General features: G+C 43.2%; 4 protein-coding genes across 5 annotated transcripts in view; 3 read left to right on the top strand and 1 right to left on the bottom strand.

Moving 5' to 3' along the window:
- Positions 1-10,265: 10,265 nt before the first annotated feature.
- lama4 (laminin, alpha 4) lies at positions 10,266-33,561 on the top strand. 2 transcript variants are annotated; one of them, XM_080832268.1, is made up of 40 exons: positions 10,266-10,582; positions 13,515-13,616; positions 14,551-14,678; positions 14,812-14,892; positions 15,238-15,452; positions 16,084-16,184; positions 16,464-16,644; positions 17,232-17,315; positions 17,802-17,953; positions 18,205-18,315; positions 18,526-18,637; positions 19,290-19,454; positions 20,084-20,277; positions 21,919-22,035; positions 22,361-22,509; positions 22,880-23,021; positions 23,146-23,239; positions 23,373-23,489; positions 23,685-23,870; positions 24,077-24,216; positions 24,521-24,685; positions 25,515-25,660; positions 25,893-26,055; positions 26,439-26,572; positions 26,949-27,120; positions 27,211-27,342; positions 27,447-27,589; positions 27,818-27,947; positions 28,303-28,440; positions 28,877-29,010; positions 29,103-29,264; positions 29,602-29,755; positions 29,924-30,114; positions 30,222-30,411; positions 30,651-30,806; positions 31,126-31,285; positions 31,932-32,062; positions 32,145-32,238; positions 32,400-32,519; positions 32,968-33,561. In XM_080832268.1, the coding sequence occupies exons 1-40, from the start codon at positions 10,484-10,486 to the stop codon at positions 33,111-33,113; spliced, it is 5,631 nt and encodes a 1,876-aa protein (XP_080688394.1). In that variant the 5' UTR covers positions 10,266-10,483; the 3' UTR covers positions 33,114-33,561. The 2 variants fall into 2 exon arrangements, with proteins under 2 accessions (XP_080688394.1, XP_080688395.1); XM_080832269.1 differs by lacking the exons at positions 10,266-10,582; positions 13,515-13,616; positions 14,551-14,678; positions 14,812-14,892 and adding an exon at positions 14,904-14,918.
- Positions 33,562-34,108: 547 nt separating this feature from the next.
- On the top strand, positions 34,109-47,007 carry tube1 (tubulin, epsilon 1; the record flags this gene model as incomplete). The annotated part of the gene is made up of 12 exons (XM_080860810.1): positions 34,109-34,133; positions 34,398-34,471; positions 34,695-34,747; positions 34,854-34,914; positions 35,016-35,131; positions 40,139-40,260; positions 40,361-40,548; positions 40,664-40,836; positions 41,172-41,312; positions 43,164-43,304; positions 45,956-46,130; positions 46,849-47,007. The coding sequence occupies 12 exons, from the start codon at positions 34,109-34,111 to the stop codon at positions 47,005-47,007; spliced, it is 1,428 nt and encodes a 475-aa protein (XP_080716936.1).
- Positions 47,008-48,108: 1,101 nt separating this feature from the next.
- Positions 48,109-55,860, bottom strand: ccn6 (cellular communication network factor 6; the record flags this gene model as incomplete). Its single annotated transcript, XM_080860339.1, has 5 exons — positions 48,109-48,390; positions 52,593-52,786; positions 53,613-53,855; positions 54,277-54,556; positions 55,813-55,860. The coding sequence occupies 5 exons, from the start codon at positions 55,858-55,860 to the stop codon at positions 48,109-48,111; spliced, it is 1,047 nt and encodes a 348-aa protein (XP_080716465.1).
- A 6,518-nt stretch (positions 55,861-62,378) lies between these two features.
- Positions 62,379-71,197, top strand: part of LOC308382818 (solute carrier family 22 member 6-A) — a gene marked incomplete at both ends in the record, with an annotated part of 25,323 nt that continues 16,504 nt past the window's right edge. Inside the window, 9 exons of the mRNA XM_080860340.1 lie at positions 62,379-62,729; positions 63,653-63,756; positions 65,647-65,801; positions 65,920-66,088; positions 66,203-66,326; positions 66,564-66,670; positions 66,918-67,129; positions 67,598-67,706; positions 68,800-69,012. Of these exons, the coding sequence (XP_080716466.1) occupies positions 62,379-62,729; positions 63,653-63,756; positions 65,647-65,801; positions 65,920-66,088; positions 66,203-66,326; positions 66,564-66,670; positions 66,918-67,129; positions 67,598-67,706; positions 68,800-69,012 (1,544 nt within the window). The remainder of the gene's footprint in view (positions 62,730-63,652; positions 63,757-65,646; positions 65,802-65,919; positions 66,089-66,202; positions 66,327-66,563; positions 66,671-66,917; positions 67,130-67,597; positions 67,707-68,799; positions 69,013-71,197) is intronic.

Consider the following 71,197-nt stretch of genomic DNA (forward strand, 5'->3'; position numbering starts at 1 on the left):
TGTTAGAGTTCTGGGGGGTTGTGGGGGCAGAGGAACATGTGTGACATACAGCTATGAATCGTCCTTCTCACCCACTGAAGTCATGGCTGCTTGCAATATTTCCTACTAGAGGTCCTATTGTCCTTTTGATGATAGCTGCTATGGAGCAGCATAAACAGTACTGCAACTGTTTGGTTAAATCCCTCACTTCTGACATCCTGGAGCACATTTCTAACAAGCCTTTTCTGCCAGTTGTGTAGATGAATTTGCTCCATCAAGGTGAGTCAGTGCTGTTTGCCAAGCAATTTCCCCCTCCATTCATGAAGTCTGGGTTTACTAATGCTCCAGTGTAATGGCAATATAATGTGCCCATATTACCAGACTCCATGTGCTGCTCTTTGCTGAAGCAGCAACGCTGCTGCCCAGATTTGACTGAGTAATGTTGGAAAAATGGGATCCTTCCCCATTCAGAATATGTTAGCTCTTTGTGGGGGTGGGTTTTCTGGCAGGGGTCCCATCCTGCAGCAACTGGGAAACAATAGATAGAGAATGGCTCCTTTCTACACCAGTAGGCCAGGCCTCTGGAAGATGCTGCGACGGGAAAGCAGCTGAAAGTAAAAGCAACACTGCCACCTATCGTGTCTGAGTGGACACTGCAGCCTGGCGGGGCTATTTGGGCCAGACACACCACTGTCTGCTGTGGCCAGAGACACAGAACACTGCCGGGCGCACACAGGCAGATGAGTCAAAGCCCATTCATTTTTCTGATGAAGAAGAGCCTAGGGAGGGACATGCGGATGAGATGTCGGCCATGGACATTAGCACTAAATTGGCAGTAATAAATTGTCATGTTGATTTGAACTGTGAGACTACAAGTGACAGGGATTTAATTAGCTTGTTAATTAAATCTTTAATGAGTAATATTTCAGTGTTGTTGACTCATCTACTCAGAATGAGTGCGTATACCAATGGTCCGAAAAAAAAGAAAAACCCCAAAAAAGAGGGTACCATCAACTGGCCAATCTGGCTTTTAAGGAAATCAACAACACGTTCCTTCAAGCTGAATGAAAACAATAATTTGTGTATATACTATATGTATGCATATATCCCTATATGTTTGTATATACCAAGTTAATTAGCCTGTGAACATGAGATAATAAATTATTTAAACCACCATACTAGACTGTTCAGAAAATATGTAAAAAAAAAAAAAATAGAAGTAGCTGAAATAAGAGTGGGCGTGCAGGCGAGCGACTGAGGGAGGAAAAGAGAGGGAGAGAGAGAGAGAGAGAGGAGAGAAAGAGGGGAGAGAGGAGAGAGGGAGGAGAGAGAGAGAGAGGAGAGAAGGAGGAGAGAGAGAGAGAGAGAGAGAGAGAGAGAGAGAGAGAGAGAGAATATGGCAGCCATGCTTATTTTTAAACATGCCAGAGAGGACGACTGCCATTCATGAATATTTGATGTGATAATGCGTGAAAGAGAGTGGCTAGCATTTTGTGCTGTGTGCATAATTCCCCCTAATGAGAGCATTTAGTTTATAATGTATGGACTGGGGTATGGGGTTCATGTACAGTGGTCTTTTCATACGGGTCCTGCTTCACAGGCACGGCAAGATGACTCCTGGGGTGGAAAAACTACTCAGAGATGATGGTCTATTCTGGGGAAGAAGGCTGCCTTCCTTCTGCCAATATTCATTCAGCAACCTGGTTCCCTCATATCTGTGAGCCTGCATGGAAAATACATTGTGTTACACATTTAATTATGTGAAGGAATATGCTGTTTCTCAGTATAATTTCATACCTTACACACACACACACACATTTGGATTGTCTGAAATATAAATAGCCGCAATACTATCATCAGCACAGGGCCACACACACAATCATATCATGTCAGAATGACTGATGGTGATCTGGGTGAAGTTAGGGAGAGTTCCACTGGACTCCCGGGAGTGCCTCTGTGTGGCATTGTCATTAGTTTGACAAGAGTTGCCCGAACAGAACCACTGGCTGGCTGGCCTTCTTCAAACAAAGAGAACAAAAAAAATAATTCCCATCAGAAACTTCTGTGCGTGGGGAACTGTGTGCCAGGAACCTAGGGAGAGGCGGCAGCCTTCATCAAACCAGCCGCCTGATCAGATCAGATGAGGGGCATCTGTCCCCTGACATCCCACTCAGGCAGTGTGATTATCTCCAGTGTTGAGGGGTGATTCCTGCTGCTTCAGGCTCATAATGCAAATTCATATAATTTGTCATTTTTTATTCTCTTTGAGGGAGATCCCTGTGTAATTAAGATGGCTTAGATGTCTATGTGTGTGGTTAGTCAAGACCATATAAGCCCAGCAGAACAGGATGTTAATGGGGTGAGGGTACGCAGTGATTAACTCCTTGCTCGTTTTGAAGTCTCTCCCACTTTCTCTTGCTTCCAAGTGGTTTACAGAATATATTATTTATGTTGGAACTTGAAATGCCTTTTGATTTAAGATGTGATGTGTAATTGCACTGGTGTATGTGCTCTCCATGGTCTGGAGTATAGTTAGAGTTGGCTCTCCTCATCGCACAGCATGGGTCGGTTCAACATACACATTTACATCAAGGCTGTGTGTGTACAACCATGTTTGATGCATGTTCCCTAAAGAGTCTTTAAGTCTGTGTTGAAGGAGCTGAGACTATGAAGGTCTGAATGGTAAAAAGCAATAATGTGCCATTCCTGCATGTTCACATGGGGGGGGGGGGGCTGCAGAAAGTCCTCTTATGGGACCAATCTTCGGAGATCGACTGTGTTCAGCATTGCAATGTATCATGTTTTTCATAAATAACATGTATGGCACGTTGGATTGAACAAATGTCAAAAAGAGATACCACCTCACAACCACATGGTTTGTTCCTTTACCCATACTTCATTTCCAGTGGTTTGCGTGATGGCACGCACATCTCATGCTAACTCATCTTTGTGGTATTTGCCTACTAATATTTAAAATATTTCAAACATATTCGCCAAGTTCTTCTATCAAGCACTCTTATTCATAAACATCAATATGTATATTGTATATCCCCCCAAAATAATTTGGTCAGCTTTGTCACTCACATTATAATATTCCATCAATAGGGGGCGCTCTCAGCACTATGTTGAGGTCGCTTTTCCATACTGACATACTGGCTTCTCACACATCCTCCACACATGGGACTAATCTAAGCTCTGTGTGTGACCTAGTTAGCTTGCATTCCTATATGAATTCCCCTAAACCTCAGTGTTGCATTCCATTACATCATTTTCACCCAGCAGTGTAGCCACAACCATGCAATGCCCAAGTGTGCCTGAGACAGTAGACGTTTTGATTTTAGTGGAGTGATGAGACTTCAAAAGGTAGAGATCTGCAACTGTGATTGGCTGTGTGAGACTTCACGTGCAGAGTTGAGTTGTTGGGCTCAGCCGACTCTGCTCTCGCATCCAAACGACAAAGGAGACTAAAACATGGCATACACCCCCGTGGTCAACCGCTCTCTTCAGAGACCTACCTCTCCTCTCCCTCTCCCTCTCCCTCTCCCTCTTTCTTGTCTTTAACCTCCATAAACAGGCTTTAACAGGCGCAGGGGTCATGGAGAGGATAGTGGACTTGTCATGTTTATCCTGATCAACTGATAACAGGTTCTGCTGGTGTGGTTCACATGACGTGAGTCGCAGCTCGGTAAGACAACGGCAGACGACATTGCGGTAGTATTCACATGCTGATAGTCTCCCTCCCAAACCCTGTTTTCTTATCAGTCTTGTTTTTTTGGGTGTTCAGGGCGAATACAATCTGAGCTTTGACTTTCATACTGATCATACAATGGTTGTATGAAGGAGGTATATGCAGCATGGATACTCTTACATGATCTTGTAATGCACAATTGTCACCTTTCAGATTGCAACTAGACCCGGCCACAAGGTGTCCTCCTTGCCACAACCTCCATGTTCATGTGCTGTTGTGTCACATCACACACACCTTTTGGCTAATTATCGCCTGGCTAGGCGAAATGTGAGCTAACAGAGTGTTTGCTATACTACATGCACAGGATAGTGACCAGCCCAGTAATGTGGAGGACATTGGGAGAGATCAGGGCTCCAGTCATTAGTATAGGCTCAGCCACAACAGCTGTGTACAACAGGGGCTGCTTCAGCAGAGACTCCGGAACCCCTCTTAAGGCCAGCCGGATGGAGAGGAACATTCCCCAGCTGTCTCTGTGACTTCTGCTGCTCTTCTCATTCAGACCTTCTGTACAATCAGAGAGAGCCTGCAGCTCTTGGCTTTCTTCTGATGATGTACGAGACGGTACCTGCCCTGCCATCCATGCCCTTCATGTGGGCCAACTGCAGTCTGGTGAGGGTTGTTTTACCACAGTCTAAATAAAGCCTACTCTCCAGATGTTCGTCAGAAGGTGGACACATGTTTCTTCATAGACTGTAAACTAGACTGAGAAGCATTTTTAAAACCACAAGCTACTACAAGAACCTACAGCATACATCATAGAGCACATATTTCACAATGCAGTTTGCGTCAGGGTTTCTTTGCTTGGTGAAGTCATGCCTTGACTACAGTTTTGTTGTGTGGGTGGTTTTTTGATAGATATCAGCATTCATTTTCCTACTGAGCACCCCTCCCTTCTGTTAAAGTCTCTCTCTCATATAAAGCTCTCTCCACATCTGGTTCACATCAGCCCTCTCTTCTTTCGCTATCCTTTCTGATCTCCCCGTTTCTCTCTCTTCTCCCTTAGTCCTGATTCCCTGTCTGGGCCTCAATGCACAAACAGAGCGTTAGAGAACAAACTATAAAATGTGCAATAAATAGCATTCTTTCCCCTCTATAGCAGTGGAGAGCCTGCATCCCCTGGGGAAAGTCATTTCTCAACAGAGCACATCAAATTGTCCTGTGTCTCAGCTAGCTCCGCTAGGGCAACCTTATTTATGAGCCACTAGGTCTTCCTTTATATATAAATTAAGGCACGACTTTATAGATGTCATTCCTCAACTACACCCACTGCCAACAAGCACAAGTGAGCAACACCACCTTGAATGTTTATGTGTGGCTCCAAACAAAGTTATTCCTGAGTACTGCAATGTAAGGGAGAAATATTTGCCTCAGAGTTTGGTCTGTGTGCAAGCTGGGTGGGAATGCACTGAGTTGCATCTGTGCTTTTGGACTCAATGAACTAAACATTCCAATCATGTAAATACATCAATTGGCTGTTAAAGTACCACTGCACCATCTGGGATTCAGAAACACTTCAGCAATGGGACCCAAAACATCTTTTGGGAATGTTTGAACTCTGGTGAACGGGTGGATACTTTAGAATAGTAGAATGTGCAAATCCCTTATATAACACATTATGAGAAATGTATTCATTAAAACCATATTTAGTTCATTTGATTCATTAATAGTCCATAACCAAATCAATTTTTCATGTTTTAAAGTAAAGGAGCTGATGTTACCAAACAGAATTGGGTCTGAATACGAATTCATCCTGTTTTATTTGTGTTTTCAAGAGCATCTTACAAATATTTAGAAAAACATTTCAGTATACAAAACTCTTGTGCATGGTACAATCTCCGGCCTTCGTCGGTTTCTAGATGCGCAACCCTACTACATCAACAGTGTTGCCGTGAGGAATGTGTGTTTGAGAAAGAGGATTCAAACATAGAGTACACACGACACAAAACCCCATGGTGTCAGATATCACAGGGCATGATCCTCCGGAAATGGCTGCTACAGTTCCAGGCAATACAGACACTGCCACTAAAAACACTAGTGATATCATGCTCCAAAGCAAAGCATCTGCATTGGACTACAGCATTAAAATTGCATATTTAAATAGAACCAAATCATTCCTGTTGATAAATTCATTCAAAAGTGTCTTCCGATTGTCTCTATTTTCTTCTATTCATACAGAGAAAATGTGACTTGGTGTATGACCTGTCAGGTTGAACTTTCTGAAATGGACACCTCTCACTACTGCCCCAAGAAGGCCATGAAAGAAACTGAGGGATCAAGAACCCTGGGGTGAGAACCTCAGTTTGCGGAGCTGTCTCGCCTTGATGTGAGGAGGATATCTGAGGGGTTGGGAGGTCAGCATTCATACACCCCCCACTGTGACGTGGAGCGCTGCCCCTTTTACCTTCCCTGAGTGATTCAACGCTCCGGTGGGGAGCAACACGATCGCAATCATAACAAACCGACCTCCATTTTAATTACACCAGTTTGCAGGCTGGCCTCACAGTCCTCTGCTGCTCTGGGTGGTGTGTTTAGCCTTTTCCAGAGGTTAAGTAAATGTGAAATTACTCCTCTCTCAAGTCCACTCTCACAGACAGCATTAATTCAGATTACATGACTAGGAAAAATGTGAGATCTTTGGGAGCTACACATAAAAGGAAAAAAAGGTCTAGCTAAAGCAAACTGAATTAAATATATTTGGACAAGGTTTTCATGTGAGGGGAATAGAACTAACAAACACTTTTTTTGACCCATAAAAAAAATGATCTATACATCTGAATGTCAAAGATACAACATCTCATCATCTACAGTAAAAATAACAGTTTTTTTTAATTATCTTCATTTTGCTCTCTCCTTTTAGTTGCTACTTCCATTGCAGACCTGGGCCCTGTTCGGCGTAGAACTGAAGCTAAGTTAATCACTCTAGCTCGCTAAATGAGAAAATCTAGCTCGCTAAATGAGAACAGGCTATACCGGTCCGTCGACGGGTGATAAACGCCTTAAACATGAAGCTAATGTCCCCCAGGCTAAACTCATCAGCTAAATTGCGCGTGCACGTCCTGCTTCAAAAGGCAGGAAAAGAAAAGAAAAAGACTCATTTTTTTCTTCGTTAAGGCAGGAGATGACCATGAATGCGTTATGAAGAATTCAAGACCATAATCATGGCAAAATCCAACACTGGCGCCGCTGCAAGAGCAATACAAGAAAGTGTCTATGGGCTCTGTACTGGGTGATATCTTTTGATAAAAGGCATATGTGACTTTGGTGCAGTGGATAGAGCTCAAGGTTTGAACTCAATAGAGTGCTAGTTCATTTCCCCTCACTTCTGCATCAATTATAGTTTTACATTATCCTTGTATATACAGTAGCTTTGAATAAAATGACTGACTAAATTCAATAAATTGAAGAAATGAAAAGAAATTGTGTGTATTTCTGTCTTCTTATCATGCATCCACCTTATCTACAAAAATGATGTGCTATGTATGGTGTAGTAGACTGAGACTTTATTCACTACTGCACAAAAACTAGACACGTTTGCAATGACGTAAGTTAAAGTAGGTAAAACAACTTCGCCAATATCTCCGTAAGGGAGATGGGTTATGTGCTCAATTTTCCTGGGATCAAAGAAGACGTTAGTATTCATGTGCAAACTAAAAATCACGTCTCAGGATTGCTGCGCATGCAAGTTATTTCGGGTGTATCAACTGTACCCATGTCTCAACGGTACTCAGTCTTCCCTACTAATGCCACGGTCATATAATTATGAGTGCTTTGTTCTCCGCATCGCCGACATTACAAAAATGAAGGCTACCACTTGCAATAAAAGACATTCAATGTTTGACTGTGGTGTTAGCGATAAATGACTCGAGAAGGTCTTTTAAATTAATTATTCCTTGTCGGCTGAATCGGTAGCGCTCATACAAGAACTCATCATGATGGAATAATGGATCTTGGCGATCGCAAATATCTCTCTCCCTACGCTAATCAAACTATCTAATATGACTCTTTGGTCAATTCCATTTGCCGGGGTGTGGCAAGCTTAGCCAGCTAAACTTATGTTAGCCTGCCCTGGAGCAGGTTAGTGCTAAGTGATATGTTACTATGCTAATTTATCAGAGGTTGCTTCGCCGAACCAAAAAAAGGAGCGTTTTCTTTTTTTAGCCTGGAATTTAGCTCGCTAAACCGCTTAGCGAGCTACGCCGAACAGTACCCAGCTCCACTCCTGCTTTTGCTATGGAACAAATATTCGGGTGCTGTTATATTGTACTGTCCATGTTGTTTCTTCAACATGCAAAAACTAAAATAAACTTGCCTGCTAGCTTCACTATGCTAAAAAGGTATTTACTTGCTAACAGCGGCACCATGCTAACAACCATATTAACAGGAGTAAATTCACTCGCTAACCCCATTGTTAACCGAATAGAAATAAATCCACCTAAGGAATTAACTCACTTGAATAACATAGGTTTACTTGAACCAAATGCTTGTGATACGAGATGACGTGAACCATTCCCTCTACCCTTGAGCAAGTTGCAAGATGTAAATCATGTAGCCTATTCTGTACCGTGCTTACTGTGTTTTATTAAGCGGATATAGGCTATGTGTTTTTTATTGAAGACACTAAATGTCCTCATGATTGCCTTCTATCCCAAATATCTAAAATCTTGAGAATGTTTAGTGAAGGTTAATAAACACTCCATCTAAATCAGAGAGCAGATTTCCAACCTGTATCTCATGAGATCATACCAAAACATTGTGTGAGTAGTTGGCCATGGGGAGTGTGGGACAGACCTAGGCCACTGATGTGATGGCAGTGCCATGGCGTTCACCAGGGCACAGCATTGTTCTCTTCCACAGTCCAGGCCAAGGCCACAGGCAAGGTGGGGGCTGGAGGGGGCAAGTGGGGGTAAGAGTCTGGTCAGATGAATGCCTTCAGTGTGACTGTTCCTCCCACACTTTGAAAGGGACCAAAGGAACAATAAATCTGCCACAGTCTCATCTTAAAAGACAAAGAATGAAATACACTTTCTGAGAGTGAATGAATTATAAATGTTGGTTTAGGTGTGTGTGTGTGTGTGTGTGTGTGTGTGTGTGTGTGTGTGTGTGTGTGTGTGTGTGTGTGTGTGTGTGTGTTTGTGTGTGTGTGAGTGTGTGTGTGAGAGAGAGAGAGAGAGAGAGAGAGAGAGAGAGAGTTTGTGTGTGTGTGTGTGTTTTTGTGTGAAAGAGAAAGACAGAGCGTAAGAGAGAGAAAGTGTGTGGCTATCACTCTTCCGCTAGTTTGCACAGGGGTTTACGGAGTGTTGATGTGCCCTGATGCAAATAAGGGGCTTTAAAGCTGGGGGCTTGCTGACAGAGTCACCCAGCACCGCTCCCTGCTCAGGCGAGTGTGTTTGCATACTGCTCACCAAAGCAGAACAGCCCTCTCTGTCTGTGCGTCTGATGTAAATTACTGCCTGCTCATGACAAAACTGTAAAACACAGAACTTTGTTTCAGAGCCACAGTGGAGAGATGGAGTATGGGGGGGAGAGGGCAAAATTAGCATGGTTAAGAGTGGTTGCTTTTGTGCTTTTTTAACGGCAAGTAACATTGTGGAAACACATGCCATGATTGGGTTGTGTTTTGTCTAGCTCTTCTCCAGCGTTCAAGTGACATCCTAACATGCATCACAGGAATGTGACGACTTGTTTATTGGTCATCTGAGACATATAACTTCCCCATGGTCTCGGGGACGCGAGGTGCATAACTCAGACGCATTTGGAACTGCTAACAACATGTCCTTTGTAGGCCGTAGTAAAGAAGCTCATCCACATATGATCTAATGGCCGTCCTTACAGGGGGTTATTTTTAGTCATGTGAGTGCACACACACACAAACGAGCATACACACTTAAAGTCCTTTTTTGAGGACATGAACAACAGTTGCCTTTCTGTGCTCAATGTCTTGTACTTGAAGATGTAGCACCTAGCATGGTTTTCATAGATGTAGCACCTTTGCCAGTGTGACCTGGGAAAACACAGCAGGGTAGTGGTGAATGGTGGAGCTGCAGAGTTAGATGGATATTTGAGGTGGTGGGGAAGTTGGGCAGCTGAGAATTTGTTTCTTTTTTTTGCTTGCAGCACAGACTAAGCTTTGCACAGTAGAGGGGGGCAGGGACGTCCGCTGGGCAAGGTGAAAGGGTGCCCCGAGAGAGAGAGAGAGAGAGAGAGAGAAAGAGACAGAGACAGGATGGCTGCTCAGTTTGCTCTTTTAGATATCAAACGTTAGAACACGACCAAACTGTTGTCTGGAAAATCCAATGAGAAACCATCTCTCACAGGACTTTTTAATAGTTTATTGTTTGTTTCTCTTTCCGTTTGAGTTTTCCTGTCTGTTTCTCTCTGTGCTCAGCTCTCTCCAGCTGCATGCAATTTAGGGCTCGGGCTCTGGGAAGGGGCAGGGTTCGCTGAGGGGGGTGCTGGGGTGGAGGCTAGCAGAAGGGGGAGGGCCAGCAGAAGGAAGTCCATACAGTTTATGTGAGGGATCTCAGGCTGGGCTGGGCTGGGCTGGACTGGGCTGGACGGGGCTGGGCAAGTGCGAGTCCGGCACCGCATCTGGAAGTGGATATCCGAGGGAACACTAATGCAACAGAACCAGCGGAGCACAGCGAGCCCTCTGCGTCCTGGAGAGACCAGCCCACGAGACTAGCCAGGGCAGGGAGAGAGAGCAGCACCCTGCGGCAAAAACACGCACGCACACACACACACACACACACAGAGGAAATGGCTTTTAGAAGAACACTGCCCGTCCTATGTCTCCTCTCCATCCTCTCAGGAAGTGTACGGCATGTTTCCGCGGATGAACAGAACACAGTGGTCAAAGTAAGTCTGTCTGGCTCTCCTGATTTCTCTGCACTGCTGAAGAGGGCTGAAATCATCAATAGCTTTGCATGTACTAGAGCTTTTTGAACTGTCAGTCATCCTTGACATGCTTCCTATTATATCTGTTGATCATATCAATGTCATAATACCATGCTAATGTTGTAAGTAAAAGAAAGACCATAAGGGCAAGCTGTTTACTGTATGTGATCTGATAGCTCACTACATTTCAGAAAGCAACAGATCTTCTACTTTCTCTCTCTCTCTCTCTCTCTCTCTCTCTCTCTCTCTCTCTCTCTCTCTCTTTCTCTCTCTCTCTATGTCTCTCTCTCTCACTCTCTGTTTTTCCATGGGTCTCCCTGTTCTAGCTGCCCTCCCCAGCAGCAGCCTTAGTTGCAGTGCAGCATGTTTTGGGTCAGTGTTGGGCTAGCCTGAGTCCCAGATGAGGGCTGTCCTGTGGCCATGCTCTTGGGCTGCAATGCCAACGCCCAAAGAGACGAGACCAGCTGCTAGGTGTTGACTGGCACTATTAGTGCAGGGTTGTCAAGCAGTGGACAGAGTGGGAATGGGAGACAGAAGTGGGGGGGGGTTGGGGTGCTGATGAGTTCATGGTGGACCTGCTGATAGCTGCAGCTAATGGCTCTCTGAGAAAGTGTGATTGAAGAGCTCTGTCATGGATGCCCTTAACAAGAAAGGTTCAAATGGAATATTATTGTTGCCACATACTATAGCCTTAGAGACTGATTTGTGAAGTTTAGGATCAGATTTACTTTAGTTCTTGTGAAGTTGCTGTAGTTTTTGTCGTTTTCTCTTTTTTATTGTTTAGAACAGAGCGCTCCCATGCAGTCAGAAAGTCTATGTTTGTGACTGGATAAGAGCCGGATTCTCATGACCTCTGACTGGTCTGTGTGACTGGACAGGCTTTGGAATGGAGAAACAAACAGGAGAGTTTCCTCTCTGTCCTCCCTCGCCTCTCCAATGGAGTGCTGAAATGGTGGTAGTAAACCCGTCCCTGAACCTCTCTGCACCACAGCCAAAGTAAACAAGATGTCCAGCGCTCATTGTGAGAGATGGGGTGCAGAGGGGAGGGGAGGCGGGAGGCAGCCAGCAGCGCCTCTCGCCTAAAGCTGAGTGCGAGTCATGTACAGTACTCTCTATCCATAGCAGGTCTGGTTTGTGTTTACTTTGGTCAGTTTCGCAGTTCTGAGACAGCTCTCTCTGCTTTTCTGTGGCCCACTCCCGCTGTATGTCTTCAGCCCTTATCTCCAGAGAGAGGATGAATGGGGCTCTGCTTTAAACATTTCACCTCCAACACCATCGGCCTGGGATCAACAAGGGCTATTCTGTGTAGCTCAATGTCGGAGTGGAACATGATGACATCGTCTTTAGGAAATGCTGCGTGTCAGACAGAGCTGCCCTGTACAGGGCCGTGAATGAGAGCTTTGTTCTCGACAGTAATAGGAACACTTTGAACTTGTCAGAAATAAGTAACTGACTGCCCAGAGTCCCGTGCATCAGAGTCACTGAACTTTATACTTGTTGTCTGTGAACACTTGAGTGCAGTCGTATGGGATGGTGAAAAAAAAGTCTCTCATCTGGTTTCAGAATCAGAGAAGTGAAGACTGAACGGGCTTTCACATGCACCCAATCAGAGAGCTATAATTCACTTAGAAGGGATTCTGGACTCTAAGCATTTTACAGATTTCCTTGCTGAGTTCTGAATGCTGAATCACTCAACTGAAACATCTGCTCCAACTTCCCACGATCCCATGCTCTCAGGGTCCCTTGTGTATACCCGGTCCAGCTGTCGGTCACTGAGATGTTCACAAACCCAGGCCTAGTCTTTAGTTCATCTGGCTAGTTATCCAATGTTCCCCCCTAAAAACAAAAACCATTACCACAAATATACTACTATGTATGAGTTCTGATGCTGTTTCAGATAAGTGGTATACGCAATATTGGTGGGTAAGAAAGTGGCAGGAGTTGTTTGACTGATATCAGCAGCTCACAGAAGCTAACTGACCCAAACACAAATACTCGGCCTATGAGAAAGAACATCCAGATGAACGCACACACAGATCTGTTCACCTTATACTAGAGGTGGATCCGTAGAAGCACAGAGTAGTCCAGCGCATGTTTCTCATTTACTCTCTCTGGGAGGGCTGGGCTTTGGCTCTGGTGCCCTCACTGGAGTAAATCACGGAGTTCACATCCCACAGGAATGTGTGAGAACAGACTACACTGGATCCAGTGATCCATGAACAATTGATAAATTAATGGTGAGGGAAGGGAAGCCGTGGAATTGGAGTCAACTCTGGAACAAAGTGACTTTGTGGGATAAGAATTTCACATTTGCATTGCAGTCCAGTCAGTAGTGAGGGAATGACCCGAAAAATTCCTTCTTTGGCAACAGGGTACAGTTTACTAGCCTCAAGCATTGCATTAGTTCTGCACTATGTGCTGAATGGAAGGAAATGATGTCCTGTGAAATAAAGCTTCAGACAGGACAGGTGGTCATGCTACTATTCCCTCCAATGGTCCCTAGATACAACTATAAGAGATGTCTTCAGTCTTTTCCCCGATATCAGAACATCTGTACTGATGCCAAATATTAAATATTTACTCTTTTCTGAATTAATGATGTGTTGAATTCTGATGAAAGGGTTTGAAAAAGCAGTTCTCAAGGAAAATCTCAAACGGTCCAACCGCTTTTTATAAAGTGGACCCAGGTGGTGATTTAGCCAAATGACTTGCATATGATTGACTAATGTCTCCTTGGCAAAATAGGCTCTTGGGTAAGTTTGTTTTTTGTCAAATCTGGTTTTACTTAGAGGACATTTTAGTGGTTCCTCTTAACTTTGCTCCACATCTTAGAGAGAAGAGAACATGACTTGTAGCTGTGGTTGTAATTGTCCTTTGTGATTGCCTCTCTCAGGTGTGTGCCAGGGGACTATTCCTAAGCGAGCGGGGTGAATGCCTGCGATGCAACTGCAGAGGCCATGCAGACAGCTGTGAAGACATCACTGGAATCTGCATTGTAAGTCTCTCCAAATATCGGTTGGTGTTGTTCCCAGTAGCAATGAATCAGGTTGTGCAATGTTGTGGGGGGTGGGCTGCCTGCCAAAGAATGTTGTTGTTTCTCAAGATATGATTAAGTCTTGTTTTTGCAACAGTTCTACTGGTAGGGCATGGTGCTTAAACCGCCAGGGTCATAGATTCTCAAGAAACACATATCGTTACAGCGTAGGCATGTTTCTCACACTAAACCCAGAGCCTCTGACTCAGAGTAGGGATGTTTCTCACACTAAACCCAGAGCTGCTGACTCTAGATCAGAGTAGGGATGTTTCTCACACTAAACCCAGAGCTGCTGACTCTAGATCAGAGTAGGCATGTTTCTCACACTAAGCCCAGAGCCTCTGACTCTAGATCAGAGTAGGCATGTTTCTCACACTAAACCCAGAGCCTCTGACTCTAGATTTAATCCCACTGCTAAGGGAACTGTGAATCTGGGAGATCAAGTCTTTTTTTGCCACATGAACAAGCTAGTTACTATCGGGCAGCATACAATTTGATAAAAACAAGATTTTGCTAGTTACTTTGGATGGAGGTGTGTTTATGCAACAGCAGTGGGTACCACTTTACAATAAGACTCCATTATAAATGGTTTATAAATAGGTTATTAATTAGGTTGTAAACCCTTTGTAAGTCATTAATAAGACCTTATAAACTAGTTATAAACACAGTTTTTATATGTCAATGCGGGCTCACTATTTGGGAAGATCCCCATCTTGGCAACCCACTGTCTATCCCTTAACTTGCTCTACTAGCCTAATTGCACACTCCCTACCATTCTTGTATCTGTTACTAGAGATTAGAATATGTGCTTGTTCAATAAAGTCTTCCTCAGAGTTTCACTAAGTATCATCTCACAGCCCTTGCACATTTCACCATGCTAAACGTTTCCCTGCAGTCCTGTAAAGACAACTCCACTGGTGATTTCTGTGAAAGCTGTCAGGATGGGTTCACAGCAGAGATCACACCCGATCGTCGTCATTTGTGCCAACCCTGTGCCTGCCCACTACCAATCCCCTCCAACAAGTAAGTACACAGCCTCTCCCCTGGCTTGAGGGGACTGGGTATTTCTGGTTTAGTGGTTGAGTAAGGCAGGAAAAAGAGCAGTGCGTTGGTGCCCAGATTTGACTAGAATTCCTTCCCCTGTGTGTCCCGCCAGCTTCGCAGAGTACTGTGACCAGAGGGGGAGTGTTGTGCGCTGCGTGTGCCAACCAGGCTATGCTGGACACAGCTGTGAGAGGTGAGTGCTGGACACAGCTGTGAGAGGTGAATGCCACGTTCAGAACCAAATAACCTTCACTACAACAGCTTCTTTCCATGCAACACAATAGCGCTTATTTGTACCAAGAGCTCCAAATCCCTCAAGTTGTCAGAGTACTAATTCTTTCAGGGCTCTTTAATGGTCAGGGCATATTCATTGTATTCAGTGATGTACTATAACTCTAGTATCCAATAATAAAACGGTTCAGTGAGACCTGAGTTATGGATAAGGTTTGAAATACACACCTGGAAGAATTTTAATCTTTTAATATTTGTCGATAGCACAGAACAAGCCAACAAGTAAATCAATGTCCACTTCCACTAGATGTGCCCCAGGTTACTATGGGAACCCTATGAGGAAGGGAGACTCGTGCAAGAAGTGCGACTGCAATGGAAACTCTGATCCCAACCATATCTTCAATGAATGCAACAACGTCACGGGCCAGTGTCTAAACTGCTGGGGCAACACAGCGGGTGCCAACTGCGAGAGGTGTGCGCCTGGCTTCTACGGGGACGCCGTCAGTGCCAAGAACTGCAGGGGTGTGTGTGCCAACAGTACATTTAGACATCACAGTCCTGGGGCCAACATCTAGCCAACTGGAAAACATGCAAGGGACCTCAGATATGCAGCTAGATATACCCACTCACATGACTCTCCACATGCTGAGGAGATGTGGATAACAAACAACAAAGTCTAATATTGTCTTGGGGTTACAGTAATGCCAAACCTTTGCTTCAAAAGGCCCTTTGACAGTATAGGCTATGGCAGTCTCATAATTGGTGTTATGGACATAGAGGCTAGTGCAATTCAGTCATTGTTTACACAGTTGGACATACATGGTGGTTAGGATTCCGCTTGTGCACTCACAGTCCTGGCTGGCAATTGCAGCTCTGCAGCTCTGCACATCACAACCAGCTTCATATTACTTTCCAACCCAGGAGCGTAGAGAGTAAGAATAGCAACATGGAGTCATTGTTGGTTTGTTTACTTTTGGCATAACATGGACAGGGACTCGGAAATCTTTCCACAGTATATCTGGAGATGTAAATAGGGATCTGTCAGTGTAGAAACAGTGATTCCTACCATATCACCACGTTCATTTATTTAGGTATGAATGCATTTCCGCGCGTAAATGATACACATCTACTTGTTTTTGTCGGTGCTTTTCAGAGTGTCAGTGTGACAAGTGTGGCACGGCCTCCTGTGATGACCGCACTGGCGTGTGCCACTGCAGGCCTGGGGTCACTGGCAGGCTGTGTGACCAGTGTGAGGTAAGCGTGTGTCCAACCTGCCTTCAAAACAACCACTTTGAGCTTGAATGTTTTTCTTTACCTTTCACCCTCCCTTTAAACAATCATAGTACACCTGCTGATTGTACGTTCAATAATGAATTGTGAATTAATTGGCATCCAGTTTTACTATTTAATCAAATGAGTTTTTCGTGAACCCAATGAACTCGTTTAGTAGAATCTAAAATTGGGAGCCATCACATCCAGAGACCTTTTCATCACACTTCCGTGTCCCCCCCCCCCCCCCCCCCTATACTGCAGGAGGGCCACTCGGGGTTCTCCAGCTGTCTTGGCTGCCGGCGGTGTGAGTGCGCTACTGCTGCGCTCAAGACCACTTGCCACCCTCTCACCCACAGCTGTAAATGCCGCCCTGGAGCTGGAGGCCGATACTGTGAGCGCTGCCTGCCTGGCCACTGGGACTACAGCCCCTCAGGCTGCAAGAGTGAGTTCCCTGTGGACTACTGCTCCTCAATCTGCATCTTAAAAACCTGTTCAAGTTGGATTTAGTTTTTATAACACTATATACAGGACAGAATTAGTATTGCTTGAGGTGCTTCCAGAGCCTTACTTTGACTGTAAAGTGCGCTTCATTTCAGAATATATATGTCATATTAAATTGGACGGGGCCAATGCAATTCTAGAAACGTTATTTAAATATCCCATATCCCCATATCATGCTTCCCTAGGAGTCGTGAGACAGTGACCTATCCAGAATATCCTATGCAGGCTCTCACAAAAGATAAGGCTCATCGTAAGTGCTGGCATGTTCTCAAGAGAGTGGCTCTATCTGTTACTCCCACACCCACTCACTGCTGATGTCATTCACGGGGTGTCCACTTACTGGAGGCCACCTGGAGGCAGCTGCAGGGATTAGCAATGGGCTGCTTCCTGTGACATCACCCCCACCACCACGTTAGCCAGCTGTTTACGGCTCCGCGCCCAGTTTTAGTGTACTGCAGCAGATGCCCAGCGGGAGAGTGCCAGGAGAGGCGCCTCATACAGTGTGTGTTTCTGATGGGTGTGTTTCAGCATGTGACTGCACCAGTGGCCACTGCGACATGCACACAGGAGAGTGTCTGCCTGAAGCTTCCCAGGTCAGCGAGTGCAACATAGGTGAGTAAGCTTGCCACAGGCCACAGTGAAGGAGAGCACTGACATAACACAGCTCATCAACACGGTACAGCACGGCCCAGGAAACTACACTAACCTTTCAGAATATCACTAGTAGGCCCACTCAGGAGAAAGGAACAAAGCCTGAGAATTATGTTTCACCAAGTAGGAAGAATACAACAAAAGACACCATAATCAGACAATACTAAATGAATAACATGAAAATGGGTACCTATCAAAATTAAATATTTAGATGTTAGGAACATAGGAAAGCATTTTAAATGAATGACACAGAATGGCACCTCTTTCCAATCTCATCAGCTTTAGATGTTAAAAACGGATGATATAGTTAGTGTGGTGATCACAAGTGAAACACGTTGCAAACAAAGTCACACTCCCAAATTCCACTGCATTCACTTCCTCTGGAGTCTGTTGCACTGTGTTGACACAAGAGGACTTAACTTCTCCTCTTCCTCTGGTCACTCGTAGACTGCGATGAGTGCATCTGGCACCTGATTGGAGACATCCGGCAGTCCAACAAGACCCTGGATCAGCTGAAGGTCAGTGTGCTGAACATCTCCAGTGGGGCTGCAGCCAACGACCGCATCAAGTACTACAACTACACAGCCCAGCGCCTGCAGGTGAGAGTCTGACCCCACCCCATTGGGCCTGCCGTCACGGTGAATTAAGTATTAGCACTTATGCTAAAAAAAGAAACAGATTACATTTGTTTTGTTATTGTTGGTAGTTTCTGTAGCATGGAACGTTTCTAACAAAGTTTGCCAGTAGTTGTTACCCAGTTTCCTTATGTTCATTTTGAAAATAAAAATGGATGACTAGTCTGAAGTCACTACAATTTGTCTGAGATGAGGGTTTTAATGCTTTTGTTTAGGCACAGTTTGTTGGCTGGAGAAACAAGTCAGCCCTCATGAGATCACAGACTGATGAGCTGGAGGAGGCCACTACTGACCTGATCGCAGACGCACTCATTTTTTCAGAGCGGGTAAGAACACTCTTTCTCTGCGTCCAAATGAGGTAGCAGGACCTTTAAAAGCACTGGATTATGTTTTTATAAGTGGTGTTTAACCCCAGAATAAACAGTTGGATTACTTAAAACTCAAGCATATTAAATAGTCTGCGAGTGTACTGCAGTGTGACTCGCTCTGATGAGGAGGTGTATTGATGTTGTGTGGTGTCTGTGGCGGGGTGCCAGGGGAGCTCCGTCATAGCCCTGGGGGAGAGAGTGGAGGACGCCACCCAGAGCAGCTTCACCCTGGCAGACGAGCTGACCACTAATCTCACCGCACTCAACGTGCTAATAGAAGGTACTGTCAGGACGCGCTCCCATGGTTTACACCAACAGTATACAGTGGAACTTTCTTTGACAGTGAGAAACTATTTAGATCAGTGGTTCTTAACCTTATTGGAGGTACTGAACCTTGCAAATCAGTGCATTCACCGAACCCTTCGTAATTGGAAAAATAAAAATATAATTTCTTCAAAACATAGGTATAAAACACGGGCTATACTGTGTGTGTCTTGACCCCTGCCGAACCCCTGGGAGTGACTCAACGAACCCCTGGGGTTCGATCGAACCCAGATAAAGAACCACTGATTTAGATATTTGGATAACTTATTCATGGCCCCTTAAAGCCATGTCTATGTGATGACACATTACCATAGATTCTCTTCTATCACTTTCTGATAGAAGAGAATCTATTTTTAACCTTTTGAATTCAATGTTTGTAAATTATCATAAAGTGTAGTAATGTAATGTAATTTAATCAGCTGAAATATTGCAAAATGACTGATGTGGCTGGGTGATCTTACGCATGCAATATTTTCCAATATCTGCTGCAATTGTTTAACATGTTCATCTTCAGTTTTGAGGAGGGTTTGAAGTGAAACAGGAACAGAAATGGTTTTGATCAGAGAGCACTCTCTCACACGCTGACCCTGTTGTGGCTGACCCATCAGAGATGATCAGTGACTGGGAGCTGTACAGGGAGCAGCAGGAGGTGGACCCTCAGACAGCCAAGCAGAACACTGCTCATGCTGAGAGGATGGTCAGCAGGATGAGGGCCGTTGACCTGTCCACGAGGGAGCCCACAGCCACGGATGAAGCAACCGAAGCCCATGAATGTGAGATTCTAAGTGTTTCATGTCTCCACCATATCTCCTTGGTTTGATCAACTCGTGTCCTACCTCATTTTACAAAATATCCTTGTCATTTCAAGATTTTTTTTGTGACAGTATTTGGATATTACATTGTGATACCAATTTTGTTATTTTGAGATAAAAGCTGACGACTGTTTAGTCATTTCAAGATTTAGAGTTATTTAGACACCCGAAACCTAACCTAAAATATTGATCTATTGTAGTTTATTACCTAGAATGATGACCTAGTATTTTATCTTGGATTGCCAGTCACGTAACGTATGGAATCTTATTACAAAATGTCCTCTGGCTTCTACTTTCTTAACTTGTGGTTCAGAGCCCAAGCTGACAAACAAAAAAGTAAAAAGCCCTTTCCCTGAAAATGCAACAACTACTGTCATTCATCATGGCAAGCTGTGACATGTGTAATATAAAACACAGCATTTAAGGTTGAAGTAACTGTAATCAACTGATTCTTCATAGGCTGCTGTTATTTGTAATTTTAAGTAAGAGGGTGCAGGAACAGAATGTCTTTTTCTCTGCACAATGTAACGTTGCTGATGTTCTGTGTTGATGCACAGGAAGTGAGTGTCTTGCGTTCTTGTTTCCATTAGTGCTCCGGCGTGTCCGGCAGCTGGAGAAGCGGCTGATCTCCACCGAGGGCCGCGTCTCCCCCGTGAGGGAGGTGGTCTCGCGATTCAGCTCCAGACTTTCCCTGGCCGGGGAGCTGCTGGTGAAGGCTCAGACCACTAACACACAGACCAAGCAGAGGCACGAGGCCAACATCCTTAAACTCCAGAGGAACAAGGTATAGTTTCCCACTGAACTCCAGACTCCAGACTCCAGACAGCCGAGCCTGAGCGTGAACCTGTTATCCTCTAACCCTCCCTCCCCGCATCTCTCTCTCCCGTTCCCAAGCTCTCTGCGTTTGTCAACAGGGTTTCATTCCATTAGATTTCATTCATCAAATGCCTCAGGGGTTCAGACAGTGAGTGGAGGAGTCGGGTTGTGTTGAGTCTGGCAGCTGCCTTCCTCCCCCCTCCCTGTTATGGGAGTCTAGCTTACCCTTTTATCACCAGGAGGAAATTGTTTCTTTATAGGCTAATAAATTACCGAAACTCAAGAACGAAGGCGCTAATTAACATGGTGCCTCTAGCTACCAACTGTGCTCAGGACACGGTGGCAGTTTGGATTTATGACTCTTGAATCATGAAACTTTAGTAGATGTCAGAACAACAACATGTTTTAAAATACATTTAAGGCCACTATCCTCTCTTATTCTCTTTTACAATGTAGTGAACCAAATATAGTTTGTTTAAGAGGCATTGCATAGTTTTAATCTTTTTAAATATTTAGATTTTCTTTTATTTTGGGTTTCTGAGCCGGAACCCCAGACCCAGGTGAATAGCCAATGGGTAGCTAATGGGAACAGTAGGTGTGTCACATTCACATGACCATATATCATCAAAATGAACTTTAAGATGGTGTAAAAACTAGTTCCCTACAAAAACATACCGTTACAGTATACTGTATAACCATGGGAATATTTTTTGATGACGCAATAAAAGTTGGGACCGTGAGAACCTTTATTGAGATAACTTATGTATTGAGTACTGAACATGATCCATGAGATGGAGGCCATGATTGTCTTTCTAATTAGAAAATATATTAAATAAACAGATAAATGGTGAAAATAAGTAAGAATAAGCCCCACAGCACTATAACTGTTATTACAAAACATTGCTTAGAGTTCAGTTCTTACTCAAGAAAATCTGTTTGAAATTATTATTATTAGGCACATTTTCTCTGCTCCAACTGTGTGTGCAAAACTCATTCCATGAACAACGCCCGAAGGCTCTGCTTTCCCTGGCCAGACAGTTTTTTTTTTATGGTCATTATTGCTTATTTACTCCCTTATCAGCGTAGGTTTTCAGTCGAAATAAAGTGAACAGGAAAACACTGGCTGCTTTATACAATCAAACCTTGCAGTAACCGAGACCAAATCCATGCCATTTGACATTTATAAATCAGGTTTGCTGTCCCACACACGTGAGCGTCTGAGTAATAAGTTCCTGTTTGTTATCCTTCACTACTGCCACTGGGAAGGCTAGTGTGTCCCATAAAATGGGGGTCTCTGCTAGGCATTGATAGCATGAGCACTTGCTTTCAAAATGTACAGAAGTGTAGAAAACGTGCAGCCTGGTTAAGATTCAGACATGACAATATATTGCGACTTAAACATGTACAAAATTGATAACATGCCATAGCAGCATAGTCAGCCATGTCAGTTGTCAACCTTACAGAGAAATTCTGATCGCATCTGTCAGAGTTTAGATCTGCATGGCACCTTGACTGTTGAGCTGAAGTTACCCTTAATAATCTTAGTAAGTAAATGAGTCTGCTATAGTGTTAAGCATGTGTAGAGATCCATAATGTCCTGTGTGCTTAGGCCCAGCAGCAGAGGCTGATGGAGAACAATGAAGCCGTGAATGACACCCTCAGCATGGCAGCAGACATCATCAGTGACACAGAGCTGGGTTTGGCTGATATGGAGGCCATGGTGAAGGTGAGCATGCCAGTGATCATCAACATAATGCTTTACAAAAGTGTTAAATACGAACATCCATTGTGGTTTTTTTTTAGTTTGTAGATGGACGCCGAAAAATATGACTTTCTATTTGGCTCAAATTTGGCTTTGTATCTCCCAAAGATACAAAGAACAGGCTTGGTGGAATGATGTCATTTTAATCTACTGAATACTGAACAAGTTTTAAATTTCTATGTCTGGCAACAATTTAATTTTCTACAATTCCCTTCAATGTATTAAACAGTTGCAAATGAAATTGTCCTGGGGTACTGACATTAAACCCATTGGCTCTGGCTCTTTGCAGAATGTAAGTCAGTATCATGCCGCCATTGACGGGTCAAGCAAACTGCTCATAGACAAAACAGAGAGCCTCTCTCTGGCCGACAGGGACCTGGTCCACAAAGCCACAGAGTATGCCGAGGATCTGGAGAAGCAAGCTGAGCAACTGGAGCGGTACGTTCCTCAACAGCATCTTCTCTAAATGTTCCTATTCTTTTGACCTGTATTGTTGTGCACCTGTGGGTCTTCATCATTAATCAGCTGAAGAAACAGACTGTGAAGATTGCATTATTTACTGTACAACCTTCATTCAGTGTTGACTGTGAGTAACAAGTTTAGTTGGATTTTCAATTTTGCAACAGCAAGTCTTCATAGATAAATGAATAAATATATTTGTCAAAGACATTTAGATGCATTACGTTGCATCCTTGCTAGAGGCCAGAATCCATCTATACAATGACTGTGTTAATACTGTGTTGAACATGCCTTTTGTATACTATACTAAATACTAATACTAATACTCATTTTAACACATTCTTTTCAGTAATCTCAAAGGAAGTGATGTCAATGGGATTGTCCAGAAAGCTATAGATGCATCCAATGTACATGACAACATCATCAAGTACGTTGACGACGCAAATATAACAGGACTGACAACCCTGGACTTGGCTACACGAGCTGAAGATGTAAGTGTGAAACCTCACCAGTTTCATGTTTTTATTGAATTTAATAAATCATTCCTCAAACTCATTTAAAAACTGACCTCCTGTTTTGCACGCTTTGTTGATGTGCCTCTGTTGGTAATTAAAGGCGATTGCGGGGATCGGTACCCAGCTTGACTTTCTGAAGACACAGAGTGACCTCTACTTTAGAGATTCGGTCTCTCTGCGCTCTGAAGAATATGGTAATATGAAACATATTCTTTTCAGGTGTCATCAGAAACTTCAGTCAGTACAAACACAACTGGCTCCTAAATGATAATGAGGTTTTCTCATTTCTTTAATTATTTTGTTTCTTTTGTTGATTTTCTCTTCCAGAGGTGAGAAACTTGGTGCGTGACACACTGACTTACATCGACGAGACAAATGAAACCCTGACTGATTCAAACAAGAAGCTTGTTGTTATACTGAATGACCTCAGTGCGTTGCAAAAAGGTAACAGCGCTTTTCTCCTCCTTTCCTAGGTTATTGGTTACTGTCTTTTGTATTTTCCCTAAATAAATATAATAATTCTGTTTGTATTAAAAACAAATATGGGGATCTAAAGATAGAAGTGGATGGTGAGACATGCCATTACGTCTGTGCATGTAATGCTATTACAAGTCTTCTCCTGTGAATGACGTTCCGCAGACCGTACGAGCAGGCGGTTAGAGTTTTCCCAGGAGGTGGCTGAGGGCACCCTGAACCGCTCAGCAGAGGTCCTGCAGACCATCACCCCCATCAGTCAGAAGGTGCAGGAATGGTCCAACAACCTGAACAACAATGAGTACTCCACAGAAGCCTTTGACCGGGCTGTAGTCTCCGCTGGAGAAGCAGGTAACCCAACCCATCCAGACCTTATCATCCGGCACCATAGGAGAGCTTTGGTTTTTTTACTGAAGCAAAGTCATTGTGACATTCTTTGGCATTTCACAACTCCTTATTCGTAGTGTGACTAGAACATTTAAAATGCTCTATTCTAATTTTGTTTTCATAATTTGAGTACAGACGTAATTGTGTGTCATTGGTTTGTGTGTATGCAGTGGATAACCTGTCTGAGATTGTTCCGGAGCTTCTGGACAAGCTTCGTGTGGTGGAGGAGAAGAAACCTGTCAATAATGTCTCAACCAACATTCTGAAGATCAGAGAGCTTATCGCCCAGGCCAGGAGTGTGGCCAAGAAGGTAGGCTGGAGCCCCAGGGCCTGGTTGGACCACGGGACTCTTAACAGATTTTTGTACATTATAGAATTAAACAGAATGTGCCTGTCAGAACACAGTGTTCTGTTTGCCGGAGTATGATATTTTGTCAGTCTTTCCAGTCTGAAGAAGAGCGCCTTAAACTTTAATTATTCAACTTTATTATACGGCAAGGACAGTACGAGCGTTCTGATTGGCTAATGCCTTCATATTTCCTCATGACTCAACAGTGACCAAAACAAACGTCCACAAAGTAAATGTGTCACTATGATTATGTATCTGTCTGCAGGTCCAGATCTCCATGAAGTTCAATGGCCAGTCTTCTGTGGAGGTGCAGCCTCATCCAAACGTGGAGGAGCTGAAGGCCGTGACGACCATCAGCCTGTTCATGCGAGTGGACCCCGACAAGGACCCCATCGAGGACCGTTTCATCCTTTATCTTGGAGACAAAAATGTGAGCAAAGCTGCTGAGACAGAGCGACGCCGGGCCCATCCCCCAGCACCTCCTCTAGGGGGTTTATATAAGGCAGAGCCGTACAAAACGGCAACTTCACAAGCTCTCTGTTGTCGGTGTGTGTGTGTGTTGTGTGGATATGTGTCAGAGGGATAGAGAGACATTCAGTTCTTCAGTGAGTTTGATCTTGAGGGTGGCACAGATGAAAGGCGCTGCAGAGGCATGGGGTATGAATAGTTTGTTGTGATCATGCGAACAGGAAAAGCCTTGGAGAGCTGACAGTTGCCTTTTTCAAAAGGTTTCCAAGAGACGCCTGCAACAATGGTTTGTGTGCTTTCAAAGTAGTGGATCATTTACATAAGCATCAGTGCACCCCCCGCACACAGGGGTACATGAAGACAGGCACCTCCTCTATGGGCCTCACATCTCTTCAATGATGCCTCTTTCTGTGACTTTGTGGGCTTCCTGCATTAGTTAGCGGTGGCTATGCCGCAGGGGTACTGCTGTTTTATAGGAAGAGAAAACAGACTCAAAGTAACTTCTGTCTGTCTCTGCAAATGTATCTTTGTTTCACTTGGTGTACTGCAGTATGCAAGGGCTCATGTGTTGTGTTCCATTTGGTACAGTTTCCTTACAGAGGAAGTACACCCTGTGTGTTTATAATCCTCATTACCTTCACGTACTGTCATTATTGTGTACAATATTGGCCCTTTTTTTGGTACAATATGCTGGTTCCATTAGTCAGGAATAATCATACTATGAAGTCTAGGTTTCAAGTGCCTTCTCAGGCTGGAAGGTGATATCAAATGTAGGTTTTTTTCTTCAACAGGGGCAGAAGGACTACATGGGTTTGGCCATCAAGAATGACAATCTTGTGTATGTCTACAATCTGGGAGGGGAAGATGTGGAGATTCCACTGAGCTCCAAGCCTGTCAGCTCTTGGCCGCCAGTTTTCAACCTCATCAGAATGGAGAGGTGACATGAACGCTCTTTTGTAGAAGAGAATTCTCCTTTAGTTATTTTGTTTTGTTCCGATGATCTCAGTCATCTGCCTCAAACCACATGTGGGAGTTGTGTTTTAAGATTCCAGAAAGTTCTTTCCATCTTGTAACTTCACGATGGCAATGATCCAGAGTGTTGGGGTTTATGTGAATATCCAGGCGTTATCCCATAAGTAAACTCCCACTGCTCTCTGCTCCTGATGCAGGCTGGGTCGCCATGGGAAGATCTTCTTGACTGTGCCCAGTCAGAGCACCACAGCTGAGCAGAAGTTCATCCAAAAGGGTGTGGCTGATGGGCCGGACTCCCTGTTTGACCTGGATCCGGCAGACACTGTGTTCTTTGTAGGAGGCGTCCCTCCTGGGGTCAAGGTAGGTCCGAAGGAAGCTTACACTGGGCCCCTAACCCCCAGCTCCACACCAGACGGCTGCAAATTCTCCTGGCAACACTAAATTACATTACTGGGCAGATGGTCTCCTCTATCAGCTCCTCTTCCTAAATAGTTTGGATTTCACACATGACCCAGTTCCACAGCTGAATCAGTTCCGGCTGAAAGCAAGCAAGCAGCAGTAGTGAGTTCTGTCTCAGGCTCTGCTTTTTTAATGGTAGACCTGTGGTATGCCATCTTGAAAAAACGTTTAGAAAATTCAGTCTGTGGAGTTTCACACTATGAATTTCTTGTGTTTGTGTTAGTTCTCGTGCTGTGTTTTTGTTACTTGTGAATTCCAATATTCATATATCATTTTTTTGACAGCTCCCTCCACCCCTAAGCCTTGCACCATTTGTGGGATGTCTAGAATTGGCCTCTTTGAATAATGATGTCATAAGTCTTTACAACTTTAAAGAACTACATAAAATGGATGTGGTGGCTTCCCAACCTTGTGCCAGGTATGTAATTGTGTTGATATTATAGTAGCTATGCTATAATGGTGCATGAGGTAATATACTTAATATAATTAACTTAATATTTAAGTCATTCAAGAGATAGTGTATCTTCAAAGACTATCCCTTCATAAATCAAACAGCAATGCTGTTTCCACCCTCTCCAACTTTTTACATTGATCGTTTCATGTGAAGTCAACCCCCAAACCATGGTATTTCACACCAAATATTCTAAACAACCTTTGCCCAAAAAGAGGCACCAGGTCAGACACTTTCAAGGAAGACTGTTCACACGTATGTGTGTGTTTAAAAAGGCTCCCTTCTTCTTACATGGCTCAGGTTCCTGTGTGTCAAATAAACCATCTGAACTTTTGATCCACAGGAATAAACTGGCATTCTCTCAGAGTCGAGTGGCCAGCTATCTGTTTGATGGCACTGGCTATGCCCTTGTCAGTAATATTGAGAGGAGGGGTCGGATTGGCGTCGTCACCAGGTTTGATGTTGAAGTCCGAACTGTAGCCAACGACGGTATCCTGCTTCTGATGGTCAATGGGGTAATTTAAATTATTTATTTTCTGCGAAAAACACTTAATACAACAACAATTGTACAGTCTTTAAAATTGTGGATAAATTTTTTTCCTCAGTCAAATTACTTCTTGCTGGGACTGAAAGATGGGTACCTACAGCTCAAATATGATTTCAACTTTGCCGGAGGACCAATTGTCATGGATAGCAAATTACCTAAACTGCAGATCAACGATGCACGGAACCATGAGGTAAAGCATCAACAGTTGATATTTCTTTCCTTTCCGCAGTATTATTCATTCGTGACAGGAAGAGACGCCCCCTCTAAAAATATCACCTGGATCTCTTTTCTCAGGTGTCTGTAATCTACCACCACTCCAAAAAGATCATTCTGTTGGTGGACAGGAGTCATGTGAAATCCATCGAGAATGAGAAAAAACCCTTGCCCTTCTCCCATATCCACATAGGAGGCGCTCCCTCCAGCATTCTTAACTCCAGGCATGTCAATGCACTGCACACAGTCCCACTCACACACAAAGGAAAAGACCTTTAGAGCGGCTCAACCAAAATTAGCTTCTAACCTTGGAGGTGTAACATTGGACAATTGTAATCCAATCTCAGTGGCGCACAGAGCCTGGGATTAAATAGCATTACACAGACATGTCCTTGTTCTCGTCCCATTAGGATGCTCTTCTGATCTTCTGAAGTGTATTTTCCCGTTCACAGGTCAGAGCTGTCCTCTTTGCTAGGACTGAGAGGCTGTGTCAGAGGCTTTCAGTTCCAGAAGAAGGATTTCAACCTTCTTGAGGAACCCGGAACCATTGGCATCAGTAGTGGATGCCCAGAAGAGTCCTTTGTATGTACTGATCATTACCAGAGGCTGATTTCGGCCTGCTTTCCACTTTGTCACTATACCTTTAAGTACAATTATAATGCATCTTCGATCTGGACCAGCATGTCTATCTAGTGGCTTTACTGGGTCCTCAGGCTTCTGTAACAATAACTCTAATCTAGGAAAACAAAATAATGATATATCAATATAGGAACCTTACATTATATGTTCAGGTTGATCAATTGTCTCATAATTTTTCATTATTGTATGGACAATATCAATTAGTCTGAATAGTAAACTAATACTAACCAATAGTAGACTAAATTCCAGAAGAAGCACATTTTTTTGTTGGCTAACGCCTTAAATATGGTCACTTTAGATGTCCCGTCAAGCATACTTCAGTGGAGAGGGCTACCTGGGATCCACAGCGAAGATTACGCCTTTCGAGGCTTTTGAAGGGGGTTTCAACTTCAGAACACAGCAATCTGCTGGTCTACTGTTTTATCATAATGATGGGGTAAGTGTCTTCATGATTTTAACATTCAGACAGTTTTTAAATCCTCTCTTGCATTACAACATATCATACCATATCTATTTATTTCACCCTTCCTGTATAACCCAATACCATATAGTATTTATTTATGCCTGCTCTTCCTGGACTCTCCACTTTGCACTATTGTTTATCCATTGCACTGTTGTATTGTACTGTTGTATTGTATTGTTTTGCACTGTTGCACTGATTTGCACTGTTGTATTGTTTTGTGATGTATATATGTGTAATATGTGTAAGCACACTGAGAGCCACTGCACCAAGAAAAATTCCTTGTTTGTGCAAACTAACTTGGCCAATAAAGCTGATTCTGATTCTGATTCTGATTCTGACAACAGACAGAAACCACTATAGGTCACGGCCTACGGAAAATGTGTGTAATGATAGATTTTGTTTCCCTTAGACTGATGAGTTCTCCATCTCTCTGGAGAATGGAGGAGTAGTGATGAACTCTAAGGGGACCAAAGTGAAATCACACAAGAAAAACTACAATGATGGAAGGCAACATTTCCTTGTGGCCTCCGTGACCAATACAAAGTAAGACTGAGACATACTCTGGTTACAGTCACTCTGGAATTCTGTTCTTTTCACAAAAAGATGCTTAAATACATCAAATCTGCTTCCTCCAGGTACGAGCTTGTTGTTGATGACAAAGACAAACAAGAGAAGAAACATTCACCAAGCTCAGCCTCGTCCTCCGCTGCCACTGAGAAGCTCTTCTACTTTGGGGGATCTCCCGCAAGCAAGGCTGTGAACTTCACAGGCTGCATCAGCTATGCATACCTAACCAGGTACCAACTCACTCATATAACCTTAAGACATCAGCACTGCCTCCATAACACAGGTGCTTCACCTTTATATAACTGCAAGGGTTTTAGGTTGACCTGATGAAGGAATCAACCTTCACTGAGGCTTTAATAAAATAGCTGTATTTCAACTTGATTTATGGAGAATCTCTGATACCACTATAAACTGCTCTCTGTTAGCAGTCAATCATCAATAAAGGGTCCACTTAAGTGCTTGTGGGTATAATTGGGGGTATAACTGCTAGTGAAGTGAAATTATGTGTGATGGAGTCTCTGTAACGCTGTGCTAAAGCTCACTCATGCTGTATTGCCCCCCCTGCAGGCATGACAGGGACATTGAGGCTGAGGACTTCCAGAAGTACCCTGAAAAAGTTGAAACCTCCCTACAAGACTGCCCCATGGAGAAACCCCCTGCTGCTCTGCACCAGAAACCAGGCAAAAACTCCTCCAAACCCAAACAGGGACCGTCCCGCAAGGTAACAGGAAACTAAAAAATTGTATATATAGGTATCTAGCGTGTTGTATAAGAACATGATCACATTTCTAAGTTTAGGAGAGAAACCATGTAAAGGTACAGATTATGTGTGAATATGTGCATTTCTCAAATGATCAGCCTGTTTATGAAGGTGTATATTTTCCATCAGGTTGGCAGGGATAAGTCCAGCCTCCCTCAGGGCCTCCTGGGATTGAAGAGTGAGCCCCTGGAGGCTCCGGAGACAGAGAGTGCACCCTGTTTAATTTCCCAGAAGCCTCGGGCCACGCGCAATGCCAACCACTATGGGGGCACGGCAAACAGCCGTCAGGAGTACAACATTTCCGAGTCCATCAATGAGAGGTTGGTCTCTGATAAGAGGCTTCAAAAGAAGAGACTTAACAAGATACTAAAGAGACCATTTGTTCAGTGGTTCCATCTAACGTCTGTTGTCTGCCTCTCATCCCCAGGTCTCACTTCTCTCTGTCTGTAAAGACTCAGTCCAACTTTGGTTTAATCTTCTATGTGTCAGATGAGACAGACAACAACTTCATGGCACTGTTCATGGCCCAGGGGAAGCTAATGTACACCTTCAACATTGGCCAGGACAAAGTCAGGATCAAAACCCAGGAGAAATACAACGACGGAGCTTGGCACAATGTAAACACAATGCACACATTTCCCCCTTCAAAACCACCTCCTCACATGTCATACAGTCATCTCATAATGTACACCTTCGTCACAAAGCAATGAGATCACCTCGTTTTTAACTGACTAAATCCCAGTCACTCCCAAAACAGAGATGTTCTCTTGTTTGTCTGTGGGTGTGACATGTTGACCTCACTACATGCACTCATCCGGTGTAAAGGCTAACAGAGGTATCACCTATTTCCCTCCAGGTCATTTTCATCCGAGATGGGAACACAGGCAGATTGATAGTAGATGGTCTGACTGTCCTTGATGACCGAGTCACAGGCACCAACGCCTCATGGCACGTCAGCCGCTCTGTGTACGTGGGAGGGGTGCCTCCAGGAAAAGCCCAGACGAATATACAGGTATGCATAGGTGCATTAAATTCACCTTCATTTAGACCACAGTTCTTCTCAAACAATGAACAGACTTCGAACACTGTTTAAAGTTCTAATGCCTTTTCTAATGCCATTGAAGCCTGTTAAGATCGATGTGACTTATAATATTATATAATATAAGCATATAATATTTAAAATAATTTCTACATTCTTTATTAATTTAATGCATTCCAAACAATACAGTAAGTTTTTTCTTTTTTACAATTCAACCCTTCTGTTTTTATTGTTACTCATTTATTTCTAAAAAATGATCTAACGTGAAGACCTCTCTGTCTCTCCCTATCAGAGGAACTCTGCATACAGCTTCACTGGCTGCGTGAGGAACCTCCAGCTGAATGGTCGGAGGTTGTCCTCTGCGTCCCGAAGCTTTGGGGTGGTTCCGTGTTTTGAGGGGCCATCTGAGCCAGGGGCTTACTTCTCCGAGGAGGGCGGATATGTTGTTCTGGGTAAAACACAGCTCCTCATTCACTGCTTAAAGGCCAAATACATTCCATGTTTTTCGTGTAGGGAAAAACAGGAAGGGCTGACATGCTTCTTATTGCAGAAAGGGCCTCTCCCCTGCAATTTGACCTACAGATACTCCCTAGCTGTGTAACATGTTTATGATTTTACCAGAGGAGGAATATCATTAAGACTCCATATGGTTTTGCATTTATTTGACATTTCACAGGGTATACCCTCACAGTGAAACATGGCAGTAGTTCTGCCACATGACATTTTAAGCTTTTAGGTTTCCTTTACTCAGCGTTAACAAACTCTTGGGCTTTCTACTGGAGGTGGAGACAGTAGTTCTCTTCACGACGGTAGAATATGATAGCCTCTGTGCTGCTGTGAGGGGCCAGGGGATTGGTGGAGAGTGCAGGGCAAAGGGGAATACTTTCAGACACCAAGGTCTTGGGAATGGCACTGCAGCTGTTAAATAAGCAGGGAACAATTTCACACCCGAGTGTGGACGGCTGAGTTTCACACGTGCACATGCCACAGTGCACGGAAAGTAGTGAGACATTCCAGGTCAGAGGCAGCGGAGGTGATGTGCAGCAGAGGGGGAAGACTGGAATGACCGACTGACTTTCCCATCCTCCCCTACTACAGATGATTCCTTCAGTCTGGGCCTGAAGTTTGAACTGGTGGTGGAGGTGCGCCCCCGTGTGGCCACAGGTGTGCTACTGCATGCTTACGCATCAAAGGAGGAGTACCTCACTGTGTATGTTCATAACAACCAGGTAAGGTTTGCATGTCCACCGGTGATGCATTCAAAAGGCAGTAGTGATTCAGTGCACCTTACTGAAATGTATTTCTTTTAAGGTCGTGGTCTTGGTGAACAATGGTATCCGCGAGTTCTCCACTGTTGTTACTCCCGTGCAGGGAATGTGTGACGGCAACTGGCACAGAATCACAGGTAAACATTCCCACAATGAGTTTATACAAGTTCTCTCCATCACTACATGAACATTACATGTCCAGTGGCAGTGGCAGGTCTCTGGAGATCACAAACTGAAATGAAATGTAGTGCTAATAAATTTGACCTATTCTTATATTCTGACTTATTGTCACTTGCAGTCATTCGAGATGCCAGTGTTGTCCAGCTGGATGTAGACTCAGAGGCCAATCATTCGGTTGGACCCCTCAACTCTGGAGCCCAAATCTCCAGGACTCCTGTGTTTGTTGGAGGAGCTCCAGGTAAGTGAAGGGCTACATCACAAGAGCCTTGTTCAGCACTGAGCAAGTGTTTCAGGGTGCACATGTTCCACAACTGGGAATGTCACTACTTGACATGTGCATGAAAATCTTCATAGGAAGTGCACACAATGCATACATTCTCTTTCCTGGTGTGTGTTACTTCCACAACTCTAAGGAACTATATTAGAAAGATACTCCGTTTTGCATATGTAATAAAACATTTGTAAAGTATAATAAAACATTTGCACATATGTTTAAGGCCATATGTTGTATATTTCTCAGTTCATTACTCAATGTAAATATATATCTATATATATATAGCCTCAATTCTCATAAAACAATGACTGGACTCACTGAGTGACTAAATGAATACACACAATATAAAATACAAGAGAAAATGGACAGAAAGTAGAACAACTTGAGTAACCTGATTCTTTTTCTCTGCTAGCATCCCTGCTCCCACCAAGTGTTGCAGCCAGGAGATCTTACACAGGCTGCATTAGGAACCTGACCGTGAACGAAACTCCTGTCAGCTTCCGCAAAGCAGCTCTGGTCAGTGGAGCAGTTGGCGTTGAATCCTGTCCTGCAGCATAGCGACAACAACCATGACAACCGTCCCATGCCATGACAACAACACCAAACACATGTCCACAAGCTGATTATCCTGTTCAAAATATGTTATGTATTAAATTGTATTCTTATTCTGGAGTCCTAATGGGAGTGTCTGTTATGTTGTCAGTATGTTGCATAAAACACTTTTGTCTAAAATCCTCTTGCGCTTGTGAGTCACTGAGTTCAGAAAACTATTAACAGACATAATTTTCACTACTGAAAATACCACAACTGATATGACAATCAAAGATTCCTGATCACAGCTCAAGAAGCAACACACTAACCAGATTGTTTTATATTATGTCCCACCCCTATCTAATAGCACATATGTATGCTGCATATCATTTAATGTTATTAACACACTTTTTTCCTTTGGAAGTATACTTTCTTCAATGGAAATTTGGTTCTACTTCAATAAATCCTGCCCATATATGTGTCTGGTTATCCATCTGTACAGATATTTGCTATTTTTTAATCAGTTTCACTAGAGAGAAATGGGACCATGTCCATTGTTTCCATATTAAAGATGTGTGTGTTGTTGTTGATAATATAACCTGTTCTGCTATGGATGTCGGTCTAGTCAGATGGAGAAGCCTCCATTTGTTATTTTGATACAACTGACAGAGATCTTCAGCGTTCCTACCTATGTCCAATTTTTCTTTTCTTTCACCATGCTGTCCTGCTTAACCTAAGCAATATATAATGTGTCACAAATGTGTCGACCAAACAGTGAAACAAGAAAGGGGTTATATATACTGCTCACACGTTACAGTTGACGCCGAAGAAAACATCTACGAAAGCAACATGCTCTTTACAGTGAGTGATTGGTCATGGTATCTGACGTCATCAAAAAGCGTCCAATTCAAGCTCTGGCGCGGGGCGTAGCGGGACATTTCCGCTGGGTTTAGCTTTGTGAAGAAGCTTAACATGTCATACTTCAGTTTATCTTCTCACATTTAACTTTTATTGGTTTCGACATGACACAGTCTATCGTTGTTCAAGGTAAGTGTTACCAGTCTGCATTGAAACAAAATCAAACCCTGAAACAGCGCTGACAAATATTCAGTATCACCAGCGATAGCAATAGCCAGGATCTCGTTGCTCAGCCATCATGTTAACATGTTTTTAACTATATGTTAACAATAAATAACAGAATAATGTTTCTAAATCAGAGTAGTTTTGGCGATTTTGATCTATGTGTGTGTATGCCAAAATATCTTTCTGTCATCGTAGCAAACATCTGGTTATAACGAGTTGTTTTGACAGTTGGACAGTGTGGTAATCAGGTTGGCTGCAGGTTCTGGGACCTTGCTCTGAGGGAACACGCACATGTCAATAAGGTATAAAGACTAAGTACTCACACGCACGAATACTTTTAAAACAACGATATCATCAATGTTGTCCACAGACGTCAAAAGTTGCCCACCTTCGTGTGATCCAAACAGTCAGGGATGCTATAAGTGGGTTTCAAAAACACAAGTGTCACCCGTCTGGTTCATGGTATAGTTCTGAATTCAGTTAACGGTATTTCTGAAAATGCGATATCTTTTTGTGTTAATCTAGAAAGGAATATATGATGAAGCGTTGAGTAGCTTCTTCAGGAATGTTGACACCAGGTAATTTAATCCACCCCCTTTGTGATGCAGCCATCATCTTGACAGTTATGCATCACTCCCAGCTGAGTCTTGACATGCCAACAAATCATTGTACATTGACTTCCAGGAGAAGCGACGGGGGAGCCAGTGAAATCACAGGGGGGAAGATCAGTTCACTGAAAGCCAGGGTAAATTCCTGAGGTGATATATGTGCTGCAGGTTAATACTGTGGTTGGGAGTGTCGCCTTATCTCAGCAGGGGATTTGAATGTTTTTTTTTTTTACTTTAGGCTGTCCTAGTGGACATGGAAGAAGGAGTGGTGAATGAGATTCTTCAAGGGCCGCTGAGGGACGTGTTTGACAGCACACAACTAATCACAGATGTCTCAGGATCAGGGAACAACTGGTGAGGACATTTAGGACATTCCAGTCATGGGATATTTCATAATTCATTCTCTTAATGGAATGAATTGCAAAATAACCTTTACAACTGCATACATAGGTCATATGTATGTCATTTATATGAATTATCACTAGTATGATGTGTTTACATTTTTTTTTGGTTGTTGTTTCGTGTAACTTTTTGGAAAACATGGTTACTGAACCAACATGTGCAGAACTCAAGTTAAAGATTACATTTGGAATGTTTAAAAGATGGAGGGTAGCAGATTTAGTCTTACATCAATACTGACATGGCTCTTACTCCAGCTTGTGCAAGCAACCTTAGAACGGAGCAAAATGTGTCACTTGAGGATGTTTTGCCTTAAAATACTATTATAACCAGGGGCTTATGTTACATAAACCCAGAGAAAGGGACACTGATGTGAAATGAGACAATTGGATGCTCCTTCATGTTGCTGCCTTTAACAACCTTCTAATTATACAACCTATTCCACTACTTAAAACCAATGTATAATTCCAGTTAACAGCTATACAGTGGGGAAAATAAGTATTTGAATCCCTGCCCGTTTCGCAAGTTTGGCCACTTGCAAATAAATGTGTGATCTAGAATTGTAATGGTAGGTGTACTTTAACAGTGAGAAACAGAATACCAACAAAAAAAATGTATGATGCAAAAAATAAGTATTTGAACCCCTAGCAAAACATGACTTAGTACTTGGTGGAATAATCCTTGTTGGCAAGCACAGATATCAGACGTTTCTTGTAGTTGGTCACCAGGTTTACACACATCTCAGGAGGGATTTTGGTCCACTCCTTTTTGCAGATCCTCTCCAAATCCTTAAGGTTGTGTTTTCAATGGGAGGGAATGAGTTTCAAGCCCAATATTCCACGTTACATGGTCCCATCATAGTCCCCTTGATGCGGTGAAGTCGTCCTGTACCCTTGGCAGAGAAACAGCCCCAAAGCATAATGTTTCCACCTCCATGCTTGACGGTGGGTATGGTGTTCTTGGGGTCATATTCAGCATTCTTCCCCCTTTCAAACACGGCAAGTTGATGATGCCAAAGAGCTTGATTTTGGTCTCATCTGACCACATCCAGTCTCCCAATCCTCCTAAGAATCATTCAAGTGTGCATTGGCAAACTTCAGATGGCCCTGTACATGTGCTTCCTTGAGCAGGGGGACCTTGCGAGTGCTGCAGTACTTCAAAAAATGTCGGCATAGAGTGTTGCCAATGGTTTTCTTGGTGACTGTGGTCCCAGAGATCATTCAAAAGCTCCCCCTGTGTAGTTCTGGGGTTATTCTGCACCTTTCGGATGATCACTGATACCGCACAAGGGGATATCTTCCGTAGAGCCCCAGACCTAGAGCGGTTGACAGTTGTTTGGTGTTGCTTCCATTTACGAATAATTGCACCAATAGTTGTCTGCTTCTCACCAAGCTGCTTGCCAATGGTTTTGTAGCCCATTCCAGCCTTGTGCAGTTCTACAATCTTATCTCTGATGTCCTTAGACAACTCTTTGATCTTGCCCATGGTGGTGAGGTTGAAGGTGTGAAGTATGATTCTTTGGACAGATTTATTTTATAAACGTCACCAGTTGAGATCAGGTGTACCTTGTTAGACCTAATGAGGACTAATCTGTGTGCTTCTTGGCCACATAACTGGTCATTGGGAGCCAGAATTCTTGTTGTTTGGTTGGCTGTTCAAATACTTATTTTCTGCATCAAATGCAAATAAAGTCAAACATGTTATAAAATGCAGTTTTCTGGATTTTTTTTGTTGATATTCTGTTTCTCACTGTTAAAATACACCTACCATTACAATGTGGCCAAACTTGCGCAATCGGCAGTGGGTCAAATACTTATTTTCCCCACTGTATGTCACAAACACGTTCACACAGTAAAACCCCCATATCCACTGATTCGTTAACCATGGTTTCAGTTATCAGTGGTTTACCGTGGCCCGAAACAATTAAGTGGAAAATTCCCAAACGAAACATATCATACATTTTAAATCCACACCATTCTGAGTGGCCTTTCTACACTATCACACTTAAAACGGGATTCATGTCATAAAGCACCTCTCATTTCTCAATCATTTCTGTCCTAGATTACTCCATCCTTGTTGCAATCTGTCCATTTCCTGTGTGTAATTTACAAATTATTTTTTTTTCATTGGTATGCATGTACAGGAAGAACAAGTTATATGTTGTGCTCGTTACTATACGCGGTTTCGGCTATCTGCCGTAGGCCTTAGAACGTATCTCCAACAGATATGAGGGCAGTACTGTGCACACACACACACCCACACACACACACACACACTTTTGAAAGCATCTGTTGAGCTCTGGAAACCCCACATGATGCAGACAGTTGCTGTCAGCTGTCAGAATGATGGAAAGCCACCCTAGAAGTCCCCTGCTGTCCTCGCGTGTGGTTTCAGGCTGCCATGTTTCATAACAACCAAACGTTTCATAACAGCTTGAACTTGCTTGATGGCCAGATTCAATATGAGGTGATAGAAATATTGACGCTTGAGAACATAAACAGTAACTTTGTTACTTTTAAAAAACTGAAAGTAAAAATGTTTTCTATTGTCTATTGCAGGGGTTCTCAGACTTTTGCAAGCTGGGTCCCCCCAAAGCTAGTTAGGGGTAGGTGGGCCCCCCGGGACCACGATCCGCCGCCTGCGGCCTTCAACTACACCACCATATATAGATAGGTAGTTAGAAAGATAGCATATTGTTATTGATTGGCCTGACATGTCAAGGTTAGGCTATTGTTATTGTAAGGCCCATACAGAAAAGTATTATTACAAACACACAGATAAGTAAACAGATAAATGTTACAGTGAGTAATAAGCGAGTTCAAAGTGGTATGTCTTAAGTGCATGTTTAAACGTTTCAGCCATTCTTAGGTATTCTGGCAGAGTATCCCAAAGGCTGGGGGCATAGAAACTAAAAGCTGCCTTCCCATGTCTCTTTGTCCTGCCTTTTGGAACTGTTAGGAGATTAGTGCCAGAGGACCTCAGGGTTCTACTGGGTGTGTACCCTGAGAGCATGTTTGTTATATATTGAGGTGCATGACTATGGAGTGATTTATAGACTAGTTAGAGAATCTTGAAATCTATTCTGAAACTAACAGGTAACCAGTGCAGTGATTTTAATACTGGTGTGATGTGCGCTTTCTGTCTTGTTCTGTCTTAAGTTTTGAACGCAGTCAGTCTTGAAAAGCCTGCCTCGCACAAATATGTCGACGCAAAAAAGAGGAGCATTTTTTAGGTTATGTCACAAAGCTGAGGGTATTCCGGCATCATTGCTACCCAGAATGACGAAAGAGGGGTGGTGGTAAACAGATGCTTAAGTCTACAGCTGCACTGTCTCCTATCATTATTCAACACGTCTTATGCGGCCGGCAAAATCAGTGTTTTGGCAATTGTATGGGGTTTGCCAAGCAATTCTATGAGCAACTACATATGATGTCTCCAGGCACTGCTTGATGGTTTGTTGTTGCTGGAGGCCATCGCGTTTACGTTTAAAGAATTCCACAGGCTTCTCTTTAAGGTCAGGGTGTTTGGTGTCAAGGTGCCTTTTTAATTTTCATGGCTTCATGCTGTCATTTGCTAGCACCTCGGCACACAAAACACATTGAGGAAGTTGCTCAGTTATGCCAGTGAAACCAAATGCAAATAGCTCTCGTCATATTTGCAAAGCTTTGGCTTCTTCGCAACTGGTGCATCGGTTGCCTGACTTTTACGAATCAGAAACTTGTCCATAGTTGTGTTTGTTTGCTGATAGTGTGTGTGTGAAGTTAACAAAGTTCAAATCTCAACGTCGTCGACGTTGGCAATGGTTCCAAAACGAACTGTACACAATGTAGACAGGGTCAGCACAAAATAGTATTCAAGTGCTGCTGTTTTATTTGTTGCATTTTGTCATCACGGTGTATGATCAAAAAATGTAAAGGTAGTTGTTAAGGAGGAAAGGGCTATCTGCAGTTGGACTGCGTACCATGCCTGCGGTTACTTTTATACTCGGAAGCTTAGGTGCAACTCGCGTTCAAATGTTAAGACTCCGTTTTGATTGGTGGATCAGGAAGAAAATACTATTTGATTTGTTTGTGGCAGTCCAGCCCCTTGCATTTAGCCACTGAGGGAGCGTTCACTAACCAGTGACAGGTCTGCGGTGTATATCTCCGTCTGCCACATCGCGCCCCCCACTTTGAGAACCACTGGTCTATTGTCTATATGGCATGTTCTAATGGGAATCTATGAAAAGCTATGATGATGTAAGTTCTGAAGTGTAGACCAAAATTCAATTGTTTAAAAACTCTTCAGGGGAGTCTGGTGTTGGAGTTTGGTAGTATCGTCTTTCTATTATGACTTTACTGGAAATATAGATGACTTAATCCCAACCAGAGGCTTTGACAGCCAACTTTGCAGGAGAATCTTAAAGAGGTTTATTGATTAGGATGAAATAGCTATTTACAGAATAACTATGAAATTTACTAAGAATGCTAGAAAAGTTTATAATCCTTCCTGGATCATGATGGTTCTTCCAAGATATCTCTCTCACCAAGATTTAAAGAGGAGATAACACAACTATTTACCTAAAGAGGTGTAAATCAATCAATCAACAGTTGCATACTGTAACCACAAATTCAGAAACAAACTATACAAGGGAACAGTAAAACAGGAGGTATAGCCCTGCAGGCCAAGCACCAGCTGCAGGAGATGCATCCAGTTTCAACTAGAGAATTCTCAAGCTAGAGGCCTCACCCTAGACCCACAGGGTCTCATAACTAACCCTCAGAGCATTTTTCCCAGACACATGACACGGAGAAATGTATTGGATTTTAAAGTACTAAGGTACCAGACATTTTGATTGTTTTAAGTGTTAGTCGAAGTATTTGACAGGTAAGAGGACAAGGAAGTAAGCTTGCCCCAGAATGCCGCTGCCATTGTCCCATAACCCTCATGTTCTGACATGATGGCTACTCGTATTACCCTCAGGGCGGTTGGGCATTGGACGTACGGCTCGACATATCGGGACCAGATCGTGGAGCAAGTTCGGCGTGCGGCAGAGCACTGTGACTGCCTCCAGTGTTTTTTCCTCATTCATTCCATGGGCGGAGGTGAGAAGAATTCTCTGGAACAATACCTCTGTTGAAACCTGAGCTCCTTACACCTGCATTAGTCAGGCCCGCCTTAACCTTTCTGTTGATTGGCTGAAAGGGACGGGCTCTGGCCTGGGCACGTACGTCCTGAAGCTGCTGGAAGAAGAGTTCCCCGAGGTGTACCGGATCGTGACCTCTGTCTACCCATCCGCGGAGGACGATGTTATCACCTCGCCGTACAACAGCATGTTGGCCATGAGGGCGCTAACGGATCATGCAGACTGTGTTCTACCTGTGGAGAATCAGGTGTGTTTGTTTGTGCTGGATCTTCTAAAATGTAAAGTAAGATAGATGTCTGAGAACATGTTTTTTTTTATATGTTTGTTAATTGCACTTTTCTGTACTCCACTTTCCTGAACAGTCTTTGGTGGAGATTGTGAACAAAATCCGTCAAATGTCCCACTCTGGTAAAGGGGGCTCCATAATCAAGAAGGACAGTACCGTTATTTCCAGCCAGGGCGGTGTCAGTGGGGTGGAGAAGCCCTTTGATGCCATGAACAACATTGTGGCCAATCTGTTACTCAATATCACCAGGTACTTAGACGATGTCTTCTCCCAATCTCTACTCCCAAAGTCCTATGGTTTTCTCAATGTTTTTTGAACCAAATAAAGGGACAAACCTCTAAATAATGAACGAGCAACATTTGGCAACATTGAAATTGTCATGTACTTAGGGGGAATCTTGCAGCTTCATTTCACAGAGTTACACTTTAAGGCTTCACTTAGAACCAGTTATGTAACATTCTACATTTTGGGCATTTTGTAGCAAACAGTTAGGAGTTGAAAATAACCCTTCCTTGGCTTTTAAAGGTATTATATTCAGTTTCCATCGTTAATCCAAGTCCCCTTCCCATATTTCTCTTGTGTAGTTCAGCACGCTTTGAGGGCTCCCTCAACATGGACCTGAATGAGATAGCCATGAACCTGGTGCCCTTCCCTCGCCTCCACTACCTGGTGCCTAGCCTCACTCCCCTCTACACCCTGGCTGATGTCAACATCCCCACCAGAAGGTCCCGACTCCGCCTCCGCGGCTATTTCGTACTGCTGCGTGTTTAGACTCCCCCTAGAACTAGGGATATTAAGTTTGGAGCACCTCTGCCCAGGCATGAAGAAAAGGCCTTCTTTGTTGAGAGTGAGTCAGGGGAAAACATATGTTATTTAACTCTCCTCAGACTGGGAACACATCCCAAATAGGATCCAAGCTATCAGACAGGATTCATGGAACCTCAGAGAACTAGCGATCATTTGATACAGGAGGATTTGTTTTTGTTTGTTTTTTGTTTCAAGGGTTATTCCTGGCTGGAAATGAGTTATTGGTGGCTGTGGGGGTATATAAGTACACATACATTTATTCATTTAGCAGGGACTTTCATTTCAAGCAATGAGGGGAGGTAGACATCTGATGTCTCTCGGAAGTGAGAAGTCCTACATGATCTGGGAGTTGCTTGTCTATCTTGCTCTTCAATCTGAGTCTGTATTGAGAATGATGGTTTTTAATGGCTTTCTAGTAGTAGTGAGACTACATTACCCACAATCTGGCAATCCCAGAATGTACTGAATTACACACACACACACACACACACACACGTTCAGTAGTTTTCTAGACATGGACACCTTTACCAACATTCTCTGTCTTTAAATGGGTCTTGGAGTTTTGGGTCATTTTAAAAGAACTATCTTTGGCTAGTCATATGGTTCTGGCTCAGTGTGGCGATACAGTACACACAGTTCTTCTTAGTGGTATGGGAAAGTCTTTTTTGTAGTAGGTCTCAGATTTTAACATTTGCAAATCTGGTATTGCAGTAGCTGTTAATGCAAAAATTCGGGGTGCTAAAACCTGCTCACTTGCTTAAGTAAAAAGGATTCGATTCTGCTTTAACAGAATCTGTAACCATGTCAAATCATTTACGGAGAAATCAGACTAAATCAGTAGCCTAATCCATATTGGAAGAGTGAGGCCATTGGACCCCAAGTGTTGATTGGTTTCTTGTTAAAGTATATTTAAGCAATAAGCCCCAAGAGGCCGTGCTTTGCGCTGATTTTAGAACAGGTAAGGGAGTTGTTAGGCACGACGCGAAGCGGAGTGCCGTTAAACCCCCTTACCTGTTCTAAAATCAGCGCAAAGCACGGACTCGCGGGGCTTATTGCTTTTCTAAACCTGTTACTACACATATTTGATATGGTTTCATAAATAAAGACAATTCAATTTAAGAAACAATAGTTTAATGATAAACCGTCATTCTTCCGCCACTAAAAATTATAGTTCCTAAATAAATCGTTGCCACGCAACCCTTGAAGCAACGCAACAGCCAGATGGAACACTGGGTATGAAATGCGCTATATGAATGCCTTGCCATTCGCTGCGCAGTAATATGGAATGTAATCAGGTCAAATTGTAAGGTAATGCTGGATTTTACAACGGCTTTTAGCCAATCACAATCAAGGATTTGAACAATCAGGTTTAGAATGTATATTGTGCACTCACTTGAGCTAACTTGTGTTAGCCAAGTGATAAGTGTTAAAAGCTGTGATGTTGCGGTGTTGAAATGTTGAGGTGTTGAAAAGGCTGTAGCCTCTTGCTTGAACTTGCTTGTTGTTGGCAGTGCTCCAAGATGTTTAAGAATGACAGCCCTTTAGTTTTGATAACTTGACATGCTGTTGTGTTGGCTGACAAGTATATACTTCATTCAGGGAAAGTGAGGAGTGCAGTGAGTATGTAAATGCCTAGATCAGGGGGAGTTCCTGTATGAGCATTTGCAGAGCACTTGTGCGTGGTCTCCATGTGTGAAAGCTGTGATCTGCTGTCTGTTTACTTGGACGTGGTATTTGCACCTGACGTACTTCATGTCCCTTTCCCCCAGGCTTGACCAAATGTTCACTGACGCCTTCAGTAAAGACCACCAGCTCATACGGGCTGATCCCAAACACAGCCTGTACCTGGCCTGTGCCCTCATGGTGAGGGGCAATGTCCAGGTGTCAGACCTGCGCAGGAACATCGAGAGGTGAGCTTCATCTCTACAGCATGTGACCAGGCTCTGCCTATGGGTTAGTCATTATGTCATTATCCAGCTGTCTTGGGGATGAAGAGCACCCTCATCATCTCCCTCCCCCTCTCTCTCTCTTTCTCAAACTCCAAACTCCCTCTCACCATGCCTCTCCAATACACATTGCATCTGGTATTATTGCATCTGCAGATGGAGAGAGTATGGCTTCACAGGTAGATTCACCAGTGTCTATAACTAGATCAAAAGAGTCTGAGCTTTACTTAAAAGTATCCAACCTAACTAGTGATGGACCGATATGGGTTTTTCAATTGCTGATGCCAATATTTCGAGTACAGGGTTGCCGATATATAATGCCGATATCATGTTGGGGGGGGTTGATATCAACGACACACAAGATTGCTGAACCTAAATTAACATTTATTTAACACTGTAATGGTCGCCATTGTCTCTGTTTGCTTATGTAGTTCGGCACTCTGCAATCTACTTATTATTTTTCAATTTATAAAAACGTCCATAACTAATCAAAATCTAAACTCTGTAAAAAAATCTGTATTTGGTCAGTTCAGGTCAGTATTCGGGTTAAATATTCGTTTGTTTCTTGGTGTGTCTTTATGTTCTCTTAAATATGGAAACCGGCATTTTTGACTGCCACATCACTTCCACCAGGCTGATCTTGTATGCTCCAATGGTCAAAGTGGGCACGATGGATGTCTTTACGTAGCTCAATAAACTTCAGATAACTCTCGACACATTGTTTAGTGTCTGAAGGTCGCTTCCATCTTTCAGTAGACTTCTAAATGCTCAGGACACCGCATGGATATCTCCAATCACGTTGGTGAATTGGCGATACACCATTTTGCAAGCGTCAATGGTTCAGCTCTTTGCGCACCACCCAATAACACAACTTGTGATTAGATGAGAGAAGTGCAGATACATTATGTTAGCTAGAAGCACATAACATTCGTTCCCCGTGACGTTGTTGGTAAACTGGCTGTTATCCTAAGCCCACTTGTTGAATCGAAGCTATCTCTAGCCCATAAGCAAATACAACCATTTGTAACTAACATTGGGTTTGTTATAACTAGCTAATCAATCGCTTACAATAGCAGATTTTTGACTTGATACGAGAGGAGAGGCTCATCTATCCTATCTTCATTCTCTGCCTCAGCTGACAGTAGGTGCTGCTGGCTTTGCCCACTTGAGAATAGCTCAGCTAGCTGGCTATTAAAGTTACTATACTGCTGGCAAACCTTCCAGTGGCATGCGCTTGTATATGAACGCGTCTTTGAAGAAAATATGTATGTTATGTAACATGCCTAACAGCGGCAAACCACATTATCACCAAAAATAAATGACATATACTTTTTTTTGTGGGAGTGCAGGCTCGGCAGGTCCGATTAACTCAAATTGCCACATACCGGGCCGATTAATTGGACGACCGATTAATTGGACGACCGCTAATCCTAACAGGTTGACAGAAGAGGATGTCAATCAATGTACCTAACCTACATAGATATGAGATGAGACCAGTCAGGACAAAGGGGCATAATGCTATGCTAATCAGTCCCTTTTTTATTATTTGGAACAGATGGTTCATGAATGCGAATGCCAAAAAGAATACCAGTCACACTATGACCTTGCGTGGAGACACAAGGTCTGGGGAAACATTCAACATTCCTCTGAACTTTAATACAGAGTTCACAAAGTGGAGGAAGCAAAGATATGTTGGAATCATTTCTGTTCAGCTCTAATTCTGATTGTGCAATGCTGTCAAGAGCAACAGAAACCTGATCTGGCATCAGAGGCGGCCAGGCTATACATCATGGGACAGGCAGCCCACTGGCACACACATTCTCCAAGGTTGCTCAGTAGCCCCATTTAGCTGTTTATTTTAATACCTGCCTTAGGTAATGTGTTACTTAATGCCATCTGGGGAATCTCATGGGTGAACACACAGAGGCAGTCATCAACACTATGGTTTAGGTCTCAATTACCGCTTAACTATCCTCAACCGCACAGAGACACTTGGGTCACGTAATATTTCTACTGCTCACGTAATATTTCTACTGCTCTCGTGACCTTTTGGACATATTTATCAATAAATGGGTTTTTTCATACACTGTCTTTGCACAGGGCTCCTTTGTATGATTCTGTCCTTCTTGTTAGACCTGATCAAGGCTTTGAACTGGTTCACGGAACGAAAACCAAAAACTTTTGATGTTTTGCTAGGAACAGAAACGAAACCAGAAACTTAAAAAAAAATGATGTTCCGTATCAGAATCGTTTACCTAAAATAATGGTTACCGGTTAATAACGTTATTTTTTCGTTCTTTCATTCCTAAATGCAATATGATTGGTGATGTTCACTTCCAGTCGTTCACTTAGATAAAGAAACTTGCCACGCACCGCCAGCTAGTAGCCTTATCGGATCAAATCTATGCACAAGCTGTAGCCACCAGTCTCTCAAACTCAATCTTAAGAAGAGGTAAATATTGTACGAACCAATTGGTGGAAAATTCTGGTTCAAAGCCCTAGACCTGATATCTGTTGGCCTCTCATAGCTCTCTCTCTCTCTCTCTCTCTCTCTCTCTCTCTCTCTCTCTCTCTCTCGGTCTTGTGTCTCTTATGTCTGTCTCTGTCCCCCTCAGGCTCAGGCCCACGCTGCCCTTTGTCTCGTGGAACCAGGAGGGCTGGAAGACGGGCCTGTGCTCGGTGCCTCCCGTGGGGCATACCCACGCCCTGCTGGCCCTGGCCAACAACACCTGTGTGCGGCCCACCTTCATGGAGCTCAGGGAGCGCTTCACCAAACTCTACAGGAAAAAGGTGAGGATTTGTAGAGGAAGGTCATCGGGGGTACAGCTGTGATGTTATGAGTGCGTACACGCCCAGTAATTTGACTGCATTTAAGTAACTCTACAGTAAAAAGGTGAGGATTTGAAGAGGAAGGTCATCGGGGGTACAGCTGTGATGTTATGAGTGCGTACACGCCCAGTAATTTGACTGCATTTAAGTAACTCTGAATGTAATTTGAAATTGGAGATGTATTGCCCTTGAGGTGTCGGACACTATTCATAAATGGAGTAATACATATACGTATGTGACTAGCCTGACATTTGAGTAGCAGCAGAAGGCCGGCGGTCTGATTTCATTCAGAAAGGGGGAGTTACATGCCTTTTTGTAGAAAACTTTGCCTAAAAAACCTGGACCAGTATTGGCCTAAAAGATGCTGGCTAAATATATTGACCTACATCATAAACTGATTTTAATATCCCCAACAAAAACTTGAGAGGTTTCTAACAAATCAGATTTTATTTAAAAACAGGGGTTTGGCGGGAAATAATACTGTGAATAAAAAGGTTAACGACTTCATTCTAAGGTGATAGGTGCACCTGCTTTCTTACAATTGATAAACGAGGAAGACATTATGACATGGAATCTCAAAGCTTGTTTTTTGAGACAAGCCTGTCTTTTGAAATGCGCTGCTATTTCAATGGTTTCATTGCTTTGCTGCTCACGTCATCCTCTGGGTTTGTGCCTGCAGGCCCATCTCCATCACTACCTGCAGGTGGAGGGGATGGAGCAGGCGTGTTTCACAGAGGCCCTCTCCTCCCTCTCCTCCCTGATCGAGGAGTACAGCCAGCTGGATGCCACCAAGGGCGTATGCATGCCAGAGGCCCCCAGACTCAGCATAGCCACGTGAAGGAGCTCTGTGTCTGTGTCTATGTGTGTGTGTGTGTGCTTTGAACATATGCAAAGTAATCACACCAAACTTAATTTATTTACAGATTTCTTGTACACTTTTTCTACTTAGACAAAACTCTTTGTGAAGTCAAATGATAGTATTTTGTAGTGCTGTGGGATTGCTTATTTGTCATTGGCTCATACAATTTTGAAAATAAATAAGAAACAAGACATTTGTGTTACAGATTTGTGGATGAGGTTGTAACAAAATGATTGTTGAAAAGTCTCAAGTATTTATTTATAAAAAAAAATCCCACCTTACTAAATATGTGTACTAATATGAGATGAGGGAATGAAAGTTAACTATGCAATGCAGTTAAAGCCCTATTCTTCAAAATCACTAAACACCCACAGGGTGTGCAAGCACTTCATGTAGGAACTCTTTTTTTGTAGTTTAGTTTTTTCCAGGGTGTGTGCCAACTCCTTGTATCTCAAACTGAACATTGTAGACTGACCATAGATATGTCATCTCAATGGATGGCTGATAAAATCTTATAGCACTAATGCGATCAGTAGTTTAGTTTATAACTATGGACTTATAGCTAGGATGGCAGAACAACCTAAATAAAAAGTGTTGCATTGGTTAATATTATAATTCCAGATACACATTTACGATAGGTCTCTTGCTTTTCGTTTTTTAAGGTCTAACGCACTACACTACAACTCACTTTGGAGGAACTTTCTTTCAATCCAAATTTATGAAGGCCTATGTTAAAATAGCAGATGTATTAACTTAGCACAGATTTGTTTCAAGGTTGATGTTTTTTCAAACACAAGTCTTTAAAGATAAAGAGGTGCTTGTTCAGTGTAGTTAGTTAACATGCTTTACGGCATGTCATAACACTCCCCAAACACATTGCTGAATACCAACATTGTTTTCTCTTCAAGGACTTCCTGCAGTGGAGAGACAAGAAGGTATCTTAGACCTTGTGCTATCTTGCACAAACCATAAATTCAGGGTGGATGAAATTACAGAAATGAGCTTATACTGCTGCCAAGAGTGGGTCAAGACCAGACGTGTGTTGCTCAATGTGAAGAGGTACATGTGCGCTTGGAGGTCCTACAGTAGGTACAGCTCGGAGAACATATCCCCAGGGTCGCCGCACTTCCTCTGACAGACGCAGGAAGTGATCCACTGCATCTTCCACTTGACGTTTGAGCCGCTCTTGCACTTGAAGTCCACAGTGATCAGGCTCGACTTGTTGGGGACACAGCAGCGCTTGTCTGTGCAGACCCCGCAGTAGGTGGGCTTGAACTTCTTGGTGCTGGTGCAGCCCGACAGGTTGATCCTCTCCGCTTTCTTAGCCTGGAACTTGGGGCGACAGGACTTTCCCCGTGGCACCTGAGTGCACAGAGAGGAGAGAAGAACATGGCTGATGTGTTATTCCATCTGCTTGATCTTGATTTCTGGGACATACAGATGCGATACTTTTTGCACAGGAGTGATGACTAGTTCAGCTTTGATTAAACGTTTGAGCTTCTGATTTGTTGAAGTTCTTGCCATGAATCTGTGTCTGTGGGTTTCATAAGTGGTTATACCCTTGCTTATTGGCTGGCAGTTATCCCAATATTTTTTTGAAAACGAGAACTATGAACCAGGTAAGATCAGGTAAACCGTTTAATCACTGTTCTATCTCAGTGCTCTGGTAATTTTGAATGGTAAGGGTAACAATTGCAAATAGCCTAACAGGGGGCACTTCAGTGTGTGTGTAGTCAGGCAAGCTAATGAATGAACAAATATCCATAAGAACCATAAATATTTGGACATTGACACAATTTTCATTATTTTGGCTCTGTACACCACCACAATGGGTTTGGAATGAAACAATCAAGATGTGCTTTAAGTGGAGACTTTCAGCTTTGATTTTAGGCTATTTACATCCAAATAAGGTGAACGGTGTAGGAATTACAACATGTTTATATATGCCCCCCCCCCTTTTTTTTTGAGGGACCAAAAGTAATTGGACAGTTGGCTGCTCCGTTATTCCATGTCCAGGTGTGTGTTCTTCCCTCGTTTTTATTTACCAGGCTGTACAAGGAGCAGATAAAGGATCTAGAGTTCATTTCAAGTGTGGTATTTGTGTTTGGAATCTGTTGCTGTCAACTCTCAATATGATGTCCAAAGAGCTGTCACTATCAGTGAAGCAAGCCATCATTAGGCTGAAAAATCGAAACAAACCCATCAGAGATAGCAAAAACATTAGGTGTCGCCAAATCAACTGTTTGGTACATTCTTAATAAGAAAGAACACACTGGTGAGCTCAGCAACACCAAAAGACCCGGAGGACCATGGAAAACAACTGGTGGATGACACAAGAGTTATTTCTCTGGTGAAGAAAAACCCCTTCACAACAGTTGGCCAAATCAAGAACACTCTCCAGGAGGTAGGCGTATCTGTGTCAAAGTTAACCATCAAGAGAAGACTCCACCAGAGTCAATACAGAGGGTTCACCACAAGATGTAAACCATTGGTGAGCCTCAAAAACAGGAAGACCAGATTAGAGTTTGCCAAAAAAAATATCTAAAAGAGCCTGTACAGCTCTGGAACAACATCCTATAGACAGATACAAAGATCAACTTGTACAAGGATGATGGGAAGAGAAGAGTATGGAGAAGGGAGGGAACTGCTCATGATCCAAAGCATACCACCTAATCAGTGAAACATTGTGGAGGTAGTGTTATGGCGTGGGCATGTATGGCTGCCAATGGAACTGGTTCCGTTGTATTTATTGATGATGTGACTGCTGACAAAAGCAGAAGGATGCATCCAGAAGTGTTTCGGGCAATATTATTTTCTGATATTCAGCCAAATGCTTCAGAACACATTGGACGGCTCTTCACAGTGCAGATGGACAATGACCCGAAGCATACTGCGAAAGCAACCAAAGAGTTTTTTAAGGCAAATAAGTGGAATGTTCTTCAATGGCCAAGTCAATCACCTGACCTGAATCCAATTGAGCATGCATTTCACTTGCTAGAGAAAAAACTGAAGGGAAAATGCCCCAAGAACAAGCAGGAACTGAAGACAGTTGCAGTATAGTTCCTAGCAGAGCATCACCAGGGACAAAACCCATCGTCTGGTGATGTCTATGGGTTCCAGACTTCAGGCTGTCATTAACTGCAAAGGATTTGCAACCAAGAATTAAAAGTGACAATTAGATTTATGATTATGTTAGTTTGTCCAATTACTTTTGGTCCCTTAAAAAGAGGGGGCTTCATATAAAATGTGTTGTAATTCCTACACCATTCACCTGATTTGGATGTAAATACCCTCAAATTAAAGCTGACAGTCTGCACTTCAAGCACATCTTTATTGTTTCATTTCAAATCCATGTGGTGGTGTACAGAGCCAAAATGATGAAAATTGTGTCAATGTCCAAATATTTATGGACCTAACTGTAAGTCTATTCTCATCCTTGTCCATGACTAAAGAAAGTAGAAGCAAAAGCCAAAACAGGTTGACTTGTTTTTAAACTGAACCAAATGTTTCCTTTGTGGGTTTTACATACTTGCCTAATGAAATGTGTGGCAACCCGGGTCTAAACGGGTTAATGGCCTTTGAGGTTTTCCCATTATACGAAAATATTGGACGAGGAGGAGGCGAAGAACTCCACAACACGAAGCGGCCATTATCCCTTCCATAATGCCCTTTCCTGTTATGCACGTTCATTCCTCCTCATGTAGCCAGTGGCTCTGGTAATAGCTTGGGTTATATACGTGGCTGCTTTTATAATGCCAAGGCACTAAATAGTGTCAGATGCAACACCAAGACCCAATTTCAATTCCCCCACGTGGCCCTACCCCTCGGTTCCTGCATAGGGCAGGCTTTGCTGTTTCTTTTGGGGATCGAAACGTTTTCAGATGAAATTGACCACAGCTTTGTGAACTGAGGCAGTGTAACATGGAATATGGCTACCGGTGTGGGTGTAACAGTAGCCAGCAGGAACTGTGTTGTGCAGTGAGTAAGCCTGTGAGACCAGCGTTTACAATGGTGCTGGGACCTGGATGGAACTTAGGGGGTGAGTGTAATGGTAGCCAGCGATTACAGTGCTGTGCAATGAGTAAGCCTCACTCAACACCTAAAGAGGCATGCTAGCAACAGACACTAGCACACCTGCCTCCAAGGCCTGAGGTTGCGAGGTTGAGTCTAGTGCTGTAGACGTGCAATGGGAGTGAGGTTACGTGGGGACAGAAGAAAATTCTGAAATAATCACGCAGAAAATGTTCAGGACTACGCTGGTTTGTCCCATTTTATAGGGGGATATTTAAGAAAACAGCCCTTTGTTTTGATTGGGTACTAAAACAAAGGATAGGATTAAAATAAGAAATTGGATTGTGTCAAAGTCCTGCCTTGCCTGGTATACAGCTCACAGGCCATGTTTGGTTTGGTTTGTCACCTGGTTTAGACTCATGTGTCGTAGCATCTGCCTGGTTTAGTGCCTGGTTCAGACTAATGTGTCTTAGTTTAGCATCTGCCTGGTTTAGACTCATGTGTCTTAGTGTAGCACTGCCTGGTTTAGACTAATGTGTCTTAGTGTAGCACTGCCTGGTTTAGACTAATGTGTCTTAGTGGAGCACTGGTTTAGACTAATGTGTCTTAGTGTAGCACTGCCTGGTTTAGACAAATGTGTCTTAGTGTAGCACTGCCTGGTTTAGACTAATGTGTCTTAATGTAGCACTGCCTGGTTTAGACTAATGTGTCTTAGTGTAGCACTGGTTTAGACTAATGTGTCTTAGTGTAGCACTGCCTGGTTTAGATGTGTCTTAGTGTAGCACTGGTTTAGACTAATGTGTCTTAGTGTAGCACTGCCTGGTTTAGACTAATGTGTCTTAATGTAGCACTGCCTGGTTTAGACTAATGTGTCTTAGTGGAGCACTGGTTTAGACAAATGTGTCTTAGTGGAGCACTGGTTTAGACAAATGTGTCTTAGTGTAGCACTGGTTTAGACAAATGTGTCTTAGTGTAGCACTGGTTTAGACAAATGTGTCTTAGTGTAGCACTGGTTTAGACTAATGTGTCTTAGTGTAGCACTGCCTGGTTAAGACTAATGTGTCTTAGTGTAGCACTGCCTGGTTTAGACTAATGTGTCTTAGCGTAGCACTGCCTGGTTTAGACTAATGTGTCTTAGTGTAGCACTGCCTGGTTTAGACTAATGTGTCTTAGTGTAGCACTGCCTGGTTTAGACTAATGTGTCTTAGCGCAGCACTGCCTGGTTTAGACTAATGTGTCTTAGCGTAGCACTGCCTGGTTAAGACTCATGTGTCTTAGCGCAGCACTGCCTGGTTTAGACTAATGTGTCTTAGTGTAGCACTGCCTGGTTTAGAATGTGTTTGAGTGTAGCACTGCCTGGTTTAGACTATTGTGTCTTAGCGTAGCACTGCCTGGTTTAGACTAATGTGTCTTAGCGTAGCACTGCCTGGTTTAGACTAATGTGTCTTAGCGTAGCATCTGGTTTAGACTAATGTGTCTTAGCGTAGCACTGCCTGGTTTAGACTAATGTGTCGTAGCACTGCCTGGTTTAGACTAATGTAGCATCTGCTCACCTTCACAGTCTTCATTGTTTTCTTGTCACACGGCCTCAGGAGGCACAGGCGCCGGTCTTTTCTCATCTCACACTTGCTGTTGTCGTTGGAGACGCGCACCGAGATTCCCACGCCGCAGGTCCGAGAGCAGGGGCTCCAGGGTGTGGACTGCACCAGGCAGTTCTTCTTCCAGGCTAAAGGAGGATCCCTGTAAGCTTTCAGTAATTACAGTTAAAGGGCGTTGTGTGAACACCCAGTACACAGGCCAACCCCCCGGTGTTACACACCAAATCTTAGAGGGGTTGTCCAAGAGCCTGGAGCCGGGATTAAGCTACGTGTACAAAATTAAGCTGAGCCGAGATTAGGCAGTGTGTATCCGTTAGACCAGCAACCGTTTGTCCTCACTTAAGAAGGAACGAGGGATAGATCTGCCCCAAATCAGCTTACCCTTTTCTGAAGTGTTTAAAGATGGCGTGCCCAATGCTATTTTATCGTTTTATCTGTTTAATCTTAGCTTTAGGGAAATACGTTTGAGTTCACCCCTTTTATATGTGCTCTGATCATCTGTATTGGACCATGTTTAAAATGTTCCTTGTGCCATTAACATCCTGTGTTATTTGAATGTGTTGAATCTGCTTATTAGAGATATTTGAACGCCAGTTCAAGAAGGCTATGTTTTTACATTTACCTGAAGCCCAGAGAAACCACACTTTCTTTTTAGCCTGTCCCAAGTAAACTATGGTTAATCTTAGTGCCTCAAAGAATCATGTAGTGTGTTGTGAGAGGGCGTGATGAATAGCAGCTCTCTGTAAATGCATGGCTGTTACTACTGTAGCCCCGAGAACTAGCCCACCACTGATCTGCTAACCACAACCACCAACGCCCTACTCTCTCTGTGTCCCTCTGGCCAAGGCAAGCAAACCTCTCTCCCTCCCGGGCCCTCCTTTGCGATCGTTCTCAAACCAGCACACCCTTGCATTCCATGGCAGTTAAGCAGGACAAGTGGCCCATTCTGAACTGGTTTTCTGTACAAACACACACCTGGCATGCTCCTGTAAGTCGTATCCTGCTGGCTCTTCCTGGGGTCCTTCGCACTCCTGAGGCCGGCGGGGGTATTCGCCCGGAGGGAGGCTGGACCCAGGAGGCCTGCAGGCTTCTGGACGAAGACAGGGGTGCAGCCGATGGCTCCAGCGATGCATGTGCACTTATAGAGTGGGCTGGGCTGGAAGGCCTCTCCGTTCACGTAATGTTTTCCGTTCAGGTCACAGCCCACGGCCATCATGTCTGAAAGTGAGATAGTGTGTCAGTTCACAGATCACAGCCCACGGCCATCATGTCTGAAAGTGAGATAGTGTGAGGCATCACAGAGGGAAATGAAGATGTGACTGTTCTGTATCATTAATAGATCTTTCCCTTTATGCTGTTTCTCTGGCACTTGTCCTCTCTTAGAGACTTGCACAAAGTTTTATTTCTACCTTAAAACAGTGACTGAGGAGCTGTCACATTATTCATGTTAGGCATCAGTCAGAAAAGAGATAAATAAAAACATTGTAGATACTTGCTCTACAAATTGCGACGTGTTTTTTTTTTTTTATTACAAACAAGCTATGTGCTCATTAGCCTTTTCAAAGCACTGGCCCAACAAACAGCAAAGAAATGTGCAAACATACTATGGAACTGTTAACTGAGTTGAAACTACACTTACAGGCACAAATTCCAACCTCATAGCGGGGCTGGTCACGGGAGTAGTCACAGTACATGCCCTTGTGTGGGTCACAGATGTCCCTCTCGTTGCAGGCATCTCCAATCTGCCGAGCGCAGCTCTTGCAGCATCCGCAGCCGTCCAGCACGGAGCTGACCCCCGGGGCACACTGGGGCTTGGCGCGGCACTTACACGGCCACTGGCAGAACTGCTTGCGCTCAGACACGGCGGCTGCCCCACGCACTGCTGGCAGCTGGGCATTGTTCTGCGCCCTGCAGAGGTACTTTAAGGAGACACAGAAGAGGATGGGATGTTTAGGGTTTCATTTTAGAAATCAAGCATTGTTGCGATAACATTGCCTTTTTGGTTGTATTATTTTAAATATTTCAATTTCAATTTATTAATGATATTTTTTAGTTGAACAGGTTCTAACAGCAACCTCAAACCCACTGAAAGAGCCTTCAGATTACCTCAACAAACACACACTTCTGTCCACCACTGACCAGATGAGCAGCAAATGCTTTATCAGATTGCGGGGAAATGGCACGTTAGGCTTTTATTCCTTGTTGTTGTTTCATACATTTTCTTGAATTTCACTGTCGTTTCTGGGGCTACTGAGAAAACCCCACAAGCTCTCATGTATACAAGCAGCGTCTTTGTACAGGGGCAGAGAAGGCTCTTTTCCGATTCATCAGGCTATGAAAGGAGGGCGTTGAGATTGCAGCCAAGCCCATGGAAAACACGGCACTCTGATCGCACACTCACTGCATCAGACAGGACATAGATACAGCAGGAGGAGAAAGATCTGTGTGACATTAGACGCTGGCTCTACCGGATTGCCCTGTGTTACTGTGAATGTTGTCAGAGGGATTCCGCTAGAACCAGAGACTGATTCTAACACTCTGGTGCTTCCACAGGTCACCAGAGGCTATGCCAAAAATCTGAAGCCTTTCTGTCAAGTTTAAGAAATGAGCTCATTTCCGAGTGTGAGAATGAAACTGGCTCCTATCTCCCCGCTGGATGCCCTATGGAGTAACAGCAAGCCTGGCAGGATCAATAGGTAGCATGTACAGATATCAGATCAGTACTGCAATCTATGTGTTTGTTTCGTTATGTGATGACAGTACTACATGCAATGGCACAAACAAAGTCCAGGCTGGACACATTCAATTTCACCTCTTACATAGCAATAATTCTCAATACACCAATACACCAATACACGCACACACACACACGCGCACACACACACGCGCACACACACACGCGCACACACACACACACACACATACACCAACATTGCAAACGGGGCCCTTCTCCACCAGTTTCAACACAACTTATAACCAAAGCAATAGATCTTGCAGCCTGCATTTAGATACATACATACATACATACATACATACATAGATTTTAGGGAGAGCATTAGTCACATATAGCAGGTTTTGAGCAGGTCTTTCTCACTCAGATGCCCTGGCAGAGTGGCAGCAAGGAGGACATGTGGCTATCTTTGTGAAACAAGTGAATGGAAGCTGCAGCCCTTACCTGTTGAGCTAAAATGATCAGGAGGATTTGGCAGTGCGGCGATAGCATCTTATAAGTGCTCAGGTTTGCAAGAGAGCGCCGTGTGAGTGTGGAGAGAAAGTGAGGGAAGGCGAGTGAGAGGGAGGGAGGGGGCAGAGGGTGAGAGAGAAGCAGGCTGGGAGGGAGAGGGAGAGTATGGGAGAGGACTGACCTGTTGGAGAGGGACACAAAGCTCCCCTCTGTCTCCTCTCCAAGCACACCTTTACTCCGCGCGCGCATATCCTGTGCAGAAATGTTTCTCTTCATAACCATTGCTCGTCTGAGAAGACTACGCATCCAACCTCTGTTTACCCGTACCGTATGTTCCTGCTACTGTCCAGTAAAACAACACTCGCGTCACCAGCCCTGTCATATTTGACATGAATAATCTTTTCGATTTTCATTTTCCTGTAAGATGGAGCTTAGCTCCCATTACAACAATGCATGCATCTTTAGGACGATGTCAGTGGACGTCCACAGGCAAAATGCAGAGACCTCAAGTAGATGACCAGAGGACTATGTGAGCGGGTTTGCCTTTCCTTCAGTCACAAGCATGATCATTTTCTCCAGTAAGGAGGGGTAACTTGTGTCCTTGTTTTGGTGGACTTGGATCTATTTGAGTTGACATTCCTAAGGTGTTTACTCTGGGTAAAGAGGTCTTGCGTGCAGTTCACTTTCCTCCATCTCTCTCTCTCTCTCTCTCTCTCTCTCTCTCTCTCTCTCTCTCTCTCTCTCTCTCTCTCTCTCTCTCTCTCTCTCCCTCTCTCCCTTGGCCCAGCACTGAATACCACTCAGTTATACAGCACTGTGTGAAAATAAACAAGAGTTGTGTAAATTTAAAACAGCAGTGTTTTGCCGAGTTCAGTTTTGCACAGCACAGCAAAGCATGCTGGTAGAATAATATGCCTTTTAGAAGTAAAGAGTTGTTGCATGTACTGAGTGATCCAAATAAAAAATGTTTATTAGAAAATTAACCCTTACTCTCATAGAGGTCCTAATACACTTTCACAGTCATAATATTTGTAGGCCTATACATTTTGCATGTGCCTTTTTATGTCATGCATAGTGTCGACTATTAAAGAACATGTTTTTAATGGGAAACCTAAAAGAAAAATAGTAATAAATATTTATAATCAGCTATAATGAGAAATACCACTTGTAAGTAAGTAAATAAATTAAATATTTTGGGTAGGCTAGCATAACTGATCTCTTTAAGATAGTGAACTTATGTTATCCTACCTTCTGTTTCACTGTGACTTACAAGTTCCACAATTCAAGATTTAGAGGGTTTATGTTTAGTTTAGTATTACTAGTCTAATGATGCACATCTCCTATATGTGCATAACCCTTGCTCTAATTATATGCATCTGCATGTTTGTGGCATTTTTGCACTGACTGAAAAATGAAGGATACACATAACCTCATGTGTGTTATTTATCACTTGAAATCAGGCTGGACTGGTGAAAATCTTTCAAATAGAGCCACAGCACAAACCTCTTTTTGACTGGAGTGGGTGCAGAGTTTTGAAACGCTTGGATAAACATTCATTTTCTGAACTGAATCGAGATTGAACTCCAATCTGCTTTATTTTTAAGTCTGTTGTTTGAATAGAAAGAAGTTGTATTGAGAACACAAATAGAGTCTAACACCCACTGGCCCTCGATGTCTTTTTTCATTGGAAAATGTACCGTAAGACTACATCTTTTAGACTTTCAGCAGTTTAATAACACTTTTGTCTGGCATTCTCAGCCAGGACTAACACAGAAAACCAGTATTCTACACCAAGAGCATACAGACAATCCAGTCTGGGAAGGTTTCTTTTGAGTTACAGATTACTAGTAACAATGTTAAAAATGGAATGACTAATGGAACTTTTTTCATTACTTTATCCAAGTAATGTGACTTACATTTGATTACTTTTTTATTGGCATAAGAGGTGGGTGCAAATTCTGATGAGAAGTAGAGAAAATCAGACTCCATATTTGAGCGCATCAAATTAATGGAGCCTGTCTGGGCAGTCAAGTTTTAAAGAATTTTACCGAAAAGACTATATTAAGATGTAATCCCAACATTTTCATAAGTAACTGTAATTTAATAACGTACTTTTCGTTAGTAATTAAAATGTATTACAGTCACATTTATTTTGTAATCTAATTGCATTAAATATGTTAAATGTAAGTAGTTACTCCCCAACCCTGTTTTTACCACTTGTGTACTACTTGTCTGAGAATGTGATAGGATATTAGGCTTTTTTTATGTGGTCTTTAGAAAACAACAACTCGCATAATTTATGTTAATGTCCCATCTGGATATCAGGCTGAAGCCTCCTTTAACTTCCACTGTAACAACTGTTATTCCAAAGATGCACCCACAATGCATTTGATTTTCTGTAGGCTTTATGTATTATATTCCTTTTGATACCAAAACCATTTAGTAAACATATACTGTATAGTCTATATACATATTGCATAATTTTTTTAGCATGTTACATAAACATGGCGGTTAAGCTTTTTTGAATAAGAGACTAGAAGGAAGGGATGCAGCTCTGTGTAGCATTCTCCCTGGCAACAGCGCCAAGGACACACAAGATAAGCAAGGAATCAGACATACAATGCCACAGTATGTCCTACAGAGGTTTATGACTTCCTCGGCAGACGATTACCATCAATAGACTTCACTAGGCATTTCTTAGGCATTTCTTTGCACAGTCATGCTGCTGATTGTTTGAGAAGTTGCGCTTTACATCTGTATCAGGATCACACTGATCAAAAAAGAACCTTGATGTTGTCCCTCTTGATAAATTCTGAAAGAAACTTTCAAAATAACAAAACTCTTTTCCTACCAGACTAGATAAACACCCCTTTGCCAAGAATGTCTCAGTGAATAGTCTTTCTTACACCTTAAAGTTAGTTTAAGACTGTAACACAGTCACCCCAGGCATGAGGAAACTGTTTTATGGCATTGTTTATGGCATTGTTGCAGGAGAGACTGGTCTGATCAAGCCATCAGGAAGCACTTAAGGCCATACATTCTTTGGGATATGCAGCTCTATGGGATATTCCTGAGTAAGGACTGTGAAAAGTTTGTTGAAGTCTCCATTTTCATTTCTGTGTGGACGCTTTATATGAAAATCTGTCCTGAGTGATGTCATGTGTGATGCATCTCAATGGATTTCAGTTAGAAGAACTTCACATGTGCGTGCTCTCACTGTAAGGAGAGAAACTTTTGTTAATAGCAGTGTGTGTGTGTGTGTGTGTGTCTGTATGTGTGTGGGTGTGTGTTTGTGTGTCTTTCTGTCCGTCTGTCTGTCTCTGTGTGTGTGTGTGTGTGTGTGTGTGTGTGTGTGTGAGAGTGAGTGTGTGTGTGATTAATATGTCAAAACTACCTGTCACTCTCTACCACCACTATAAAACACAGACGACATGAGTGGGTGCCACATTCCATCTTTACCCAAGCTGCATGTCTCATCCTCCCTCAAGCACAAGAGCGGAGTGGCGGTTACATGTGGTGGTTACTTGTGTTTCCAGTAACTCCGCACAAACCTGACTGAATGATTCAGACACTTACATTTCCTTACATCAGACCCTTACATATAAGCTTGTGTAACTTTGTAATTATGTAGTTGCATAAAGATGTAATTACTACACTATGCCACATTGGGGCGCTTAACTGCACACTCAAGTTGAGTTACTGAAATGTGTATTTCCAGACCCCAGAAAGTGTTGCACATTGTCACATCTATTCATTCTGACTTTTAAAGTAGCAGTGTTATCACCTCTTATCTCTTAAAAGTGTTTACAAAGTGCTCTTTTCGTGTCTCCATGTTGCCATTTACAGTTCCTTACATGTTGGCACTCTGGAATGTAGTAATTAACCCTGTGCAACAAGAGTTGTGTTGCGTCTCTTGTGATTTAAGATTATGTTTATACAGAGATGGCCGAGAATCTTTTTAGTTGTTTTGGCGTCTAAAATCACTCAACCATTCACTTAAACCCCATAAAGCATAAACAGTTAATACCTCCATTAGAATTATCCTGCTATATTAACATTATGTGGATTACTTCTATAAAAAAATCATCACTCTTTTTTGACATGTATTATCATGTTTGCTGTAACTGTTTTTCAAATCTAAATGAATTATGGATTAGTTATAACACATCCTTGGCAGGTGTGTTCCGTGTGCTCGGAGGGACATGCTTCAGGTGATTCAGGGAAGAAAAGGTCTAAGAGGCGTTGGTTAGATAGATGTAGACATGGAAAATGGGCTACATGGAGAGTTACACACATGTTTTCAATTTTCACTTCATCTGAGGTGCATTCAGAGCCAACAACCTATGCTACCAACCCCACCTAACATTGACCCGACTGGACACACACACAAGCGCCTGTGCTTCAGTTGGGTTTAAAGAGCAGTGGTCGCTACTGAGACACGTCTTGAGCTGCAATTCCAAACTGCTGGAATGCTTTTAACAATCTATTGTTCCTGACCTGGTGTTTGGTCAGGCAAGATCTTTTAATGGAAGCCAGTTTCTTGTGCACTTGTCTCTGGTCAGACCTGGTCAGACACTGTTTGACCTTTACTCTGTGGTTTTCTTCTTCAGGCACAGATCCTAATGACCTGAATCCCTGATCTGCCCCTCTGGATAGACTTAAGTTGATTAGTGCAGGTTTGAGTTGCATAGTTGGGTTCTGACTCATGTGCTTGCATTTCTGCACTGCTAAGTATAGGAGACAATATGGCAAAATGGGTGTAGATAAGATATATTAGTCCGTCACATGAAAAGATGTCACCCTTACCCCTGTAGTTCAAGGGTTTACGTCTTTTATGGCCGCAACACATGCAGGCACCCTAACACATCTGTCTTTCTAATTAAGTGCACTGGATTCACCAGGCTATCCTTCTGCTATGGCCTACATATGGGCTAAGAGCACATGCCTTCTTTCCACTGGTTATACCAATGGAAATTTCCCCCTTCAATTTCCCTCCACCTGTCTCAAAACCTCTCTAAATGATCACTTTTGGCTCCGCTCATCCTGCTGTCTTTCCTGGCCCCAAGCACTAGTGGACCTAGCCAGCCAGAAGATCTGACCTCACTGCCCTGAAAGGCTGGGATAGGCTTAAACCTTTCTAAAGTCACTTCCACCCAATTCATGCCATGCATTTCCTTTTTTAATTTAAACATATATATTATTACATATTTTAACATTGATGTGAGATTGATGTGGTAGCCTCCTATGTGGCTAGCCTTTGTAGCATTATCAGCAGATATGCAGAACTTTACCTCAGTCTTTAATTGAGTTTCAGCTAATGGCTGGTGTTCATCTGCAAGGGACTTAAGTGGGAGGGGTGTGTTTTCTGTTGTTCACTATGTGAGTAGCATGTCAAATCCCCACGCCTCGCTAAAGAATGCAAAATGTCAGCCCTCTTCAATTACTCTCAGAAGCCAGCGGATGGAAAAATGATCCGCTGTGGGTGATGTCATGAGACCCTGAAGTGGTCTCCCTAACACCAACATAAAGAGATGACATAGGGCAAAACGCAGCATTGTAGGGGTTCTCGGTGAGGTGTTTCTGCTGGGAACTATGCCCGCTCAATGTTTCAAAGTGTCTTTGTCTCGGTGGCTCTGTCCCGTCAACCCCCTGTTGGCATCCCAGGAAAATGGGGGATTTGCATTTCTTTAGAGTTATGTCTGGTTCCCTACTGGGACGACTGACAGTGTGAGTTGTGTGTTGGTTGTGGAGGGGATTTAGGGCCCGTCCACTCATAGCCTGTTCCGGCAATTTTTTTTTTTTTTTCAGTATTGTCACACATGTGGGTGTTTTATGAAAGCCTGATGATTTTACATGGGGTTGACTTCAAGAAATTCTCTTCACCTATTTAACACATTTGCTTGTGTTCTTTTTCATTTTCTTGCGTAGCTACATCAAGTTTATAAAGTGTATTTATGATACAGCACCTCTGCAGTGTTTTCGGATGTCTGTGTTTGTATGTTAAAAACGGAAGTTGCTAACCCTAGGTTTAAAAAACTTAAACTAAGGTTGAAAGAGATTTGCAGACATCCTGATGGTGTTTTTTGTCCTTGGAGTTGTGTTGAATGTTTTGAATGAATGCTTTGCTGTTTTGTTCTGGTGAGAGAGAGTGAGAGAGAGAGAGAGAGAGAGAGAGAGAGAGGGAGAGAGAGAGAAAGAGAGAGAGAGAGAAAGAGAGAGAGAGAGACTGGTGTGTAAGTGGGAGGAGGCTCAAACAGATCATCACAAAAGCATAGCTCCACCCTATGTGAGGAGACTCCGCCCAGCGGTGTGGTTATATTACCCACGGTGTGCAGTGCTGCCAGTTCATCGTAGCAGCAAGCAGTCCTTCTGAATGAGCTAGGTCCTTTACAACCGCAACTAACAGTCAGTCACACCCGGCCAGCTGCCTCCACCTCACAGCCACTCTTTCACAGTCCTCATATACTAGTGTGACTCCCCCACCCCGGGGTGCTTGTTTGGGATCTCTCCAGGCTGGGAATTAAAGACGTGCCTGTTCCATTTCCATAAGAAGGAGAATGAAGTTTGATGACGTCCTGAATGAGATCGGGGGCTTTGGCAGGTTCCAGAAAACCCTGTATATCTGGATCTGCCTACCACAGATCCTGCTGGCATTCCACATGTTTGTGTCTATTTTTACTAGCGCCGTGCCCCCTCACCTGTGCCTCTCCACGTGGCCCCCGCCCGCCGGCCAGGAACCCAGCTTCAACTTCAGCCAGGTGGAGCTGTCGTGCTCCGCGGAGGGATCTGCTCAGGCCTATTCCAGCAACAGCAGCACTCGGGCTGTCAGCGAGGGCTTAGGTGTGGGCGGCTGCCAGGGAGGCTGGGAGTACAGCAAGGAGATCTTCCACAGTACGGTGGTCACTGAGGTGAGTCCAAGCCCTTCCTTTAAAGAACTGAGAACAGCAAAACTCAACGCACCTCTGTAGAACAAACGCAGCCGATGGACCCAATGAACTCAAGCAACCCCCACCGCTTTGTTGTTTAGCATGAGGGACAGGCATGACAGGCTCTCTCAGGGGCCCTGTGGAGACACGAGAGTGTGGAGCAGGGTCTGACATATGAGTGCTGCGATGCTGGACCTAGAATAGGACCTGGGGCGGGGGGCAGGGGGGGGTTAGGGTCCTGTGGTGCAGGCATCCTGGCCTTGGCTGCTGCGACAGGCTGCTGCTTGCTGCTGCTTGCTGCGACAGGCAGCCATGTGAGACTCACGTCTGGAGTCCTCCCACCGGACACAGTGCCACGCCGTGCAGCCCGTGTGATGCGTGGGACCACCAGCTCACCCGGTTTTGATTCAGAACCGCTGGCCCAGGTCCGGGGTCTCCAGCGTGAGCCCCACTGTGTGACCCCGGCTGATATGATTGCTCACGCTGGGCCCGCGGAGCCAGATCCAGATGTTGTGTACAGTTCTCTCATATGTGGAATTTCAACAATAGACTGCTGCTCAGACAGATGAAGGGGTGGGAAGGAATATCCCATTCATCTGCAAAACAAAACTAAGAAAAAAAAATATATGATCACTATTAATACAGAGCTTTACCAAATATGAAGGCGATAGGAAATGTTATTTATGTTGTTGTTAGAGTGTCAATGGTTTGCTGATGTGCAAATGTACTTACATGTGTGTGTTTGCGTGTGCGTGTGCGTGTGCGTGTGCGTGTGCGTGTGCGTGTGCGTGTGCGTGTGCGTGTGCGTGTGTGTGTGCGTGTGCGTGTAAGTAGTTGTGACGTCAGTGGATACGTATGTTTGCACATGAACTTAGTTTCCCTCTCTGCTTTTCTCTGATTTACAGTGGGATCTGGTTTGTGAAAATGCCACCTTGAACAACATTGGATCCTCTATCTATATGTTTGGTCTGTTGGTTGGTGCTGCGCTTTTTGGTACTCTGTCAGATAAGTAAGTACAGACACCTTGAGCTGTACAGGCTCATGTGCTTGATCTCTTACCCTATTATTTTTGTTATGTGTGCTTGGGGTTATCATTTTATCAACTCTGGGCTTAGTGGCCGATTAAGGTGGCCATGGGCCCCTAGACTTCTCTTTTCTCTTCTCTTTAGTGCCACGTGTAAAAGTGTGCCAAGACTATTATACATCCCACATGCACACACTCGAGCACTGGCATACATACACATTGGGATATCCTTCACTAGAAACAGCAAGGCTATAGGAAAGGCATTACCAGTGCATCTGCAAGCTGGTAACAGCTGGTCACGTTCTAAACCGGTCACATTGTTGATAGCCCAACTGAGACAAAATCACCACCTCCTTACAGAGACACAAATGAAACCACTGTGTCGTACACGTATAAAACAAACCCAAAATGGTCAATAAACACAACAGCAGCAGCGCATCCGCATAAATACATGTAAATACGTATTCCTCTATGTACATATAGATACATGTAAAACCATATTCCTCCAGGTTTTTCTGACAGAGAAGTCCTGTATGAGGCTGGTCAAATCAAATTTTATCCCAGTATGCACATGCAGTGTCTGAGCTTAGGTAGGTATTTGCATCCTCTGTGCAGCAACAGGTGAGGCTGTCCGTCACAAATCTACTGCCGTGGATCTTGATTATGTAGTTGACTAAGTAAGATGAAGAATCGCTTGTCCTGAAATATCCATTTAGAAGATAATATGTCACACTGTTCTTTCAGCTGCATTTTTAGTTTTTGTGCCATGCTTTTATATTTTGACACTTTGCTGTCCAGTAGCAGTGACAGTGACATTATTTAAAAACTAAATTGACCTGATGAACCTGGCCACATCTACCCAATCAGCTGCTTCATTTCTTTAATGTTTCTTATGGGCCAATAGCAGTCAAGGTTTTTTTTTTTAGAAGTAAATCAAAAGTAGTCTGGCTAGTCTAGGGTCCTTGCACAGGTGCTGCCCCTAAGATAGAGCCTCGGCAAGCCTGTGCATTAATCTGGGCCATTCTGGGCCATAACCTGACAGACACTATTGGAACCATTTTAAGGGTGAAAACATCAATAGGATTCATGTGGACAAAGAGTAATGCTGTGTAAAAAGGATGATCATTAACTCAGAATGTACTTTACAAGTTGCAAAGTAAATATACTCTTTGCAACCCATTACAGGTTTTAGTAATTATACTACAAAAACATGTCTGACTTACAAAGAGCCAATTAGATCAACAGTTTTCTACTTTGCACACACAGTTCTGCTCTCTCTCTCTCTCTCTCTCTCTCTCTCTCTCTCTCTCTCTCCTATACCTCTCTCTCTTTCACTCTCTATGTGTGTGTGTCCTCAAATGTGTCCAAACCACAAAGTTCCCTTTGAATACCAAATCTTCATAAACCAGCAATTTAGCAAACCAAAACCAATGAGGAATGTCTGGAGATGTTCTCCGCGGACAGAAATTTTGGGGCATTTCTGTCCTGCACAGAAAAATGCTATTTCTATATTTGCAGTGTTATTCCATAGTGATATTAATAGTCTGTAGGGGTAATGCAGTGTTATTCCATAGTGATATTAATAGTCTGTAGGGGTAATGCAGTGTTATTCCATAGTGATATTAATAGTCTGTAGGGGTAATACAGTGTTATTCCATAGTGATTTTAATTGTATGTGGGGGTAATACCATTTCAAATGACTTGTTGTTTGTCTGCCATGTTTTAACGCAAGAGTGAATCTAATGCACAGCACATATCTTGCTTTCAAAGGCTCCAATTCAACCCCCACACAATGGCACTTTATATAAATGCACACATACCAAAAGGGGAGGATGGGTTCCATGCCTCACCTATCAATCCAATCTCTTGTTGCAGGTATGGTAGACGCACCATCATCCTGGTTGGATTGGCCCTGCAGGTTGTGTTTGGAGTTGGTGCAGCTTTTGCCCCGACGTTCTCCATCTATATCTTGCTGCGCTTTGTGGTCGGGACCACTATTTCCGCTGTCATCATGAACGCATTCGTATTAGGTTGGTTGTGCAAAACGCCCTATGTGCGAGTCACAGTAGAAATGCTCCGCTGTGTGCGCTACATACTGTATGAACAACCTGAACCGCTACCATTATCATGTTGACCCCTTCACTACAGGCACGGAGTGGACCGGGCCAAAGCACCGCATGTTGGCTGGCATTATCACTGACTACTTCTTTGGGTTTGGGTATATTCTGCTGGCGGGGGTTGCATATTTGATCCGGGACTGGCGGCACCTTCAGCTGGCCATCTCTGCTCCTGGCTTCCTCTTCATCTTTTACATCTGGTAGGAAAAGAAAGCGCAAACTGATTACAAATGAACTGATTCCTCTCAAAATCTTAGAGATTGTGTCTAGAGACATAGTCTTAGCATAGTCTTAGCACCTCTGTTTCTCTGCAGGCTTCTTCCAAAGTCAGCTCGCTGGTTGATGGCGAACCAGAAAAATGAGGAAGCCTTGGACCTGATCCGGAAAGCAGCGCTTGTCAATGGAAATCCACTAAGAGATGACATTGATCTTCAACAGGTTGGTCAAATGCTTGCAGTTTAATTAGTATTAAAGGTAGACCATAGCCTTGGACAACACTCGTTTTTTAAAATGTTATCCTCTTTTGAAAGTGCAGTGAATGCCGAAACATTTAATACGGGCAAGGATAAGGATGTTAATAAAGCCCTGTTGTATTTCCTTGTGTGTTGTATTTCTTATGTAATATTATATTGAGAAAGTTCACAATACAGTGAGCCAAACATGTTCTTTTCTTAGGATCACAAAAGTGCCAAGACAGTTAAGAATCAGAGAAAGCACACTGTTATCGATCTGGTCCGCACCCCAAAAATGAGAAGGCAGTCTCTCATTGTTTTCTACCTGTGGTAAGTTTGCCATTACCGGTTTGACTGCAAGTGCACCATTTCACACAAAAAATGCATACCTTGGTCACAGTTGGAAATTAATCACCTGTTACAACTCTGCCAGAGTAGTTTATTTATTTATGGAAAAAGCTGTGGACAAGAAACAACAATCCAACCACTCCAGTCTTAAGTAAATTCAAATGACTAAATACTACCCCTGTCAGGCAAAGTGATTTTATTCTTGTCTCTGTGCTCATGTCACATGCAGGTTCGTGAATGTGCTTGTTTACTACGGCCTGTCTTTGAACATCTCCGACTTTGGGATCAACATCTACCTTACTCAGTTCATCTTCGGCCTGGTGGAGATGCCGGCGCGAACCATCACACTCTTCACCCTGAACCGGTCCCGGCAGATATCTCAGCTGGCCTTCCTCACCGTTGGAGGCCTGGCCTGTCTACTGACCATCTTCATCCCTGATGGTAAGAGTCTCTCTGGTGCAACACACACGTAAGCCCCGACCCCCATGGCTCTAAATGAGACCCTTGTGTGGCTGTGTGGATTCCTAGGAGGCCTTGGGGACTTGTTTTGTTTGCTTGGCTAATGAGTGCAGCTCTTGGTGATGTAATCTTTGCTCAATTTTATAGGAGGGTTTATGAAGATTTGGTATTCAAAGGGAACTTTGTGGTTTGGAGACATTTGAGGACACACACAGAGTGAGTGAAAGAGAGAGAGAGAGAGAGAGCAGAACTGTGTGTGCAAAGTAGAAAACCGTTGATCTAATTGGCTCTTTTGTAAGTCAGACATGTTTTTGTAGTATAATTAAGGAGGTCGGAAGGCTGACTTCTGTCTCAGTATAAGAAATGTCTGGCCAGAACACTGTCATATGTTTTTGTTTGTCTGTTTATTTCAACTGTACGTAACTCAGTTTCCCATACCTGTTTCCACAGATCTGTCTATCATAAGGACAGCCTTAGCCATGGTTGGCAAATTTGGAATTACTGCCTCCCTGTCCATCATATATGTCTATTCAGCAGAGATTTTCCCCACTGTTGTAAGGTAAGGCTGATATGCATGCAGACATACACAACATTAACTGTTGATAGTTGCTACAATTGTAGTTTTACCAGATGACCTCAGTCCCATCTCTGGTTAGCATCCAAATCTCGCACCAAAAGGTTTGATCTTCATCAATCTCACGTCAAATAAGCCCTCAATGGAAATAATAAATATAAAAAAATTATTTAAAAAATGACACTGTCCAATGTTTATTATGTCATCAACAACATTTTATTAGATAACACATACTGCATGACCAGCCCAATGACTTTGTAATTCACTTTATGGCCGTGTAATAAATGTTGTTCTACAACTATGGTAAAAATGACGTTGCAAACCTGCAACATCCAGTTGCGCAGGAGAGAAGCAACTGGAATCTATTCACCATTTAGTTGGAATGTGTTCGCCGCCATGTTGTTAGCTTTCGATCTCTGACCTCTACAGACATTCTTGTAAGCCATTATACGTATATTATGTTAATGAATGTCATTTTACAACATGGCTTCTTAACTGCATAAGTTAACTTAATACTGAAACTTTACGACCTTACTGAATTCGGACACACCCGCTGTGAAATGTCAACTTATATGTTAGTTCCAATAGCCCTGGTTAGCAACAAAACATATTAAACAAGAATGGGAGCATTCAGAGAATGCAAACCTCCGCCTTGTGACCTTGACCTTTGACCTTGACATCTGAAAATCTAATCAATTATTGCCATTATATTACCCAATCTCCCCACAAAGTTTGATGGAAATCGCTCCATGCGTTTCTGCGTAATCCTGCTGACAAACAAACAAACAAACAGACAAACAAACAAACAAACATACAGGGGTGAAAACATAACCTCCTTGGCGGAGGTAATGAAAATGAAAAGTGTACATTTATCAAACTAGGAACCCTAGTCTTAAAGAGCTGGACATGACTTTGACATAGGAGTAAGTCAGTCAGTAAGATTTACACTGTCATTCTCTGTTTGGAATTTGGAATATTGTAGCATGTGTCCCCCCCTATCCCCCTTACAACATTAGAGTGAAATACAGGGTATCCATGTTTCTCCATGGTCTTAACCTGTGTATTGTCTTATTTTTAGGCAGAGTGGTATAGGAATGGGCTCTATGTGTGCCCGAGCAGGGGGGGTGATTGCACCCATCATCTACCTCCTGAAGAGATACAGTCCGCAGGCCCCGATGGTGGTGTTTGGCCTCTGCCCACTAGTGGGCGCTGCCCTCACCATGCTGCTGCCAGAGACGGCCAACAAGGCCCTGCCTGACACCATTGAGGAGGTGGAGGGGAGCATCCAGAGGTAAGTGTGGAGTCGAAGGCCAACTAACCCAGTTAATGGATGGAAAATTAGGTCATTAAACTTAGCATGTAATGGATGAACAAGGCATGCTGATGCATAATGGAAAAAAAATAAAAGATTACTAATTAAGATCTTTTTTTTTGTTTTAACATTTATTGAGTTTGGAAATAAATAAAAAATATACTCTAGCCACGAGAATGCAAAACATTCAATGACAATAGAAATGATTTCTACACTATATTGCAGTCAGTGATCATAACATGAGTAAAGTTGTCAGTTCTCTTGATTGACAAGCTAAAACCATTAAAGCATTGGCAGTCTACATGAGTTTGTTTTTTCTGACACTAATTTGTTTTAGCTGTGCGATGGATCACTTGCATCACCATGTGATACACAGAGCCATAACTCCAGCATCTGAAATGGCTGGAGCAATAGTGGTTTCCTCTGGGACCCGTCCAATGGAAACTGGGTCCTATTTGTGATCATGTGGGAAAAACGTTGGATGAATAGCAAAACCACATTTGAAAACATTTAAACGAGCTCTCAGTGGCATTTTCTTCATTGATCAAAAGCAAATTAGTTTATTGACAGCATTTGAATATGTTATGTCATTTAGTCATTGAGAAAAAGTATTTACTATAGTTTTTCTCTGTCTTTGTTTCTCTCCCAAAGTGAAGAAAGTGAAAAAGCCTATGAGCAATGTCTGACAAATGTGGAAATGATCAACTGACGGGAGGTTCCATATGCCAGCACTTCATGGAATGACCCTGGTGGGGCCACCGGGAAAGGGTCAGGGTTAAAACCATCTCAACCTGACAAAGTGTTCTTCCATGATACATCATAAAGCATTGAACTCTACTATGCTCCATGGCCTACTCATAATCGGATGCCTTTATGATTTCATTGATTCATGTTGATGAAGATTTACCACCTGCCATGGATGTCTGCACCAGGATCACTGCACGAGAATCAAAAAAAAGAACTGAACCAGGTTAACTGCAGGTTGGTGTGTGTTTCTGCACACAGGAGAAAACACGTCAAAATTCTTACTTGATATCTTTTCTACCTGCCTTCCAACCCACGGGGAATTCTCTTATAAGGACATAGCTGAAGACAAAGCATTTACATTTTGATACTATCTCTTGGAAGACTTTTTTATTTTATTTTATTTTTCTTGGATGTACTGTATTGTGGAGAGAATTGTATTCTTCATGTTACTGTTGTTGTAGGCTGTTATGCTGTATTTTCTTCTCCTTTAAATGCATTTCTGAATTGTGTGCATGAAATGCTCTAAAGGCCTTATCCTCTCCTCATACTGTTACATTGATCATTGTCTGTCTCTTCAAGTGACTGGAGCTTTGGCTCTATGTAGCTGTAAGTATCTCTGTGTCAGAGAGGTCAGTCCTATCGATGGACTCCAGGGCCACATCACTAGTATTAGTGCATGCACATGTTTGACCACAGCCAACCTCAACTGAGCCTGTCTTAAGTGATGATCGCAGTGACAGAGTTTAATCTTTGCGTCACCGAGATTTATCGGCGGAATGTAAATATAGTTTGCCTCCTGCTTGGCAGAAATGGCTGACCATTTGGCTGTCCACTTTAATGACTTAGCTGAAGTATTCTTCCATCTGAAGTGAGGAGATAGACTGTCTTTGCTGGCAATAACTGTGAAATAAGTCTCTGTATTTGCACAGGCATCGGCTCTTTCACTGCCTGCTACTCCATGCAAATGAGTGTAGAATCCACTTGCAGAAATTAATGTTCTGCAGTTCTAAATGCAGCTGATAGTCAACACTGTGTGTCAATGATAGTCAATGAGTGAGCAAGTCTCTTTTAAAGTGAAACAATAGTTGATGCAAAATCAATCAAAAATGCCTACCTTGGGAGATCATGGTGCTGACAGCCCAGGGATGAGGACTCAGTTTACAACTTTTTTTTAAAGAAAAAAAAACTGTTGTGAATAGCTTGCAGTGGATGACTTGAAAAAAAATATGAAGAAATATATTGTCAATTATACAGCCATGTTTTTTTCTATACGTTCACAGTCCTTGGCTAACCAGTGCCCCAAAGTGGAGAAACATGGTACTACACAACTATAAGAGGCCTACATTTTTAATTGGGAGGAGGAATGTTTGCCTTCCAGTAAGACTGCAACATAATGTCCAAATGGAAACAAGTGCAG

Source organism: Sprattus sprattus (genome assembly GCF_963457725.1).
Source record: "Sprattus sprattus genome assembly, chromosome: 2".
Classification (NCBI taxonomy): Eukaryota; Metazoa; Chordata; class Actinopteri; order Clupeiformes; family Clupeidae; genus Sprattus; species Sprattus sprattus.

Coding starts and splice junctions, on each gene's coding strand:
- lama4 (XM_080832268.1), top strand. CDS start 10,484: ATGGCTTTTAGAAGAACACTGCCCGTCCTATGTCTCCTCTCCATCCTC. Junction 23,240..23,372: donor TCTGCGCTCTGAAGAATATG/GTAATATGAAAC, acceptor TTTCTCTTCCAG/AGGTGAGAAACTTGGTGCGT. Junction 30,412..30,650: donor ACGACGGAGCTTGGCACAAT/GTAAACACAATG, acceptor ATTTCCCTCCAG/GTCATTTTCATCCGAGATGG.